The sequence below is a fragment of the Helianthus annuus genome, chromosome 3 (assembly GCF_002127325.2).
Source record: "Helianthus annuus cultivar XRQ/B chromosome 3, HanXRQr2.0-SUNRISE, whole genome shotgun sequence".
NCBI lineage: Eukaryota > Viridiplantae > Streptophyta > Magnoliopsida > Asterales > Asteraceae > Helianthus > Helianthus annuus.
Genome location: NC_035435.2, coordinates 138,546,719 through 138,618,807, shown reverse-complemented (window position 1 = coordinate 138,618,807; position 72,089 = coordinate 138,546,719). Strand labels below are relative to the sequence as shown.

Genomic DNA, 72,089 nt, shown 5'->3' with positions numbered 1-72,089 from the left:
GTTAGTTTCTAACACAGTTTCTTTCTGTGCAGCTAACAATCTCTCATTCAGATTGTTCTTGATTTCAATGCTCTTGGCATTGATCCTTATTGGTTTCACTCTTTCTTTTCTGCTCAAGGCATCTGCGACTACGTTGGCCTTGCCTGGATAGTATCTTATTTCACAGTCATAATCGTTCAGAGTTTCCATCCAACGTCGCTGCCTCATATTCAAATCTTTCTGGTTGAACAGGTGCTGAAGGCTTTTGTGATCATAATAGATCACAAATTTAATGCCATACAAGTAGTGCCTCCATAGCTTTAGTGCAAATATAACGGCACCCAACTCCAAGTCATGGGTGGTGTAATTCCTTTCATGCACTTTTAATTGACGTGAAGCATAGGCAATGACATTGCCTTTTTGCATTAACACACATCCCATCCCGGTGTGCGATGCATCACAGTATACAACAAATTCTTCCATTCCTTCCGGCAATGTCAACACAGGAGCATTGCTCAGCTTCTGTTTAAGGATATCAAAAGCTTCTTGCTGCTTAGGTCCCCAATTAAACTTTATATTCTTTCTAGTTAAAGAAGTTAGGGGTGCAGCAATCCTTGGGAAATTTTCGATGAAGCGTCTGTAGTATCCTGCTAAACCTAGGAAACTGCGAATCTCTGTAGGCGTCTTCAGCTCCTGCCAATTCATGACGGGTTCAACCTTGGCGGGATCCACTTGGATACCACGCTCACTGACTACATGTCCAAGGAATTGGACTTCTCGTAGCCAAAATTCACATTTGGAGAATTTGGCATAAAGCTTTTCTTGATGAAGCAGTTTAAGAATACATCGAAGATGCTTCTCATGGTCAGCTTGACTTTTTGAGTATATGAGGATGTCATCGATGAAGACAATGACAAATTTATCCAAATACGGCTTGCAGACGCGATTCATGAGATCCATGAATGCGGCAGGTGCATTAGTGAGCCCAAAAGGCATCACTAGGAACTCGAAATGACCATACGAGTCCGAAATGCAGTCTTGTGCACATCTTCGTCCTTGACCTTCAATTGATGGTAGCCTGACCTTAGATCAATCTTGGAAAAGTAGCTTGCTCCTTGCAACTGATCGAACAGATCGTCGATCCTGGGCAAAGGATACCTATTCTTGATTGTAACTTTATTAAGCTCACGGTAATCAATGCATAGGCGCATCGAACCATCTTTCTTTTTAACGAACAAGATTGGCGCTCCCCAAGGAGACGAACTAGGTCTGACAAAACCTTTGGCTAGCAGATCATCTAGCTGCGTTCTCAATTCTTTCATTTCCGTGGGTGCCAATCCATAAGGTGCCCTTGCAATAGGCGCTGCTCCTGGAATGATGTCGATACTGAATTCCACTTGCCCATCAGGTGGCAAACCAGGCAGTTCTTCCGGGAAAACTTCAGGACAGTCAGAGATGACTGGGATGTCTTCAATCTTGGGTTTCTCCTCACCAATGGTCACCTGTGCCATATAAATGACACATCCCTTCTTCAAACATCTGGATGCCCTTAGCATAGACACTTGCGCAGGCAATCCATGCCGAGTATCTCCCTGAATGGTAAGTGGTTCTCCAGACGGAGTCTTGGTTACCACTTGTTTCTTGTTGCACACAATTTAGGCTTGGTTATGCGATAACAAATCCATACCCAACACTATGTCGAAACCAGCTAGCTTAAAGGGTAACAGGGATAAAGGAAATGAGTGGTTCCTAATGGATATAACACATCCATCTAACACAGTTGAGACTGTTTCCATAGTCCCATCAGCTAACTCTACTTCATATTTCACATTCAAGGCTTTAACAGGCAATTTCAATAATTCACAAAACTTATTATCCACAGAGGATTTATCTGCTCCAGAATCAAACAATACTCTTGCGAATACATCATTAATGAGAAACGTACCGGTTATGACGTTGTCGTTCTGGATAGCCTCTTGAACATTCATCTGAAAGACCCTGGCATTGGTCTTCTTCCCTTCTTTAGCCTTCTTCACTGTCTTTGGGCAGTTAGTCTTGATGTGCCCTTTTTTCATTGCAACTATAACAAGTTGCATCTTTGAGTTTCTTGCACTCAAGTGTCCTATGTTCAGAGGACTTGCAAATCCCACATGCCTCCGGTTGGGATTTCTGTTCAAACCTGCACCTTCCGAAATGGTGCTTCTGGCAAACCTTGCACTTGGGCTTATCGCTTGACTGTCGGTCATTCTTCTTGGTCTCTGATCCCTTCTTGTGGTCACGATTCCCCCGATGCTTCTTGCTTGACCGACGTGAATCATCATCTTCACGTTTCCTCTTTTCAGTGTCAGCATTTCTCAGAGATCTCTGTCTCACTGCATCCAGTGTGAGAGACAGAGATATATCTGCTTCGGATCTAAATGTAGCAGGCCTAGAAGCCTTCACGCTAGCTTTTATCTCAGGGGCCAAACCCCCAATGAAACGCGCGATCCGTTTGGGTTCCGGGGTCACAAGGTACGGAACCAATCTTGACAGGGTGTTGAAACTTGTGAGATACGCTTGGCAATCCAGGTTCTTCATGACCAGCGATAGGAAATCAGACTCTATCTTCTCGACCTCATGCTGAGGGCAGTAGTTTTCTTTGATGAGAGCAATAAATTGTTCCCATGTCATGCTATACAAAGCAACCTTCCCAGAGGCTTGAACCAAAGATCTCCACCACGCTAGGGCTTCACCCTTAAATGACTAGGATACAAACTTCACCACATCCCTCTCAGCACAACCACTAATGTCCACCACTGTGTCCATTTCGTCCAGCCAGGTCATGCAATCCACCGCGCCTTTCCCCAGTAAAATCTCGGGGCTTGCAGGAAACGAAATACTTATACGTGCAACCCCTGGCGCGAGGTGCATCATCGACCACTATCTTCTTAGGATGGACACTATTCTCATTTGATGAGTGTCGATCGTCATCCTTCTTAGGTTTAGACTGGGCCGAGGGTGGGGCTGTGATGTTCAGAATGGGTTCTTGGTTTAGAGTGTGGTGCAGATAGGGTCCTGCTTCGAGACTCGCTGTATTCTTCATATTGCCGATCTAAGGCCGTCTTAACAGCATCGTCTACCAAAGCTTTTAATTCAGCGCCCATAATATTAATTTGGGCGTTATCATTGTCATTCTGATTATTAACTCCAGTTGGGTCAGCCATTGCAAACTTGAATCTGCTACAGAAGATAATGACAAAGTTTTATTTAGGAGTTTATTATGGAATTGTCTTTTATGGCAATTCATTAACCATGGTAAACATAGACCATATTTGGTTAACTTGTTACTCACTTTTATTTAGGATTTGAATATAGCTTATCCTATTTACAAACAATATTGTTAGTGGCACAAAAGCCTAGTCACAAGGACGTTTTATATTATTAGCCAGGATTTCAGAGAATCAAGGCATGAAGGTTTAAACATAGTTCTTCTACCTTTTCTGACAGGGAGTCATAGACTACAACTGTCTTTTGTCTTATATGACAATAAGTATGGCCCGTAGGCACTACATCACTAACGGATGTTTGATAAGTAATCATCTTAATTGATGATTTAAACCCATGATTTATAAATCATTAATTTAGGTTTTTGGGATCCTTTGAAGGATTCTTATGTAAGAATGACACGTGTGATTTTAACGAATCACGTCTGCCAGGAGTGTTAACATGTTTACAGAGGTTAACAGGAATCTGAATCTTTTAATCAGGTCTTACCATCTTGGCCAGGCCTTATAATGACACAAGGCTCGGTTTCACCATTAAGATTCTTTATTTAATAACTGATAGGCAGATTAATTTAAAAAGGAATGATTTTTGATTTATTTATTTCATATAATAGTGCATATAATGACAGAGATGAAATTTATAAATTTAACATTCCAATACATATAAAAAGTTTGCATACTGCCCTAAACGAGACTTTAAAATATACAAAACACCTACGCAGAGGTTTTACAGAAAACAAGTCCTCGCAGGGACCAAATACAAGGATAGATGTCCACACAGGGACTGAAATATAAGTCCACGCAGGGACTAAATACATAATAAATGTCCACGCAGGGACTAAAACAAATAAATGTCCACACAGGGACTTGATTATAATAGGAAATACAATAGAATATACGAAGACTAATGATCTCGTTTCTTCTTCCCCTTTATCAGGTTAGCTAAGCCCTTGAGGAATCCACGATTGTTCTTACGTTCTTGCTCAAAGTCTCGTTCTACCCTATTTAAACGGTGGAGGATTTCTTCCTGCTCCGGTGGGGAAAAACGTGGCTGCTGCGACGGTTGCTGAACCGGAGGTCTAGCAGGTGCTGGATACCCATGAGCTGCGTATCCTAATCCCCAAGGATTCCCATAAGGTCCTTCGGGATGGAGGGCGTTGTAATTGGCTGCTACCACGTATGGGTCGGCGTCAGCATAATTATAGTGAGTGTGAGTCGGCAACTCAAATGGGTTATACGCAGTGGAGCCGGCGTATGTAGGTATCGGGTTATCATAGCCGAATGGTGGCGAAGGTGGTGCAACTGGTGAAGAATTCACCTCTGCAGGGTGGTTCGAAGTTTCACCCATTTGTGGTTCTTCAGGCAGTGGCGGAAAATGACTCGCACTCGAGTGACGAGGGGTGCTAAAGTGGAATTCCCCTCCTCGTGTGGACATCCGCGCGCCTGATCTCCTACGCCTTGGCGGATCTGGAGGTGCTTGATGAACTGGTGGCGGTGGAGGCGGTGGCGTAACTGCGACAAAACGCGAATCTTCGGAGGGATCCTGCTGCTGCTGCTGCTGGTGAGGTAAAGAATAGTGAGAGGGTGTAAAGTACCACTCACACTGGTTGAACCTCGCCTGGAAACTGTCTGGACCCTGATAGGGTGTTCCATGGAAGGATGACCCATCAGAGATCTCGATAGGATGGTTGGGAGTACCTCTTGCAGGTTCGATGGGATCCGTGTCCTCGTCCATATCCATCGCATTTTCTTTCATAAAAATGGTCCTCTGGTCCTAGAGGGTTATAACCTATTGGTTCCTAGATATAGTTCGCCGGGTTGAATCAGCCTTGGAAGAAAGGAGTGGGATCGTCATAAGAACGGTGCGAAACAGAACGCTGGAGAGGTATAAATGAAGGTTGAGGGTTATCGGGTTCATTTTCTGAATTCGGTCCAAAAGAGTGACGGTATGAAGGTGTCGAACTGTGTGAGGTAGACCGTCTCGCGGGCTCAAAGAGGTTCCTTCTACGCCTCTGAGGTTCTTCACTCCTTGTGCTGGAAGGAGCTCGCATGTTTGAAGGTCCGGCCTCGTGATCATTGTGAGTAGTGATCGGCCCTTTGCCTCTTCCTCCTCTTCTAATTGCTGGTGGCATATTTCCTGCTTTCACAGTTTTAAATCAACAATATACAATAAAGGACAATTAAAGAAACAAATCGAGATTGTCCTAGGTTCTTGTCTAGACTCGGTTATGTGCAATTGTGTCATTGAGATTAAACACAAAAGACTAGTGTTTAATTCACTCAACGTTGGCTCTGATACCAACCTGTCACACCCCGATTTCCACACGTTTCACCGGTGGGCCCGGTGGGGGATTACCGTGACGTAGTTGGCAACAATATAATCAAACCACACAATATTTAAATGCACCGCGGAAGCATAAAGATAGATTATATTTCAACCATCGAATGTAATATCCAAGTATCACAAGTAGTCGAAATAAATCCACAGGGGATCAAAATAAAATAGAAATATTGTTCGACAGATAATGGCATCCCAAGCTTGCGAGACTCTAACGATGCTAAGGAGTGGCCAGCCTATTTCGTGTAGAACCTGCATTTAATCTTTTTCAGGAAAATACGTCAGTTTACACTGGTAAATACATTCAACCGACACTTTTGTAAAAGGTTTAATAAATTTGATTTGAATGCACAAGGCACAAACTCTTTATAACTTGGGATAATTAATCAATTAAATCTTGTAAAAGAATTACATGTTTGCTATGCGTTCAGTCGCCCGGGTCGTGCCGGGTTTAAGGTTAATTGACACACTACATAGCATAAAACCGTGGCCGGAAAACCAACGGTTATACCTTTATAATCATGGACACATTGTCGGGTGTACGCCTACACCCGCGTGTCAAGGTCGTGGCCATTTCGTAAAATGTTGCCAAGGATATCCGGGACATGGTCATTAAGCTCCCAAAGGCGTAAAGCCAACAAAACCAATTTTTAAACGGGTCACATTGATAATACCTAACTACTAATGAGTTAGGGTCAATTGCCCGACCAAGCGGTATTTTATACACCGTAACCCAATCCCGTATAACGGAAAATAAGTTAAAAGTATTTACCTGAGCAAGTAATAACCTCAACAAACAAATGCAAGTATCTTTTACTGGTCTCCTATTCTGGAACGAAGGTTTATAACAACCTATTAAAATCCTAACGGGTCTTTAATTTAGCCTTAGCTTAGACCGGTCAGTTTCAAAGGATAAATACGGTTTAATCGCGTGAAAGGCGAAAACCAGGAATGGAATGTGGTTTAGACCCAACAAGTTTGAAGACTTGTTTTATATGGGTAACATAAACACATTCTGGATTTTGAAGTAAAAACGATAAGGTTTGACCCGTTCCGGCTAGTTTATGTAAACTAGTTACATAAACCGAACCGGACGCGTAAAAGGCGTAACGGGTAAACGTAAGTGTCCTACACAAGTTTCCTAAGTTAATATGCTCTAAAAAGGTTGTGGTATCAGTAGGATACCTCCCCATATGCCCATAACGAGTTTAATTTCCAATATACGCCCCGTAGGGGTATTTCGGTCATTTTAAAGATTATAAAAGAGGTTTCCGAGTTCTACAGAAAATCTGAGTTTAGGGGGCGCCCATGCTCTTAATAATGGTTCATAAGTCGGTTAAAACAACAAACAATGCTTCTGTCCGACTTTTCTGCATCTGGGAGGCTGACGCGACCCGCGTAAGTGATGACGCAACATTAACGCGGCCCGCCTGAATCTCAATGTCAGAGCCCATATCTATACTGTCAGCGCGGCCCGCGTAACACCCTTTGCTATTCTTACGCGGCCCGCCTGATACCTGTTAATAAGATTTTTCAAATCTTTTCAATTATTATTGTTGGCCTTTGGCGATTCGAAGGGGTAACTTTGCGTTTTGGGCCTCTTTTATTTACGAATAAGGGCCTCGGAACTTTTACCCAACTTATTAACCCTTGGTTAATTTATTATTTCCCGAAAAGTCATAACTTTCAATGTTGACGCTTTTAACCCTTCGCATACGAATTCGATCATAACTTTCTCGTTTTAAAACGGAACCTTGCGAAATTTATATCTTATATTCTAGTGAGCGTAATTTACTGTTACAAAGTCTCGGGTTTGTTAAAGGGTCACTCAGAGGTATAACTTAAACATGTTGACACATTTAACCCCTGTAGTTTGTAATCTCTCACTTTCTTCCATAATTCGTTCCGTACGATCCATGATTCATTCGTTTCAAGGTACGAGTATCATTTAGGGTTACTGTACAGTATATTTATCCCTTGTTGACTTTTCAACCCTCTAATTCACATACTTTCAATGTTTGTCAACTTTAGTCCCTTTGGTATTATTTACTACCACGTGCAAACTTATGACACGTGTCAATACTTTATTGGACGCAAAATTTCGAGGTGTTACATCCTCACCCCCTTAAAAGAAATCTCGACCTCGAGATTTATTGAAACAAATGAGGGTACTTTTCTTTCATCGTGGACTCTACCTCCCACGTGTACTCGGGACCTCTATGGGCATCCCATTTTACCTTTACAATCGGTATATACTTCCTGCGAAGTTTCTTAACCTGTCGATCCTCGATCGACACAGGTTTTTCAACAAACTTTAAGCTCTCATCGATGTGTACATCTGTATGCGGTATAACTAGTGATTTATCAGCGAAACACTTCTTTAGATTACAGATGTGGAACACATTGTGGATACCACTGAGCTCTTCCGGTAAGTTTAACTTATAGGCAACCGATCCGACACGTTCAATTACCTCGAAGGGTCCAATGAGCGAGTTCACAGAAAGTAAGTTCGTTTGTAACGTGTGGCTCTACTGGGCCGATAGCATGATCTATTGGTGGGGGGTTTCCCATGTTTGCATATACACTAGACTATTTGTAACCATATGTGTTCGTCTTAACCTGAGAACAATAGTACGTACAAGTTTACGTAGGTTTTACGTAAGTGTCCTTCACTACCGAGGACAGGGGTACATGGGGGTTTACGTAGGTTTTACGTAAGTGCCTGACACAACCGAGGCAGTAATGAGTATAAGTTCACGTAGGTTTTACGTGAGTGTCCTTCGCAACCTGAGGACAGTGACGAGTACAAGTATACGTAGGTTTTACGTATGTGTCCTGCGCATCCGAGGACGATGGTAGATAGTCTAGTAACAGTGTAAGTACAAATCTTTTCCTTCAATCCCATTCCCAACCCCGGGAATCCCATGCCTTGGTAAAGAGTGTGAACTCACCTTGGTTTGCTCGGTATGTTATTGCTTCTAGTGTTAATTAATGGTTAAGTCCGTTACACACGACCTAAGGTACATTGCACATAAATTCGATGTAAGCGTTTACGTTCAATTAGGGTTTACACCCCCTTGATGTCCAAACAGCTGTGTTTCGTGTGATAACTGTGTACAGAATGTCATGGCATAGATTGTTCATATATACAGTATCCAGTAACAAACAGCATCATGCAGTAACATACACATACAGTAACATACATACAGTGGTGGCGGCAGGATAGGTGTTTTTCATTCAACAATTGCTTGATTCTGTTAACAACTCAACAAACTCGGACTGTATAACCATTAACAAAACTCAGACTACACAAGCATCATGAAATTCGGACAAGGGCATCAAACATAAAACTTAGACAAACAATCCCCTAGTGAAACTCGGACCACACATACCCCTGGTAAGAAATTCGGACCTCATAACATCCAAAAGAAGTCAGACTATGTTTACATATAAAAGTCGGACCAAGTTTGTTATATATAAAAATTCGGACCTACCACCCTTGAAAGAAATTCGGACCATATGGCTCCCCCCATAAAAGTTCGGACATCCTGTGTTACAACAAAAAATTCGGACCCCCTTGTATCACAACAAAAGTTCGGACCCCCCCCCCCTTATGTCATTAAAAGTCGGACCCTCAACAATTCAAAAATTCGGACAAGATCATGCAAGCAAAACTCGGACCCTTTAGCTCCTTACACAAAATTCGGACCACACCACAATTAAAAGTCGGACCATGCCTTCTTAATAAAAGTCGGACCTTGTTTGTGTGTGCATCAAAAATTCGGATTAAGTGTTTATTACAAAATTCAGACTATACTCATTGCAAAACTCAGATCATGATCAAAACTCAGACTTTTGTGACATCACAAAACCCTGACTGTTAACTCCGAGTTTCAACCTACGTGATTTCCAAAACCAGTTTACAGAATCAATGGAACAGTTACATTTGCACAGACTACGATCAAAAACCCTAATTTCATACATTGGCCAGTGTTGTAATCCAATTATCAATCAACAATTCTAACATATCATGTATCTTAACATCAGGCAAATGATTACACAACTAATCAAAATCATTTCACAATAACCAGGATTCAATCAATAAACACAGAACTATTATGTGAAGAACTAGGGTTTACATGAATCACATAATCAAGAATTAATAACAACAAACAATCATTAAACAATTACCTTGGATTGATTCTAGATAAAGAGAGGAATCAAGAGTGATGATTGAGAGCTTGTGCCAATGATGAAGAAGATGATTGTAGAGAGAATTGTAGAGAAATGTTGAAGTACGTATGATGATTGTGAGAATGATTAGGGTTAAGGGTTTTGTTTTATTTTCACTATTAACACTAAACACCCTTAAGTATTATCTATTACATAATATATGCACAAGACATACAATTTACAGTTTCATCACCAAGTTCATGTATTTGTCAAATCTTTCATAAATAACACATAACCATGCACAATTACAATACACTTTATCGAACCAAAACGTATACAGTTACAAAGCAAACCAATTGTGCAAGTAAACAACTAAACAAACAGTGAACGTGTAATAAATGCGAAAGTGGAATCTCGAAAACTTGAGTTGTCACATTATCCCCAACTTGAAAGAAATTTCGTCCCGAAATTTAGCATGCGGTTACTGAGGAAGCTAGGTAAGTTGTATCGTTTACTGGTTTTCCTGGGGTGTCACATCACCCCCCCGTTGATTTGGAATTTCGTCCCGAAATTCTGCAGTAGCTTCAGCCTCAGTAGTGGTTGCACGGTTTCCGAATAACTGGGGATACTTGAGTTTCATTTGGTCTTCTCGTTCCCAGGTATACTCTGGGCCACGACGGGAGTTCCAACGAACTCGCACAAGAGGTATTCTGGTGTTCTTGAGGACCTTGACATCCCGGTCCGTGATTTCAACAGGTTCCTCGACGAAATGCAACTGTTCGTCGATAGTGAGTTCCTTCAAAGGAACTATGAGGATCTCATCTGACAGACACTTCTTCAGGTTCGACACGTGGAAAATATTGTGAACTGCACCGAGTTCAGCTGGTAGGTTTAGTCTGTAGGCTACTTTGCCTATTCTTTCAGTGATTTCGAACGGTCCAACGTACCGCGGATTGAGCTTGCCCCGTTTGCCAAAACGAACCACACCCTTCGAGGGTGAGACTTTAAGTAGCACTCGATCCCCAACTTGGAACTCGAGCGGTTTCCTGCGCTTATCAGCGTAACTTTTCTGGCGATCACGAGCTGCCGCCATGTGTTGTCGTATCTGTGCAATTCGTTCAGTAGCATCAACTACCATTTCTGGACCTGTGATTTGACTATCCCCCACCTCTGCCCAACAGAGAGGTGACCGGCATTTACGTCCGTACAATGCCTCGAATGGAGCGGCTTGTATGCTGGTGTGGTAACTGTTGTTGTATGAAAACTCCACTAAAGGGAGATGTTTTTCCCAGTTGTTGCCGAAATCGATAACACACGCCCGAAGCATGTCTTCTAGGGTTTGAATCGTGCGCTCAGACTGCCCATCCGTCTTTGGGTGATATGCTGTGCTCATGTCTAGCCGTGAGCCAAAAGCTTTGTGCATTGCTTGCCATAGTTTTGAAGTTAATCGTGCATCCCGATCCGAAATAATGGAGATTGGCACTCCATGCCTCGAAACAACTTCTTTCAAGTAGACGTCTGCTAAGGTAGAGAACTTATCCGTTTCCTTGATAGCCAAGAAATGAGCAGACTTTGTGAGTCGATCTACGATCACCCAAATAGTATCATTCCCACGCTGGGATCTAGGCAGACCAGTAACAAAATCCATGGAAATTTCTTCCCATTTCCATTGTGGTATCTTGGGTTGCTGAAGTAGGCCTGAGGGTTTCTGGTACTCCGTCTTGACCCTTGCACAGGTCAAACACTTGCCGACGTAAGTTGCTATGTGGGCCTTCATGCTAGGCCACCAGTACGTAGTTCTAAGATCGTGGTACATTTTGTCCGAACCTGGATGTACCGAGTAGCGAGACTTGTGAGCTTCATCCATAACAAGTTCTCGTAAACCGCCATATAGTGGAACCCAAATGCGTCCTGTTACATAGTAGGCGCCGTCTTCCCTTTGTTCTAATCGTTGCCTTGAGCCGCGTAGGGCTTCAACCCTGACATTTTCTGGTTTCAACGCTTCTACCTGAGCATCTCGTATCTGCGCAGGAAGACTAGACTGAATAGTAAGCTGCAGTGCTCGCACGCGCCTAGGTAAAGTTGGTGTACGCGGTGCAGGCCAGTTCCTGATCGAATCTACCTTGGATGGATCAACATGAATCCCATCCTTGTTTACCACATGACCTAGAAAATGGACTTCACGAAGCCAGAAGTCACATTTTGAAAACTTAGCGTACAGTTGTTCCTTTCGAAGAAGTTCCAAGATAAGTCGTAAGTGCTGCTCGTGTTCCTCCTGACTCTTGGAGTAGATCAGAATGTCGTCGATAAAAACAATCACAAACTTGTCTAGGTAAGGCTGGCACACTCTGTTCATAAGATCCATGAAGACTGCCGGTGCGTTCGTTAGCCCGAATGGCATGACTAGAAACTCGTAGTGGCCGTAGCGAGTTCTGAATGCTGTCTTAGAGACGTCCTCATCGCGGACTCTCAGCTGATGATACCCTGACCTCAGATCAATCTTGGAGTAGTAGCTCGACCCTTGCAACTGGTCGAATAAGTCGTCAATACGTGGAAGAGGATAGCAGTTCTTCACGGTAACCTTGTTCAGTTCGCGGTAATCAATGCACATTCTGAATGTACCGTCTTTCTTCTTCACAAATAATACTGGAGCTCCCCAAGGCGAAGAGCTAGGACGAATAAAGCCCTTATCCAAGAGCTCTCGCAGTTGCTTTGACAGTTCTTTCAGTTCAGTTGGAGCTAAACGATACGGTGCGCGAGCTATAGGTGCTGCTCCTGGAGCTAGCTCGATTTGAAACTCGACCTGGCGATGAGGCGGTAGACCAGGTAAATCTTCAGGAAACACTTGAGGAAATTCGCGTACAACTGGGATATCCTCTATTCTTTTCTCTTTCGTTGATGCATCAGTAACAAGTGCCAAAATGGCAGTGTGACCCTTTCGTAAACATTTCTGAGCCTTCAGGAAGGAGATGATGCCAACCACAGCACCACTCTTGTCGCCTTGAACTTCGAGAGGTTCTTTACCAGAACGAGGAATACGAATGATCTTCTCCTTACATAGGATCTCTGCTTGCTGCTTGGATAACCAATCCATACCAATGACAATGTCAAAACTACCCAGAACTATAGGAATGAGGTCGATGGTGAAAGTCTGACCAGCGAGGATAAGATTACAACCCTGAACTATGTGTGTGGCCTCTAGACTCTTGCCATTAGCTAATTCTACAACATGTTTGGTGTTTAGGGGAGTTGGTGCGCGTTTTAACATTTGGCTAACTTTCAAGGACACATAACTTGTATCCGCACCCGAATCAAACAATACAGTAACATAAAAGTCGTCAAGAAGAAACTTACCCATAACTACGTTGGGATCATTTCTGGCATCACCCTGCCCCAACACAAATGCACGACCCCTTGCTTCGTTGCCGTTATTGTTCCCACCGTTTTTGTTGTTGCCATTGCCCTGATTGTTGTTATTGTTGTTGTTCTGGTTTCGGTTTAGCTAAGGGCAGTGTCTTTTGAAGTGACCTTCTGCGCCACAATGGAAACATCCCTTGTTGCCCTGTTGCTGATTCTGCTGTGCTTGCTGCTGCTGCTGATTCTGATTCGCAGGCCGTGGGCTCCTACAATCCTTGGCCTCATGACCCATCTTGAGACACCTCTGGCAACGACCCTTGTTGCACTGGCCACTGTGGTGTCTGTTACAGTTGTTACACCTCGGAAGGTTCCCTCGATATCCACCCTGCCTGTGACTGCCCGAAGATTGCTGACTAGGGCTCTGATAGTTGTCAGTCTTTCGTTGCTGAACTTGAGACTGAACTGAAGCTGATCCCTTGCTGGAATCCCCATCCCATTTTCTCTTGTTGTCACTGGGAGTAGCAAGAGTAGCAGAAATGGTAGCGGTGGCAGTAGCGCTGATACGTTTAGGCAGCTTGTTCTGTTCCACTGCCTGATCCGTGAGGCGATGAGCAAGGCGTTGTATAGCCTGGATATTGTCAAGATTAGCCGATGTCACATGGCTCTGAATTTCTGGTGCCAACCCTTTGAGATACAACTCAATGCGTCTGATAGGAGGGTCCACCATAGTTGGACACAGAACGGCCAGCTCATTTGACCTTTTAGTATAAGCTTCGATTTCCGACCCAGTCATCTTCAAATGAAAGAACTCCACTTCTAACTTGTGGATGTCGTCGCGTGTGCAGTATTCCCGTTTAATCAGCACCTTGAAATCATTCCAGGGAGTGGCGTTAGCAGCTGCCAATCCCAAAAGTTGAACTTGCGCATTCCACCAAGTCAGCGCAATCCCTTCTAAAGTACCAGTGGCGTATTTCACCCTGCGAGCCTCAGGGCATTCACACATCTCGAACACAGACTCGAGCTTTTCGAACCAATGGAGGAGTCCCACGGCTCCCTTCGTGCCACTGAACGTGCTTGGACGACAGTCCATGAAATTCTTGAAAGTGCAAACAGGTTGCTGAGCGGGTTGACCTAATGTGTAAGAACAGAACAAGGTTAAACACAAGAGTTGGTTTAGGAGTTTAGGATCTAAAGATCCTAGTGTGAGTTGTGACTGCAGGGTATACCTCCTGCTTGTGCGGCTGCTAGTGCCACAGCAACTTGTTCGTTGATGAGAGCCGTCAACTGGGCTTGTGTCAAGTTAATGCGTCCAGCCATGATCTTCATAGCAAATATAACATATGTGAGAGAGGTTCGCGAATAGTGTGATGACAGAAGAGAGTAAGCACACAAGTGTTCCCAAGCAATAACGAATAGTAGGCAATGTAATCTAAGCATACCACGAGCAAAGTTCTATATAATTCTAGCATTGAAGGGGTATGGTCCCAGATCTCGCGTCAGCATCGACCGCAAGTGACCATTACCCTTATCAAAACCCCCACTAGCCAACAACCTACTTGTGCCCATGCGAGAACGCGTTGACACAAGGGTTGAATCCAATCTGTCTAGTGATGGAGGAGGACTTACCTGGAACATGAGAACGGTAGAGCGATGCGACATAGCATCACATCTGGTGTATGGAAACGGAAGTATTCACAGCGATGCGGCCTCGCACCGCGTCCAGTGAACACTTCTATCAATACAAGGAAGCTGGATAACAGCAACAGTCACCACAGGCGACGATGCGGCCAGCACCGCATCTCGCGTATTTCTTGATCACAAGCAAGAGACGCGATAACATCAGATGTTACCGTAGGCAGCGATGCGGCTCGCACCGCATCCTATACGCTCAACAAGTGGGACTGACACCACACTGCAAGTGGCACCAATGGCAGTCACCTGTCAGGGCTACGTAAGCAACGGACTGACGTGGCGTAACATCCACAACCGACAAGCCTGACACACCTGCAAAGGTGCAGCACGTCGTCAGTCCGTCCATCATCCTCCTCCTTCACTCCTCGGCTATAAATACCAACCCCAAACCAGGTTTGAGGTATCGCTTGACAACTCTCTCACTACTACTACTATCATACTTTGCTTCCCAAGCAGATTACTGATTCTCACGCCGGAGAGTGGTAACAAGGAGCACCCCCCACCCCATCCTCCTTGTTACGAGTCACGGTTTGTTTCCTTGTGCAGGAGATCAACCCACCGGTGATCCAGCCAGCGATCCTCGAGAGGAAGGGATTAACCCTTCTAGACGAGACCAGTGAGTTAACCCTGCCCGGTTAACCATTGTTTCATCATTGGCGCCCACCGCTACTCTTAGCACTTTTTAAACCATCCTTTTCCCTCTCTCACGGTCATGACTGATCACCAAAACAACACTGGGGATAACCAAAATCCCACAAATCTAAGTCCGGTAGGGGTCAATCCCTCAACATCGCAACCCGGACACATCGGCACGTCCACACAAAGGGGTCCCTCCCTTACGTTTGGACATGACTTATCACAGTACGCATCTGTGATCCCACCAGGCATGGACGTTCATGCCTGGTACGACCAGCAGGCAGCCTTGCTGACAGCAACATACAACCGCGCTTGTGCGGAAGCGCAAATACAAGCCAGGCCCACCCCAGCACCGCACACCCCTGCCAATCGTATTTTACAACACGAAGGCAGGATACATTCACGTCCAGCTTCCAGAAGCAGACGTGAAGACCGCAGATCATCTTACTGTTCGATCCACACAATTAACGAGGACGATTCCTCGTACGGGTCCCACACCAGGGGACCAGTGCATACCCGCCTAGGTCCTAATGGCGAGGACAGGCGACGATCCATATCCCGACACGGCTCAGGTATTCAGAGTCGGTTGGGCCCACTGCCATACACCGAAGGGTACGGTCATACCGACCCGGACGACCATACCTATCACGGGGATTCGCATGACACCAGCAGCAGACCAGGAGGATGCAACTATGTTCCTCCCAGTCACCCCCGCAACACATACCTCAGCGCGGCAAAGCGCCCCGCGAATCAACCCTACAGGCCAAAGGCAGCGGCCGAAAATTCCAAATTCGCCCCGCGGATTGCCCGCGCCCATGTCACCACAACAAAGTTCCCATTCAATGTTGGGAAATACAGTGGTTCGACCGACCCGGACGACCACATGAACATTTTCATGGGTGCGGGGTGCAATGGCCAGTGGGATGAACCCACTTGGGATGAGCCCAAATAAGTAATTTATCTTATGAAACGTTCAAAATAAATCATAACGAATAGGATTGTAAATAAATAAAAATAAAACTTACAAAGACCTTGGATTCCCGACACTCTAGGACAAGCTAAAAACTTCTCTTCTACCTATTCCATTTGGGAGTGTAAGCCACATTTAAAGAGTTTTGCTTGAGGACAAGCAAAAGTTCAAGTGTGGGGGTATTTGATGTGTGTAAAATGCAACATATAAATCACATCAATTAAGGCATAAAACTAACCCTTTTTAAGTACTAATGTTGGAAAAAAAAAGTGTTTTTGTCTTCCTTTTGTATTTTCAGGATGAAATGAGCTCAAAATCACAAAAGAAGCAAAAAGACAACTAATTCTACCATAAATACAAGAAAAGGAACAAAAGTAGACTGCTCGGACCCTCAACGGCACCTCCCAAAGCAAAGGAGAAGAAACAGAGTCTGAACACGCCCCGTGTCCAGCGAACACGGGGGCGTGCCCAGGAAGCAGCAGAAAAGACAAACCAGTAGAAGCTTCCATTGCCCACCACGGGGCCGTGTCCAGCGGGCACGGGGGCGTGGTGAAAGTACAGCAGGCGCATTAATTGTAATTCGCAATTACAATTAATGAAGAGAGAGAATGTCAGACGGGCACGGGGCCGTGTCCAGCGGACACGGGGCCGTGTCCAGCCTTCTGTTCAGCCTATAAATAGAGGAGCTTGGCTTCATTTTCTCTCATCCCTTGGCACACCACCTCTCTCACACTTCATCCACCACCCACCACCACCATAACACCATCATCCACCACCATCATCCATTGTCCATCGTAGAGTGTGTGAGTCGTCTCGGGATCCAAGATTGATCGTAAGAGCTCTTGACAATCAAGGCCATGTTTGCCTAAGTCTCTTACATCACTTGGTGAAGACAAGTGTTTAGTATAATACTTTTTATTTTTAATCTTTTGCACTTTTTATTTGGTTTTGTATTAATGACTTTAATAACTAGTTACTTATGTTGAAGGTGATCTTTCCTTATCGTTTGTCCGTGGTGTCTTGGCATTATTTTACTGTCTATATAAAATAAAAGATTTTCACCATTCATATCTCCACGGTCTATATGGAGGTATGTTGGCTACCTGGTCGGGGGTTAAGGGAACGGTTTGGTAAGGGTCTTGCCCTTGTTCAGCGTTTAGAGGTCCTGCTTGGGACCTGGGTCAAATTTAGTAGGATCTCCTTCAATGCCCGTAGGTATTGGATGGCGGGGATCCAAACTCTTTGACCCCCTCATAAGTTAACTACTATTAATACTATAACCCGGCTATTTAGGACTGTATCCCTGCTGACTCAGACTACTTAGCCGAGGGTAACGTCACCGCCAAAAGCGGGGCCTACCACAATTTGCATTAATAACTTAATTCATTATCTTTCAATAATCCGACCCTTTAGGATTGTATCCTTGCTGACTCAAACTACTGGGTTGAGGGTAACGTCGCCTTCAAAAGAGGGGCCTACTACAATAACTAAGATAATCTCTTAAACAAGTGCAAAAGTGTGAAAATAATCAAAGGTTATACTAATACACGTGTCGGATCCAAGTGATTCATCTTGTCTATCTGTTTTTATTTTATTTTTATTTTCAGCATTTAGTTAGTTTTTATTTTTCTTAGTTTAAAACATTTTTAAAACTTTTTGATTTGATTAGACGTTGAGGATAAACCGGTATTAAAAGCTCTTGTGTCCTTGGACGACCTCGGTATCTTACCAACACTATACTACGTCCACGATGGGTGCACTTGCCCATATGTGTGTTTAGTGTTAGTAAATATCGTGTTTTATAAATTTAAAACTTGGCTAAAAGTGTAAAGGGGCTTAAATATACATCAAAAATATATACACACCGACACACATCAAGTTTTTGGCGCCGTTGCCGGGGACACAAGGATTTTAAGAAAGTTAGGAATCAGCGGCCTAATCATATTTTTATTTTTCTTTAATTTTTTAGGATTTTTTTTAGTTTTTCAGCTTCTGCAGAGCTCAACACGGGGCCGTGCCTGCTGAACACGCCCCGTGCTCAATCATTGGAACTGGCAATCCTGTTTTAAGTCAGACAGTAGGCTGAACACGGGGCCGTGTCCACTCAACACGCCCCCGTGCCCAAGATTCAGTTGCTGAAAACATAACCGTTAGATCCCGGCGGTTGGTAATTTCTGACACAAACATGAGTGATAGTAATTCTTTTTACTTTCGGCACTCTTATGGTTTGTGGTGTCGAATATGTGGAGGCGAACATGAGGAATTAAAATGTTATTTTCTCACTTATAGGCCCCACTATATAGACCCACCGATTCCTTATAACCTTAAGAGGGGCGAAAGTAAAAATAAGCATTATTTCTCCCTCGAATGCGCCCAGCCAGATATTCTAGGAGAAATGCTCCTTGACGAGTTATTTCAACTAGAAGAACTACTTCTCAATTGGTCAAAAGAACTTAGGAAGGATTTTTTTAGATCCATCCCAAGATGATGACCATGAGGAAATGTTGGAACCGCATTCCGACAACCTCGTTGCTCCCAAAAATACCTTCTTACCTAGAAAAGACGTGGACGATAGTCGTCCCTGTGCCGATTATGCCGTGAAGGACTCCCCATCGACCTCGTTCGGTGCATACATAGACCTGAGCGATTCGGCATACACCTTCTTTAATGAGAGCCCGGGAAAGGGTTGGACTTGTCCACCTAGAATGAAAATAGGAATTACCCTCACCGATAACCTCTTGCGTTCTCGCCTTAGTATAGGACAATTAAGGTATCTTAGGCACTTTGGGGTTGTTCCAACAAGTCAAGAGCCACCCGATATAGATTAGCTCCTTAGTAGAGACAAAACTTCATAAAACAGCTTTCAGACACGGGGCCGTGCCCGGCCAACACGCCCCCGTGTCCACCACAAGATTCCCTTCTGATCAGAACGTCAGAATACGGACAAACTGTGTCAGAATTTTATCTGCACACGGGGCCGTGTCCAGCGGACACGGGGCCGTGTCCAGCAGGCTATCGTTTTCTATAAATGCAGCCAAAAATCCTGCACATTTGGACCAACTTGGGACAGAGATTTGAAGGAATCTTCTCTCAACAATCCTAGGTAAGTCTAAAAGAAGTTTCCAACAACCCATCTTGTCCTTTTCTCTTCTAGACATTTCCTTCTTCTTCATCTTTCTTCAAGAACTACCATAAAAAGTTTGAATTTTCAATCTTTGTGGTAGGGAACAATGAGTTTTGATCATGAAATCTTGGTAAAAACATGTTATGTAACATTGTTTAGAGTTATTTACTGTCAAAAAGATTGCATAAACTCAGGAAATAACTTAAAAACCTAAGATTCCTTGCTCCAAAATTCTGCAGAAAGATGAACACGGGGCCGTGCTCAATGAGCACGGGGCCGTGTCCAGAAACTGTTTCGTCATATAAACTGCTTTTGGTTTATTTTTCGTAGAATGGCGAGTGAAAACAGCGAAACATCATCCGTTCATTCCTCAAACAGCCGAAGGGGAAGGAGGCCCTCCGTTGAAGCTACACTTGTGCACTACGTGATAGCACTGAGGGAAGCTCTCGACGAAATGACGTCAGTAGAGGAGGTCCTCATTGACCGTATTAACGATCTTACAATGGGACTTGAAAGCAGCTTCCAAGAGATTAACCTTTTGCACCAAAGGTTAAACATTTTGGTAGCACCTCCTATGGAACCAGTCCTTCCACAACAAGACTGGAACTTGGCACTCGGGGTTCACAACCCCACCGGGTGGGGAGACTTTCCCGCAGAACCTCCCATGGAAAACCCACAAGAAGTTCCAGCGGAAGTTTAAACTCCTCAAACTAATGCGAACGAGCCCTCTTTTCTCCTTCCAAGGGAGGTAGAGGAGTGGCTTGCCGACATATGAGGAGAACCACACCCGGAAGTAGGAGTTCTACAAAGCCTTATCTAACCAAGATTAGTAGCTTCTTGGAAATTTTGCTAAATTAAAATAAAACATAGGGCTAGAACTCCATAAGTTTAATATTTATGTAATTTTTATCTTTATCTTTATGTAATGTCTCTCTATGATTAGTAATGTTATGATGGTTTTTATGATTGATGGTTGTCGTGAGTATAAAACACACTCATGGTGGTAATGGATGAAAAAGGGAACGAGAAAAATGGAACCATGCACGAAGAACAGAGCAACCCGACAAAAATCTCCATCACAGAAGGCTCAACACGGGCCGTGCCCAACCAACACGGCCCCGTGCTGAGCCCCTGCGACCGGCCTAACCAATGAAGTCCAAGAAAAATAAGGATCTCACACTCTACTGTGAGTATCACAAGGACTCGGGCCACACCACCAACAACTGCATCAGTCTCCGGCTGGAGATTGAGCGAGCCTTAAAAGAGGGGAAACTGCAACATCTTTTGCCAGGTGGACAAAAACCCACCAAGCGCATCACCCCTCACGGCGAAGGTACCTCCTCCGGGAAGAAAACCATGTACGTGGCCTCCACCCACATGATCAACGGAGGTAAAGGTAGGCCGCGCAAAGCGGCGAGAAGGCCGGACAATGACTGGAAAGACGAGCAAGTCGTCTTTCCAAAAGTCCGAGGCGGACCGCGCGATAGGCGCGCCGTCGTTATTACAGGCCAACTGGCACACTACTGCACCGAGCGTTTATTCATCGACCCGGGTAGTACTTCTGACATAATCTACGAACAATGCTTCAACCAGTTTGACCAGGAGGACAAGGATCGGTTGCAAGCAGTAGATTACCCATTGGCCGGGTTCGCAGGGGAAACTGTCTTTCCCCTGGGCCAGATCACTTTTCTTGTGCGTCTTACCAGCAGAAGACACACAAGAACAGAAGAGGTAAACTTCATGGTTTTACCTCACACCTCCAGATATGACGTACTCCTTGGGAGAGAATCCCAGGGAGATTTCAATATGATTACATCCGTCCCCCACTCTGCTGTCGGTTTCCCAACCGAATCGGGGGTTGCGATAATCTACGCTCGAAGAGACGTCATGATGTCGGACGAGCTACGTCCGACCAAGGTCGCAAGGCCCACCCCCAACAACCAACCAGAAAAATGGGTTCTCAACGCGAGATACCCAGAACAAAAGGTTACATTGGGTCACGCCTTGTCCCCAACCACCAAAGTGCACCTGAAGCAACTTCTCTTCAGGAACCAAGACATTTTCGCGTGGACACCCGCAGACAAGATAGGGGTCCCACGTGATATCGCGCAACATCACTTGAATACCTTACCAGGTATCAAGCCGGTGATCCAAGGCCAACACCACCTTGGGTCCACTAAAAATCAGGCGATGCAAGAGCAGGTCGAAGAACTGCTCTCCGCAGGCATCCTGCGGGAAGTTAAATAACAGAATTGGTTATCCAACCCAGTCATGGTAGAGAAACCATCCGGGGGCTGGCGCATGTGCGTCGATTACAAAGACCTTAACAAAGCCTGCCCCAAGGATTGTTACGCGCTTCCAGAAATCGACGAAAAAGTCGATAATCTCGCACCATTCAGATGGAAGTGTTTCCTCGATTGCTACAAAGGGTACCATCAGGTACAAATGGAAATTAAAGATGAAGACAAAACAGCATTTCGGACTCCTACCGGGAATTACTGTTATACAAAAATGCCGTTTGGGTTGCGCAACGCGGGCGCAACTTATCAAAAACTGATGAATGACACTTTCCGCGGGCAAATAAGCAAAAGTGTCGAAATCTACATGGACGACCTAGTCGTCATGAGCATGGAAGAGGATACCATGCTCACAGACATTGACAGAACATTCCAGACTCTGCGAAGCGTTAACATAAAGCTTAATCCAGGGAAATGCTCGTTTGGAATGGAAGAAGGCAAATTCCTTGGATTCATCGTGACTAAAGATGGCTTCAAGGTAAACCCGGAGAAAGTTCAGGCGATCGAGCGCATGCCATCGCCTTCAACGATGAAAGATATGCAACGACTGGCCGGCAGGCTAGCAGCACTCAACAGATTCTTAGCCAACCATGCAGTTAAGTCTTATCCTTTCATCAAGACCCTGCGGAACTGTTTAAAGAAAGAACAATTCTAGTGGACCGCAGAGGCTGAAAACGCTTTCCGGGAAATGAAGGAGTGTTTGATACAACTCCCAACTTTAACCGCACCACGCAAGGATGAGCCACTCATATTATACCTATCCGCCGCGGACAACGCGGTGGGTGCGGTATTGATAGTGGAGCGGGAGGGGGTTCAAACACCCATCTATTATATCAGCAAGATGCTCAACGACCCAGAGACGAGATACTCAATAATGGAGAAGTTGGTGTTAGCATTGGTGCACGCTTCAAGGCGGTTGCGACGCTACTTCGCAAATCATGTCATCACAGTGCTAACCAATTACAGGATCGGCCCGATCCTATCCAAACCTGACATCTCTGGGAGATTAGCAAAATGGGCAATAGAGCTGGGCGCACACACGCTGAACTACAAACCACGCCCCGCGATTAAAGGCCAAATCTTAGCTGATTTCGCCGCCGAAGTACCGGTGAATCGCATCCAAGAATGCGAAGAAGCACAAAACCCTGCACCAACGCCATCTTCCTCAGAAACTTGGGCACTATTCACCGATGGTGCCTCCAACGAGGAAGGAGCGGGCGCAGGTCTGCGACTCGTCAGCCCCGATGGTCAAGAGCTTACGTATGCAATCCGCCTCGATTTCAAAAGCACAAACAACGAGGCAGAATATGAGGCTCTATTAGCAGGACTACGTTTAGCAGTCAAGCTCGGCGTACAACATCTGGAAGCACACGTCGACTCTTTGTTGGTTGCAGGACAAATACGCGGCGACTATGCCACAAAGAGGGATATCATGATCCTCTATCTCGAGCAAGCCCTGCAACTAACATCAAAATTTACTTCGTTCAATATCCGACATATTAATCGAAGTGAAAACAAGTCCGCGGATGCACTATCAAAACTCGCATCCACCAGCTTCCAACACTTGGCGAAGGAGATACGCATCGAAATTCTGCAAAATCCTTCGGTACCCCTGCGCCAAGTCAACGTCATCCAATACGGTACAACATCGTGGATGACACCAATTATTGCATATCTACAATCAGGTGTGACTCCTGAAAGCAAGTCAGAGGCACGCAAGTTACAACACAAAGCGTGCCACTACCAAATGGGAGACGGTATCTTATACCGCAAATCATACCTAGGGCCACTACTACGATGCGTCAACCCCCAGGATGCCACATACCTCATCAGAGAGATACACGAGGGTATGTGCGGCATACACGCAGGACTACGCATGGTAGTGGCCAAAATCATGAATGCTGGGTATTACTGGCCCGGCATGCACCTGGACGCCGTCAAAGAGCTGCGCAAATGTATCAACTGTCAACGACATGCTCCAAAAACTTTGCGCCCCAAAAACAACCTGGTCCCAGTCACCACCGCATGGCCCTTCCAGAAATGGGCAATCGACGTTGTGGGACCTTTCCCTGACGCACCAGGTGCAGTCAAATTTATCATAGTAGCGGTTGATTACTTCACAAAATGGGTAGAGGCAAAACCGCTCGCCTCAACCACTGCTATGATAACAAGAAAATTCATATGGGAACACATCATCTGCCGTTTCGGTCTACCAATGTGCATCGTTACCGATAATGGCACCAACTTTGCTGCTGACGAATTTCAAAAATGGCTAGAAGAACTACACATTGAACATATATTCTCATCCGTGGCACATCCGCAAGGAAACGGCCAAGTTGAGAGTATCAACAAAAGTCTAGTCGAGGGCATCAAAGCAAGGTTGGGAACAGCCAGGCATGGCTGGGTCGATGAACTCCCAAGTATCCTATGGGCTCACCGCACAAGCCCAAAAACGAGCAATGGGGAAACACCCTTCAACCAAGTCTACGGTTCAGAAGCGGTGATCCCCGCGGAAGTAGGCATCCCTTCTCCCAGAATGCTGGCTATTGAAAAAATAGACAACAGTATGGAACGCAGGATTGACTTAGACCTCTTGGAAGAGAGGCGTGAAAACGCTGCCATCAATGAGGCTAAGTACAAATCCAAACTGGAAAAGTACTACAACTCGCGTGTCCGCGTTTGTACTTTCAACACAGGAGACTACGTCCTTCGTGACAATGAAGCATCTAATGCTGAACGCCTAGGAAAACTTGCCCCCAAGTGGGAAGGACCCTACCTCATCAATGAGGTCTTGGGAAAAGGCGCATACAAGTTGCAAACGTTAGAAGGTGAACCTATCGCACGTACATGGAACGCACAACAGCTCAGACGCTATTACATGTAAGCCAGGTTTTTACATTTTCATGTAACCTCTCGGGCCGCAGGCCATTTGCAATTAAATAAACGAGCAATTCAATACAATATTGTTTGTTACTACTATTACAAATGCGTGTTCCACTTTCCGGTATCCGCAAAAACAGATTGGCAAAATCTTCATTCGCGATACCCACACAAAGTGCCAACCACACACAAATATTGTAATAGGCCAGCAAAAGGCAGAATATTAAGTGTCTATCCGGCTGGATGGACAAGTTTTTACAAAACTTACACAATTCCTAAACCCTAAAAGGTAAATAATGGAATTGACGCGTACTCATACGACAAATGTATGGAGTATACTTGACCCCATTCACAAATGGGTAGAGTTCCGGACATACACGTTTTACAAAACTTAATTCCTAAACCCTAAAAAGGTAAACAATGGAATTAACGCGTACTCATACGACAAAGGTATGGAATATACTTGACCCCATTCACAAATGGGTAAAGTTCCGCATATATACGTTCAAACATGCAAGAATTAAAAACACTTGTACAAATTAAACAACAAACTTTATATTCAAAAAATTCAAGCACCCACGCGATGCTTAATGGATTTACACAGAGTTTCCCACATTTACAAAAGGAAAGCAAAAAAGGGGGCACACTAGCCAACCTAAACCCTATTTTGTACCACTGGTACCCGCGTCATCTCGGCCGCCACCAGCAGGATTTTCCTCTTCTGCATCGGCATACAGCATCCGCAACCGGTCAAAACGTAATCCGCAGCCTCTAAACATTCGTCCAACTTCTCCACACAAGAGAGGGACGTATCATAAAAGGAGGCTACAGCCGCGTTAAGGCGACCTTCGGTGTCCACATCACGAAACCCGGATCGCTCTTCGGTAAAACCGCCTTCAGACATGACGTTCATATGACCGACACAACGGCTATAACCAGCTTTAAAACCGGCATCGCGGGCACGTTCCTTGACCAACTCCAGACCAGTTGCGGTTTCAGGAGCATCCATGACAGCCTGAACAATCTGCGACAAAAGGATAACAAGGTCATCATATGGTCAACCTTTGATACAAAGTCAGATAATACTTACATGTGCGATGCCTTGACTCCGCATCCACTCACGATCAGCCTCCAGTTGTTGGAGCGAAGAAGTCAGAGCATCTCTGGCTTCAATGGCAACATTAGCCCGCTCTTCCGCTGCAGTCATGCGGGCTGTGAGGTCTGTAACCGCGACCTCCCGGGCCTGAACTTCAGCCTTTCAAAGAGAAAAAAACAGTTTACTCAAAATCAGTAAACATTCTCAAAAAGCAGAAAGAAAGATACAACAGGAATAACGAGTCATACCTGAAGACTGGCAACAACTTGGCCCAAACGGGCACGCTCAGCGTTCACCTCTTCAAGAGCCTTAGAAGAGCGGCTGTCCCTCTCATTGGCCTCCTCAAGGGCCTTTGCAGCACGAGCCCCCGCTTCCTTGGCCTCTTCAATCGCCTTTACAGCCCGGGCCTCCGCCTGTGCGCTTTAACTGCAATCGCTTCAGCTGCAGCTTTCTCTTTGCCCAAAGCAGCGTTCGCCGCCTTGGCATTCGTCAACTCTTGACGAGCACGAAACAGATTGTCATTCTGCTTAGCCCAAGATTCATTCCACTTCTTGCGCTCATTGGAAAACTTTTCATTCCAACTCTTGCGTTCATTAGAAAGGAGCTTGGCAAGAGCACGAACTTGTTTTAGCTCAGCAGTGGCAGCCCACTCTGCAGTCTGTTTCTGCTTATAAAAAACAGCCCTCTCTCTTTCAAGCTGCTCCGCACCCGCACGAGCAGCTTCGCACCCGCACGAGCAGCTTCGCACCCGCACGAGCAGCTTTCACCAACTCTTCTGCTTCAGCCCGCAAACGAGCAGCTTCTTCTTCCCTGCGGCCCAACACTTTGTAGTCTTCCAAAATGGCATTCGCCACAATGGAACTTCCTGCTAGCATTGTAGAAAGTTGGTTGATACGCAGCTCACGGGGTGCGGCACGGGCACGTTCAACTTCAAAGGGGGTGCCCAGACCACCCAAAATCTCCTTGCACGCGGAAGGATCGTTAGAAATATCATCCCCCTGCAAAACAGTCCAGGGGGGTCGATGATACGCTGTACTTCGATCCTGCGTGTAGGTGCGGTAATAGTACTCCAATTCAGACTCCCCAGGCTGAATAGGAGGCCCGTCATAACCCCACCACCGGAAGTAGAACTGGTAACCTTCTCACCAGCAGAAGGTTCCTGCGGCTCAGCACCATGCTGCCGCACCTCAGCATCAGACTTCTGTTTCCCAGCATCTGAAAACCTCAAGTCCAATCCATCACCCTCATTGGGAGAGATCAGATTGTCGGAGGAATCCACAGTATCAAAAATCTGGGAAGCAGTCTTCTCCACCGACTTCTCCACCTGCACGGTGGGATCGCGAACCGGCCCAACAAAAGGTGCCGCAGGCTCCTTGGGCACCACAGGTTCCTTCAGCACCCCCGCGTCCGCAGCAGCGGTATGCACGGGAGACGAAGGAAAATCAAAAAAGGAAAAAACCTGCATCTTGGGATTCTGCAATACAAAGAACAATAACTGTTAATCTAACACATTGTGCATGCAAAACAATGCAAAAAGTTATACTTACCAGCAGCAACCGCAGGTTTCTTTTACGCCGGAGCAGCCCTTTTAGACTGCAGTTTCCGACGTTTTGGTTCACCACCACCAGCAGCCTTTTGCTCTGGTTCTCTCTTATCACCAACAACGGGGGGACCCGCAGCAGTTCCACCCGCAGCCGCACCACTACCTAGAACACCCAAACCCTCAAGGGTATCAGATACCACCACGTAATCGGTATATCTGCGATAACAAGATCGATAGGTACCTGCGGCCTGAGACACCGGAGGAGGGACAACTGAGCCCTCAGCCTTCTCCTTACCACGACCCCGCGTGGTTTTCTTCACCTGCTTTTTTCTCCACATGCTTCTTGGGGATGCGCTTTTCAAACTTCCCTAAGTCCGCAAGGATAGCTGCATGGGAGAAAGCAAGCAAACAAATTACGAGGGTAAACTGGGAAAACAAGTACAACTTGGAAAATACCTTTTTCGCCTTCTGGCACGGGTGCCCTCAACACATCACGTTTGGGTACACGGAAGTTACCAACAATTTCTAGATTGAAACCTTGCCGTAACGCAACCGGAATCAGATCGACTTGGCCCTCGAAATCGGGCTCAAACATCCTCCACAAGCCAACCGCATCCGCTGATACAACACATGCATGCATATTACTACAAGGATAACGAAGCAAGAAAAGCAAAAAAGAGTAACAGGCTTACCACCACTCTTTTCCCGCAGAACGGGTCTGGCCTTCCTGTCCGGCCTAGTAAGCATCATCCGCAACACCCACAGCTGGTTGTTGTCTAACTTCTTGAGTTCAATAGGCCGCAACCTAGAGAACCAGTCCACAGTCTTCGCACTGGCAACAGGAATATCTTCATCAGTAACACCAATATTGACATCCCGGAAAGTCATATTGGCATATACCGCACAGGCTTTAACATAGAAGAATTTCTTCTTCCAGCCGGTCACACCCTTAGGGGGTGTCATCAACTTCAAACTCCCATGACGTTGATTAAAAGAGAAAAATCCGGTGTTCACCATCAACTGGTAAAACCGCCGGAAATTCTCAACAGTAATGGGCAAGCCATGGGCACGAAAAGTATACTCAAAGTTCCGGATTCGGAACATCCCAAATGGACTAAGTTGGGAGATATGGAGATGATAGTACTCCAACACCTCCGCAACAAACACCGTCACCGGCAACCGAAGGTTGCCTTCGGTGAAAAAATCCGCCCACATAGTAATATAACCGGCTGGAGCATCGTCACCGGTGTCCCCCTTTTGTGGGTACGTAGCCTTCCAGTCGTCGGCCATATGAACGGTGGTCATCAGGTTTTTAAAACCACCTATTGTTCACTTCAATACCGGTAAACCACCACCGACGGCACCACCATCATCATCTTCATCTTCATCAGCCGCCACAACCGGCTGTTCAGGGTTTTCACCTTCCACATTATGTGGATTTGATGGTTCAGCCATCAGAAATATCGAAGAAACGGAAGAAAGTGAGTGGAAAAACTCGACTCAACCTCACCGGAAGTTCAGAAATATCGTCGGAGAAGACAAAGGAAATGTTTTCTCTCATTGGAAAATTTTTTGAAATTTCGAACAAGTGAGGGGAAACCACGAACGGTTTCCCCTTATATACCCATCGCAATTAATGCGGAGGGAGAAAACGAATCATCACGTTCAAAAAGAACGAATTACGCGACACCACGTGTCAAGCGTCGTTCCCGCTGACGGTTATCACGCGCGCGTGGCCGCCCACGCGCCTGACATTAGAGACCTTTACACTCCTTGCTACAGTGCATTTAATGCCTCGGGCAGTGCAAATGTCCTTTCATTTCAGCACATGCCAGAATGATCTCACCAACTTCCACCAACTCACACGTGAGGTCAGCCACGTATGCAACAAAAAGCGACTACATTATCCAACTATAAGCGGCATGCGGTTTCTCTGGTATCCCGCACCATAACCCATACCGCATGTCGTTTTTTTACATACCCCTAAAAATAGGCAAAGATATATATATCTCCACACTATAAGGGGGTATAATACCTATCCGCACTACCCACGAGCACACGTGGAATATGCGGAAATGACACACACGAGCCCGTTCAGGTGTGTCAGATACTCAGAACCAGCGTTGTTCTTTGGACTGAACCGCATCTCAGAAACAGGTAAACCGCATTGCCTTTATTCTCTTCAAGCTTCAAATCCCTCCTGTCCGGTTCAAAACCACAGAGGGTGCATGAACAACTTCTTTAACAAAAAGAAGGAAGGGAATGTACCCGTACGCACATCAGCAACCCTGACTCCTGATCCTTCAAGGGCCACATCCGAGCAACAAACCCGTTTCAAGCGAATATGGGGTGACAAAACCGCAGACACTATAGCTTCCGCAAACGGTTGCTACGGAAGAGCCACAACTAACTTCACATCGAGGAACGAAACTACTTCAAGGAAAACTCCTTGGTATTGGAGCGTGAAGGAAGGTGCATAAGGAAGAGATGCGGACGAGATCCCTAATGATCATACGAGCCCTTGTCGAACAACAAGCGATCGAACAAGCGGCAACAAGTCTGCTTATGACTTTGTTACCCTACTTGTAACATGGATAGAATAAACAATGGTGGGCATTACCATGCCTATGACCATGTTTATTTGACCATTATCCAGAATCACATTGTTCGACCAAACATGACCAACAATGACGCAAGTACCCAACGTTGTTCCCACAACCGTGGCCAACAATGTCAAGCAACGAGGTAACCGCAAAGGACGTGCGGTTACTTGAGAGTTAATTGGAAGAACATGAACACCCCACGAAAGGAATCATCATTAGATATCCAATCATGGGAGCAGCACGCTCTCTTCTTCGTTCACCACCTCAAAGGTTGGTTCGAAGTTTGTGCACACCTTCAACCACCATCTCAGAGATTGGTTCGAAGTTTGTACACTTCCTCCGACTAATTCCCACAATTGGTTCGACACACCAACAGGTGGCAACCAGCCAAAGGCTGAGAATTTCGCATCAGACGAAACATTTTCACCGGTACGGAAGAGGCGTCAAATGACCCTTCCAGACCTCCAGCTTGATTTACAAACAGAAAAGACCATCCACATGGTCTAGGATCTTCTACGGACTCCAAACTACCTTCTAAACACCATAGTCCAGTACTCCTCCCACATGCAACTTGCATATGGCAGCAACACTAGACTGGGGGGACTTGAAGGGGTATGGTCCCAGATCTCGCGTCAGCATCGACCGCAAGTGACCATTACCCTTATCAAAACCCCCACTAGCCAACAACCTACTTGTGCCCATGCGAGAACGCGTTGACACAAGGGTTGAATCCAATCTGTCTAGTGATGGAGGAGGACTTACCTAGAACATGAGAACGGTAGAGCGATGTGACATAGCATCACATCTGGTGTATGAAAACGGAAGTATTCACAGCGATGCGGCCTCGCACCGCGTCCAGTGAACACTTCTATCAATACAAGGAAGCTGGATAACAACAACAGTCACCACAGGCGACGATGCGGCCAGCACCGCATCTCGCGTATTTCTTGATCACAAGCAAGAGACGCGATAACATCAGATGTTACCGCAGGCAGCGATGCGGCTCGCACCGCATCCTATACGCTCAACAAGTGGGACTGACACCACAGTGCAAGTGGCACCAATGGCAGTCACCTGTCAGGGCTACGTAAGCAACAGACTGACGTAGCGTAACATCCACAACCGACAAGCCTGACACACCTGCAAAGGTGCAGCACGTCGTCAGTCCGTCCATCATCCTCCTCCTTCACTCCTCGGCTATAAATACCAACCCCAAACCAGGTTTGAGGTATCTCTTGACAACTCTCTCACTACTACTACTATCATACTTTGCTTCCCAAGCAGATTACTGATTCTCACGCCGGAGAGTGGTAACAAGGAGCACCCCCACCCCATCCTCCTTGTTACGAGTCACGGTTTGTTTCCTTGTGCAGGAGATCAACCCACCGGTGATCCAGCCAGCGATCCTCGAGAGGAAGGGATTAACCCTTCTTGACGAGACCAGTGAGTTAACCCTGCCCGGTTAACCATTGTTTCATCAAGCATGTAGGCAATAAACATAAACCTTATTACCTAGGATGTTGAGTCTTGCACGTGGAGCGAGGCGTCGTTGTGGATCGTTGAGCACTGTACTGGTTATAGTCTGGTTTTAATAAAAACGTTTTCCCCATATTAAAACCAAGTTCTCTATAACCAATGGCTCTGATACCAATCTGTCACACCCCCAAAATCCACACGCGGAGTATCACCGCTTGGGAGCGTGACTGACCAGGATCAAGCCACCAATCATATAGAACAATGTAAATAGTAAAAGTAAATGTAATTAAACAAACCAATCCATATGAAAGGTGTTCAAAACATAAGTATAAATTTAACATTTGGCGGAAGCATATGAGTAAAAGCCCAACATAAATAAAGTATGTAATGTCATAATGTTTAATCAAAGTATTCACGATCCTTGTCCACGACGACCGCGCCTACCTGTGCAAGCTCCATGTATACCTAACGACCTGCAAGGCATGTAACAGAAAGTCAACAACTAGTTGAGCGAGTTCACAGAAAGTAAGTTCATGAAAGTAAGTTCGTTTGTAACGTGTGGCTCTACTGGGCCGATAGCATGATCTATTGGTGGGGGGTTTCCCATGTTTGCATATACACTAGACTATTTGTAACCATATGTGTTTGTCTTAACCTGAGAACAGTAGTACGTACAAGTTTACGTAGGTTTTACGTAAGTGTCCTTCACAACCGAGGACAGGGGTACGCGGGGGTTTACGTAGGTTTTACGTAAGTGCCTGACACAACCGAGGCAGTAATGAGTATAAGTTCACGTAGGTTTTACGTGAGTGTCCTTCGCAACCTGAGGACAGTGATGAGTACAAGTATACGTAGGTTTTACGTATGTGTCCTGCGCATCCGAGGACGATGGTAGATAGTCTAGTAACAGTGTAAGTACAAATCTTTTCCTTCAATCCCATTCCAAACCCCGGGAATCCCATGCCTTGGTAAAGAGTGTGAACTCACCTTAGTTTGCTCGGTATGTTATTGCTTCTAGTGTTAATTAATGGTTAAGTCCGTTACACACGACCTAAGGTACATTGCACATAAATTCGATGTAAGCGTTTATGTTCAATTAGGGTTTACACCCCCTTGATGTCCAAACAGCTGTGTTTCGTGTGATAACTGTGTACAGAATGTCATGGCATAGATTGTTCATACATACAGTATCCAGTAACAAACAGCATCATGCAGTAACATACACATACAGTAACATACATACAGTGGCGGCGGCAGGATAGGTGTTTTTCATTCAACAATTGCTTGATTCTGTTAACAACTCAACAAACTCGGACTGTATAACCATTAACAAAACTCAGACTACACAAGCATCATGAAATTCGGACAAGGGCATCAAACATAAAACTTAGACAAACAATCCCCTAGTGAAACTCGGACCACACATACCCCTGGTAAGAAATTCGGACCTCATAACATCCAAAAGAAGTCAGACTATGTTTACATATAAAAGTCGGACCAAGTGTGTTATATATAAAAATTCGGACCTACCACCCTTGAAAGAAATTCGGACCATATGGCTCCCCCCATAAAAGTTCGGACATCCTGTGTTACAACAAAAATTCGGACCCCCTTGTATCACAACAAAAGTTCGGACCCCCCTTATATCATTAAAAGTCGGACCCTCAACAATTCAAAAATCCGGACAAGATCATGCAAGCAAAACTCGGACCCTTTAGCTCCTTACACAAAATTCGGACCACACCACAATTAAAAGTCGGACCATGCCTTGTTAATAAAAGTCGGACCTTGTTTGTGTGTGCATCAAAAATTCGGATTAAGTGTTTATTACAAAATTCGGACTATACTCATTGCAAAACTCAGATCATGATCAAAACTCAGACTTTTGTGACTTCACAAAACCCTGACTGTTAACTCTGAGTTTCAACCTACGTGATTTCCAAAACCAGTTTACATAATCAATGGAACAGTTACGTTTGCACAGACTACGATCAAAAACCCTAATTTCATACATTGGCCAGTGTTGTAATCCAATTATCAATCAATAATTCTAACATATCATGTATCTTAACATCAGGCAAATGATTACACAACTAATCAAAATCATTTCACAATAACCAGGATTCAATCAATAAACACAGAACTATTATGTGAAGAACTAGGGTTTACATGAATCACATAATCAAGAATTAATAACAACAAACAATCATTAAACAATTACCTTGGATTGATTCTAGATAAAGAGAGGAATCAAGAGTGATGATTGAGAGCTTGTGCCAATGATGAAGAAGATGATTGTAAAGAGAATTGTAGAGAAATGTTGAAGTACGTATGATGATTGTGAGAATGATTAGGGTTAAGGGTTTTGTTTTATTTTCACTATTAACACTAAACACCCTTAAGTATTATCTATTACATAATATATGCACAAGACATACAATTTACAGTTTCATCACCAAGTTCATGTATTTGTCAAATCTTTCATAAATAACACATAACCATGCACAATTACAATACACTTTATCGAACCAAAACGTATACAGTTACAAAGCAAACCAATTATGCAAGTAAACAACTAAACAAACAGTGAACGTGTAATAAATGCGAAAGTGGAATCTCGGAAACTTGAGTTGTCACACACGTGTGGTGTGGGTAATCATGCAGCCCCGTTATGTGTAAGATCCAACATTTAAACAACCCACACTCATCCAAAGCCTAATTAACTCGATTCCCTTATCCAACAATTTACATAACCCTCACGCCATCAAATAAATCATCATCATGCAACTAAAAGAAAACATTATTAATGATCCACAGAACCCTAGCTATCCTAACCGACCAACTAACCAACACATACATCTCATACCCATTCACACTTTTTATCATGCAAGCTTCCTAAAAAATCTTTTATGTTTGACAAACTTCTCTACAAAAAATCGAGCCCTTATAACATAACTTATAACAGCCTTTTAATCCTAATCATAGTTCCACAATTATAAACATTCAGATGATGTCAGTCAAGAAATCGACCCATGTGCACACCTTTCAGTCATTTAATGAATTCCACTGAAGTTATTTTGTGAATAAAATTATATTGTTTCTTTTCATAAATCAAGAAATCAACCCATGTGAATAAAGGAATACAAGTTCTGACCATATCTAAGCACATATTCGAACCCCTTTATTATCAGCAAACATGTGCCGACCACTTCAACTAGATAAGTCCTGACATTATGATTAATTCATATTATAACATGTGCAGACCATTTAAAGCATTATTCACATACATTCATCATAACAACACATAATCAAGAACATCGATCAATGTAAATCAAATAGAGGAGCATTATACTAACCGAAGGTTTGTAGGTCGGAAGAAATTAGAACAAAAGAGAGAAGAGGAAGGCTTAACCGAAGGTTTGTAGGTCGGAAGAAATTAGAACAAAAGAGAGAAGAGGAAGGCTGCCGTCCAGCTTGGGGTATTAGGGTTTGTGCGTTTGAAATTTATGAGAACCTTCCATGCATACTCGTGATATAAATTAGGGGTGCGCGGGCTCGGGTTGGGCTTCAAGTGCTGCGGACCAAGGGAATTAAAGACACGAGTGTGGGCCGAGGTGAATGTATACGGCCCATTACATGTGTTGGGCTTTTGGGCCTGATCTAACGCATGGGCCGAGAGGCCGAGATGAAAGAGGTCCGTTGGCCAGGAGGTATGTGTATTAAGCAAATTCGCGGCCCAATATAGTTAGTTTCCTAAATTAACTAAACGACACAAATAAACGTTTAACGGTTTCATGTATAGTCAACCAACATACACACATAAACATTTAGTGGTGCACGAGTGAAGTCAAATAAGTCTCACATAGTCGCATTCTACAGGCAAATAGACGTAAAGACACACGCCAAAGGTTGTGGAATTTTAAGTAATGCTAACATTAAATATTCGGGTTATCACAATAGTGATTTTAGCATCATATGAACTTAGGCCATCTTTGGCTTAGCTTTTCAAAACAACTTATAACTTTTTGAAAAAGTTAATAAGTCACAATGGTGTGATTTATTGACTTTTCCCCTCATAAAATAGTTTCAGCCAAACACTTTTTAACTTTTTAATTAGCTAATAAGTCACTAAAATAAACAATCCCAAACACCCCCTTAGTGGCAAATCAATTGTTAGTAGTGTAAGCTTTGTTCTTATCATCTTGCATAGAATTCTTATTCTCTCAGCCCAACCCAAAGATCATGTAAAATTAAAACACATAATTGTATAAACATAGAAAACTGTTGTTTTATTCAAGAGAGTTGTATCTATTCTTGATGATGGTTAAAGTGATTCATGATTAAGAAAATTCAAAAAAGCTCAGAACTTGATTCTCCTAAACATACTTCTAGATAACCCCACGATTTAAGAACCACCACTCAGTTGCACCGACCCGAAAATTTTTACATCCAGTTATATGAAATTTACCGACCCGAACCATCGAAACGACCAAATTTTTTTTACGTAGCATCTAAAAACAATGAACCCATTGGAAAAAAATATTGGATTCGGCTCTGGAGGAGACGAAGGATGATGGGGAGAGGTTTTGGAAAAAAAAGAACCGAACAAAAAATCGTTAATCTAACCGAATAAACCAAACTGATTAACCAAAAACCGATTGATTAATAAAATAGGCTAACTGATGACTTCGGTTTCAGCTTCGGTTGAGGATAATATCCGAACTAACCGAACCATGCACACAATAATGAAATTGATTAATCGATGATTTTGTTTATGACGTATATCAACCGCAATGATTCTAAAATAAATATTATGTAAAAAAGAAAACTATAAAGAACGAGTATCACGATGCAAATTATCACTTCCGCCCCATCACACGAGCACCCGGGCACTAACACTGTGTTCCCGAGTTAAGTTAATGAGAGAAAAGAAAAGATTCTCTCATTTTCTTTTCTTTTCTCTCCGTTTCTTTCCAAATTGGAAAGATTAATTTTAGACAAAAAAATCTCACTTTTTCTACTTTTTCTCTTCTTTTCTCTCCTTTAATGAAACTCTGGAACACAACTAAAAATTATTTCCTTTCAAATATCTTCTTTTCTCTCATTTAATGAAACTAGGGAAGATAGCGTAAGCATAATGAAAATGAATCTTTCTATACTAATAAACAAAAATCATTTTTGGACACGTGTCATTCTCTTGTAATTTCTCACATTTATTTTTTTATTTATCTCTTTTATTAAATAATAATAATAATATTAAACATCAATTTAACTAAATCTATTTATCTCTTTTGTTTTTATAATCTGAAATTGATTTCTTTTTTAACTCTAAAGTTTCAATCTTTGATAATTTAAGTCCAAAGTTTCAATCTTTGGTATTTTAACCCCTTTGATTAATTTGATTTTTCACTTTTAATTCAAAACTTTTTATCTTTTGCAATTTAACCCCTTTAATTTTTTTACTTTCAACCTAAAGCTTTTCATCTTTCGCAATTTAATTTCAACACTTTTTTTTTACTTTCAACACTTTTTTTTTACTTTCAACTTTAGTCTCTTATATACTTTTCATCTTTCATAAGTTCTCCGTTTAACGTGTCGTTCTAAATTTCCGAGTTAACACGTCGCAACGTGCGTGTAGGGTTCAACGTTTTTTCATCTATTTTTTTCCTGTTTGATATGTCCGTCGCAACGCGTCTATTTTTCTCGTTTGATAGGTCTGTCGCAACGTGCGATTAATTAATTTTTTATCGGTTTTACACATAGGCTCGTGGTCATGTGAGAAAATTTTGTCTTTCATCTAACATGATATATAACTAATGAATCCCCGCCGTATTGCGACGGGTGATAATTCTAGTTTCAAGAACAAAGAAAAAAAAACTCATGGTTTTTGTCGGTTCCCCATGGACCCATCATGACGGATCCAAATATTTGAATTCTCACATTCGCGCTTCACAAAACACTACCGTTTCGTTGCTCACCGGCGATCAACATGACGACGATGGAGAAATTGTTTGTTGAAATCTTCGATCGCAAGGACCGGATCATCGAGCAGATGCAGCAGCAAGCTGATTTGTTCACACAACAACTCGCTTCCAGACTCGTAATCGATGGAATCACACCTCCATCGTGGCTTTTGAGCCCTAATTCCAACTCTCATTCTTCATATATCAATGGTAAGCATCCAAATTTACGAGTTTAAGTAGGCGATTGAACTAGGAGATTACAGTAGTAGTTATAGTGTTACAAAATTAGGTTATTATTGCACGTTTCCCCTTTTATAGTTACATAAGGTTTTTGACATTCATTTTGTTGTTTTTTTTCATCGATGGAAACAGTTAAAGTATGTGATTATCTTTATCTTGTCAAGTGTGAACCAATTTTGTCATTACAAGTGTTTGTGTCACTTGGCATTTAGTGTGGAAATAGGGCTGCAAGCGAACCGTTCATGAACACTTACCGAACGAGATTTTATATTACGTTTTCGTCTGGTAAGGAAATGAACCTGTTCGTGTTCGTTTGTGTTTGTTTGTTTGTTAATACTAAGCAATGAACGTTGATGAACACAAATGAGCACAAACTAAAGTTCATGAACGCAAATGAAAGCAAACGAACACAAACAAGCGTTCATGAACAAAATATATAGTACACTGACACTTATTAAATATTTTATTCGTCGGAATTTTGAAGTGTGTAAATAAAATATAAAAACTAAAAACACTAATGAACTATCCAATACAAACGAACATGTTACCGAACGTTCACGAACATAAATGAACGGACACAGCCTCTGTACATGTTCGTTTGTTTAATAAACAAACGAACACAAACGAACTTCCCGCCGAACGGTTCACGAACGTTCGTCGAACGTCTGGTTCGTTTGCAGCCCTAGAAACTACTTAATGGAGCTAATAATTACACACCGAAGGGCATTTGGCCTAGCGGTAAATGGTGTCCACTCGTTGCGGCAAGGAACACATACATGGGGAATCACATAACGTGTTATTTTTTTAAAATTAAAATAAACTATAGGAATATCATATAGCTATGGTATGTTGAATTTTTTCTGGCCTAATGCTGCCAATTAGCTATGGCACGTTTGAATTTTTGTTGAGTTATATTATATTTAACTGGTTATGGGGTTAATTTAATATCTAATTAACAAGTTATACTGTGAAAGTAGAAATCAAACTGGCAGGTGATCGGTGACTGTGAGTACAATCAATCTTCTGTGAATTGTATATGGAAGTAATGGAACAGTGTTATGATGATTAGTTTGTGAAAAATTGGTGCTATTTTGCAGAGTTGGAGAAAGAGAAGATCATCTCTAGGCTCTTACTTCAACCTTCACGAGAATCTACTCGATATTCAACTGGTGGCTGCTTCTATACTGCACCAGATATGTCACTTGAGTGTCAAAATAATGACATAAGATCTAGCTTAAATCGTGTTGCTGAGCTTGATGACAGTGTCGAATTTCCTCAAAATGAGACAAATGCTAGAACAACAAGCATTTATAATGCACCAGATATGTCACTTGAGTGTCAAAATAATGACATAGGATGTAGCTTAAATCGTGCTGCTGAGATTGACAGTGTGGAATCTCCTCAGAGTGAGACAAATGCTAGAATAACAAGCATTTATACTGCACCAGATGTATCACTCGAGTGTCAAAATAATTACACAGTATGTAGCTTAAATCGTGTTGCTGAGATTGACAGTGTGGAATCTCCTCAGAGTGAGACAAATGCTAGAATAACAAGCATTTATACTGCACCAGATATATCACTCGAGTGTCAAAATAATTACACAGTATGTAGCTTAAATCGTGTTGCTGAGATTGATGACAGAGTGGAATCTCCTCAGAATGAGATGAATGCTAAAATAACAAGCATTTATACCGCACCAGATACGTCGCTTGCTATAATTCAGAGATCGAGGTCTAGGCAAAAAGCCCGGGAGCTTCGAACTAACGTGAAAACCACTGGCAAAAGTCGTTTAAGCAATGAAAATGGTGACTCAAATTCCAAAAAGGATTTACTTCAAGCCACTCAAGATAAACACCCTTCAGAAGTGGACAAATGCGATGATATCACTGGATCTACTTCTATGATATTAGAAGAGAAGGGTGACAAAGCAAATGATAGAACCAGTCACAGCGTTACACTTGCAAAATTGAGTAGTTCGTATGAAAAAACAAGATTAGAGAACGATCTTACTAAAAAAGGGTCATCTTTTGGTAAAGATAAATTAGATGGTGGTATCATTATTCAGCCAACTGGTGATTCATTGCAACAGAATGGTCATGGGGACAATCTTCCTAATTTCTGTTTGGGAAGTTACGCCAGCAACAAATCCAGAACCGGGAAGACACAGGGTACACAAAGCCAAAACAAACCTTGTTGTGGTAGAATTACAAGGTCTAGAAGTTCAAGCCAACAGATTAGTCGAATAAACAAGTCTGTAAATATGGGCACATCTGTTTCCTGCAATCTAAAAGAAGGTGGAGGTGCACTTTCTCATTCCGTTGGTGATTTAATGCACAAACTTACTTTCTCTGGTAAGTTATTAGATGCCGTCGAAACTTCTCAGGTGCTTAGTGATAAAAATGGGAAGACACAAACTATTTGCAGCACTGGAGGTGTATTGAATCCAGACATTTCTTCCAATATGGATATGAAAAACTCTTCACTTAATGGTAACCACCAAGAAAATGCTGAAATTGTTGTGGGAAACAGGCCAATAGATGCACCAGTTGTAATGCAGCCTGTAAGTTCTGGTAAGTTGGATCCATCCACCTCCGACTGTTGTATGAAAGTCAAACCAAAGCAACTGAGCTTTGATGAAATCAGTCAGTGTGATCTAAATGACATTGGTAGTCCACTTTCCAAGAAGAGAAAGCCAGATGGAATGTTCGGACAGAAATGCTATCCTTCAAACGAGTATGCAAGTAGCAATTTCTTTGAGCAGCAACTACCAAAGGCATATGTTTTGTCAAGCTGCCCGAATGCTGCTAAGATAGAGTCTTCTAACAACACTAATGCGTGCGCAAAAGATGAAATGATAAACATTGGTTTGGAAACAAATGAGAGCCCAGTGGTGGAGGATGTTGAGCACATCTCTATGGTTTCCCTACATGATGATATTGATGTAACATGTGAGGTAAATGTATCTTCCAAAGAGGTCGGCAATACTTTTAATGAAGAAATGCATTCAGGAAACTCTCATTTGAAGGTACTCATGTTTCTAATAATATATAATTTTAAGTTTCTTTTATTATTAGCATTGTTCACGTAATACATTTCTTTTATGATAGGGTGATCATGGTCATAAAGGCGAAGAGAGTGCTGCTGGTGTTCTTATGCCTGTATCCCCAAATAGCAAGTCATCATTCATTTCAAGTTTGACCAAACAAGGAAACGGGGATTTTGAGGTGGATCTTGGCTCTTCAAAATCTAACAATGTTGAAATTGGCACAAATTTAAAGCTGTGCAGTATTAAATTGAATTCTGCCAAATGTAATACATGCCCATTGAACCAGCAGAACACTCTTGAGTACCAACCAAACTGCTTTTCAGATTGCCGAAAATTTAGGGTACCTATTCAAAGAGATGCTATTCATTTGAATTTAAAGACACCTGAAACTGATTTAAATACTGTTAAGGAATCTGCATCAATACTTTCATCTGAAAAGATCAATCTCTTCCAATCAGATGGCATTCAGAGCTGTGATAAGAGTTTTCATAATGAGATCGTTTGTGATTTGCCAGAAGGGACAGAGTCCTTGCATGAGCTTCAAGCTGCAGAGGTATTAATATTCGATTGATAGCAACTTATTCCTGCTCTTTCCAGCTAAAGACGTCTAAGAGTAAAATGCCATTTTCGTCCCTGAGGTTTGGCCAGTTTTGCGACTTTCGTCCAAAGATTTTCATCCGCCTCGTTAACTCCATCCAGCTTTCTCCGTTAATTCAGGGGTATTTTCGATTTTTTTGTTAACTTAAAGGGCAATTCAGAATGTTTCACTTTATGAGAATACTTGTACATTATGCTAAATGCTTGTACATAAAGTGAAAAAGACCGAATTGCCCTTTAGGTTAACAAAAAAGACGAAAATACACCTTACTTAACGGAGAAAAATGGACGGAGTTAACGAGCCGGATGAAAATCGCAAGATTTCAAACCTTTTAGATCGGAAAAACAAACATTTGGACGAAAGTCGAAAAACTGGCCAAACGAAAATGGCATTTTACTCGACATCTAATTTGCCACTTGTGCAATCGATTCTGATTAAATATTTTTATGTGATGTATTCACAGGCAACTGTTACTGAAGTGGATGATGCCACTACAGCGATCACCAACACACTAAAACAGTCTGAACCAACTACTGTTTTAAATATGATCAAGAATTCAGCAGATGTGGGGCCTGTAAGTCCAATCATCAACGATGATGCTGTGGTTACTGGCAATAATAATTTTGAAATAAACTTTCCTGAATGGGTGTCTTCATATGACTCGGGCCAGCTTTCACAAAACGATGACAAAATTGTGGTCTCTGATGAGGTGACACCTGTCTATGAGAGTTTTCTCATCGATGAGGAAATTGGAAATATAAATACCGAGAATAATGAATACGGAATAGATTTTGACACACTGGAAATCGCAAGTACCGCATATGCAAGAGCTAGCATCATAGAGCAGATTTGTAAATCTACAAGCATGCAGACACCGTTGTCTCAATTTAAGATTCTTGACCACATGGACATTGGAACTAGCGTCTCTCTCGATGAAGATTCTTTAAAGCATCTACAAACAAGTGGCAGTTGTATAACTGAAAATGATTATGTTTTTCCGCAACATCAAAAAGTTAGTTATGCTACTCCATTTTCCTGGCAATCGAAAAACTATTATTCGTCTCCTACTGGAAAGTTATGGGAACGATCAGCATCCAGTTCAGGTAGTTCAGAGAAACAGTTGAGTTCAAATCCCGACCTTACTTGCTTCCCAATTGAAGAAGACCCTAGCAGTAATGAAGAAAATGATGAACTCGAAGAAAACATAAAAGTAGAAAATGAAAATTCAGTTAAGGATTATGAGATGGCGGATGAAATTCAAGAACGACCCCATGAATATACTGAAGTATGGTCTCAACATGCAAATCATGTGTCCACAAAATCCATCAAGTATCCAGATAGATATAGTTCAAATTCTGTCAGTATAGAGGCTAGTGTCCCTAGAACTCGTGAGAAAGTCAAGCATAAGCCTAAAGTTCATCATGGGTTTAAGGCGAGTATGCATGACAAGGAGAATCGTAATTCGTCAATTGAAACACGGGCTAGTAGTAGGGGGAACTTATCTGAAATTAGTAGAAATAAGAACAGTATGAGAAGTGGAATACCAAGGCAGCTGCAGTTTGCACAAAAGGAGGCTAAACGTAACAATATTGTATCAAATATCACTTCATTTGTTCCGATAGTACAGCAAAAACAGGCTGCTGCAGGTTGCACAGGTAAAGTTTATCTCTTTATCTGTTGACATCTTTTTGCTTTACCTTTCTATCTAGGGGTGTGCACGGTTCAGTTCGGTTCGGTTTTATGGTCAAACCGAAACCGTAGCCGAAATGTTCGGTTTTCGGTTTATAAAAACTGTTTGGTTTTTTCAGTTTCGGTTTTTTTCGGTTTTAGCAACGGTTCGGTTTGGTTTTTTCGGTTTTTGGAACAATTTTACGTAAGATTCAAAACTAAAAAAAGTATAATCCAAGATTTGAGAATCATTATTAGTTCTTTACATTTAAGTTATTATATTGAATCTTTTTAATTAATATTGTTCACATAAACCTAACCTTCTAATCTATTTGTATTATTCTCCAAAGTTTTTATTAAGACATAATACTTTGAAAATCATTTATTTTTTATGTTAAATCTTGTTATTTCTTTAACGAAAGGGATAAATCATTTCAAAGACAAATAAACTTGCTAATGTTTTTATTATAAATACTTAACATTCAAAAATAAAATTTATAATTCCTAAATCAATATATAACAAATATTAAAAAAGATGTTTTATAGGTTATTCGGTTCAGTTATTTTCGGTTTTCATAAAGTGCAAAATTGTAACCAAACCGTAAATTTCGGTCCGGTTTTTTTCGGTTTTCTGTGTGGTTTGTTTTTTTTTTTTTTCTGTTTTTTCGCTTTCGGTTTGGTGTTTTCAGTTTTCTGCTCACCCCTATTTCTATCCCAACGCATCAAATACCAAAAACGTCTTAAAACAGAGGTGGAAGTTTTGATCCTTGTACTTGTGTACGAGTCGATTCGGTTGTGTTTTATACTTTTATCTCATACACAGGTTACATGGGCCGAATGGGTAAAACGGGTTGAAAGTTGCCCAACTATCTTTAATGTATACCTCATAAAATGTTTTAATACAAAGATTTAGACTGTTATTGCGATAATATCGACTCCTTACTCAACCCAACTGAGGACGATGATGATGGCTTTGAAGACTTTTTTTATGTATATTTACTTTCTAGATAAATTAACATATTCTGCTATACTTTTAACATTTTTTTATTCCTTCTTGTAGGGAAGAGAGACATCAAAGTGAAGGCTCTCGAGGCTGCAGAGGCTGCAAAACGGCGTGAACAAGACAAGGAAAATGAGAGAAAAATGAAGAAAGAAGCATTGAAGCTTGAACGAGAAAGAATGGAGAAAGAAAATGCAAAAGAAAGGATATTAAATTTGATAAAGAAAAAGGAGGAATTAAAGAAGAAAGAAGCTGATATAGCGGCAAGAAAAAGGCTAAGGGAGGAAGAAGAGAGGAAGCAAGTGGCTAAGAAAAGAAAGCTTGTTGCAGACGCACAAAAAAATCAAAAAATAAAACTTGAAAAAACACGTGCCGGGAAAGTGGATATTCAAAAGAATGCTAAAAATGTTAGTTTTCTTTGATCTTTTTAGTTATATATGCTCATTGTTTCAAGACTTCTCATATTGATATTTCACAGACTGCAACTGCTGGAAACACGAAGAAATCTGAAAATTTGAGACGAAATAAGAATGCAGATGAAAACAGTGCTCGAAAACATGACACTGAATTGAGGACAGACAAAACTTTAGCAAATGTGGCCCAGCAAGTTGATTCTGTTCTTGAAAATCGTGATGCTTCCAATGATTTTGATGAGAAAGAAAAGGTATATCTTTATCGTGTCCTTTGATTTCAATCACAGGTTATGATTGCCTCTGGTTATTTGTTTCTATCACGACAATTCATGTAAATTTGAAAAAGTAGAAAATATTGGAACTGGTTAACGTCCTAAATCGTTTTATTTGAAATAAGTTATATTACCTTACCAATATAATCTTTTTTATCGTATTTAATACATAAAAAATTACAAATCTAAATAATGTGGACTCTTTTTTCTTTTGCACAGGCAACAAACATACACGAAAAGTCACCGGTAAATGTTGGACCAGGGAAGTTGACTAGTCAAGAAAATTCATACGATATTTCTCCATATCAATGTTCCGATGACGAGGATGATGAAGAGGGTGACCAACGGCCAATCAAGAAGTTTGTCCCTTCATGGGCCAGGTAAACAACCTATATCATATTTTTTTCCATTAAATCATTCATTCCCTGAAACCTCTCTATTATTTTCTTTAAATGGAGTTTTAAGTAAAAATTCCATTTCGCTTACTTTCTGCAGTAAAAAGCGCGTGGCCATGGTCTTACCATTACAACAGAAACTCAACCCTGAATCAATCTTCTCTGCAGATAGCTTTTGCAGCATGGATGAAGGTAATTATACAATATTTTTTTTTTTTTACTGTTGATTGATGTTCTGATAAGTCACAAGTGATGACCATGATTTACGATTATGCGCTCGCAGTTCTTCTGCCTCGAAGGCTACTGGCCCAATAGTTTGTATGCTAATTATTTATTCAGCTGGAGATCAAAGGTATTAACTTTCTTTTTCACTTAGTTTGCTTCCTTGACAATTTTTGTCTAACCGAGAATGTTTTTCAGTTCACACCAAACTATGATCATGCTTACAAGTTACAATTTTATATGCAGATCAAGTGCCAAACATGTGTACTTGTGGGTTCTGTCTCTAGTTTTCATGCAGATCAATGTTCACTGCTGTGAAATGAATGTATGAAAATGATTGTGATTCCAAGCACATAATTATGTTCTCTCAAATGATTATCTCTGAGTGGGTTATGAGCGTAATAAATCCGGCTTTTTGACAAATCTTGACCACTCATCTGTGGTTGACTGGTTTATCGAACCATGATTCTTGATAACTGGATCTATAACACATTCAAACTTCCAATGTTTGAAACAACCCGTTCCAATGTCTATCGAACCATGATTCATGACCAGAAACAAGATGACCCATACATGTTACGAGTTTTTTGGAAGAAAGGTGTTAATTCTAGCCTCGTTTTGACCAATGGTGTAGCATTGAAAGTTTCGAATATGTTGACAATGTGCTTGTACTACCAGCGCATCCCCATGTGTATCGCTGGAAGGAATTATGTTTAACCGGAACTTGCAGGTTTGCCGGACATGAATTTGAAGACTGCCGGAGTTGTTTATTTTTGATACGCTCGTATGGAAAGCGATTCCCAAAAGTGGGAATTCTGACAATGTGCTTGTTCAAAAAGTGACATACGTAAAGTCCAGACTTTAATTCATTACATGCAACATAACCGGGTGGAAGATTAAAATTGTGTTTTTTTTTTTATTTTTTCTTTATAAATCTAAATATTGATTTTGTTTTAAATATAAGGGTAAATTACTTTTTGAGTCTCTGTGTTTTATGAGTTTTAACTACTTGAGTCCAAAAGCAAAAAGTTTAACACCCTGAGTCCCCATAAGCATTTTCTTTAACCATTTGAGTCCAATTTTTGGATGTCTGTTAAATCTGTTGTTAAGTCCCCCCACGTGAGGGTATTTTCGTCCATTCCTACCTATTAACCCACAGTTGCTCCAATATTTATCTCACCAACCACCATTAAAACCCTATTTTTACCCCAAATGTTACACTCGCAATTCCACTGAAAAAATTCAATCCATCTCGTTGATCATCATCTACAATCAAACGGAGAGCAATGGCGAATCTTCACGACATCTCAACGTGGTGTGTTCGTGGTTATGCACAACATTTTGATCCGTATGGTAAGCAACTAAGAACCCAAATGTCATCTCTGTTTTAACATGATTTTTTTACAGTAATTCCACCTCTGTTTTACTTCATTTCAGTTGGTGAGCCTACAATGTTCAGCATTCACATTTTCCATGGTGGGGAGTTTATGGTTAAACCTTTGTTGAAGTATGTAAAAGCAACCATATTGATTACATAGATGCTGATGAATTCTCAGTTATTGAGTTTAACACGATGTTTAAGATGCTGCATTATCCAGAGGATGAAATTGTGTATTACCATTATAGGATTCCGGATAAAAGTTTGGAAGAAGGTATTAGGGACTGATCAGGATGTGATAGATATGTGTCAATATGTTGGTAGGATTAGAGAGATTGAGGTGTATGTTGAACATTGGACGACAAAACTTGACACATATTTTGTTTCACCTAAACCAACATCAAATGTAGTAATTGAAGAAATTGATGAAGATGCCCCATCAGTTGGGAATGTTCCTGTTCGTGCTAGAGCTAAACCTAGAGCATGTGTTAGAAGACTTGCACTAGGGTGGATGGATGAAAGTGGCCCATCAGTTGATACTCAAAATGGCAATAATGTAGCATCAGGTGTGAATGGTGTAAAGTGGCCCATCAGTTCGCTATCCTGCTCATCTTGTTGTTCACTATCTTTTGCATTTTCATTATCCTGCTCATCTTGTTGTTCACTATCTTTAAACTGCTCATCATTTACACCATTCACACCTAAGTTAATGCCACCTTCTAAGTCATTCACACCTAACTCTTTTACACCATTCACACCTGATTCTACATTATTGCCATTTTGGGTATCAACTGATGGGCCACTTTCATCCATCCACCCTAGTGCAAGTCTTCTAACACATGCTCTAGGTTTAGCTCTAGCACGAACAGGAACATTCCCAAATGATGGGGCATCTTCATCAACTTCTTCAATTACTACATTTGATGTTGGTTTAGGTGAAACAAAATATGTGTCAAGTTTTGTCGTCCAATGTTCAACATACACCTCAATCTCTCTAATCCTACCAACATATTGACACATATCTATCACATCTTGATCAGTCCCTAATACCTTCTTCCAAACTTTTATCCGGAATCCTATAATGGTAATACACAACTTCATCCTCTGGATAATGCAGCATCTTAAACATCGTGTTAAACTCAATAACTGAGAATTCATCAGCATCTATGTAATCAATATGGTTGCTTTTACCTTTTACATACTTCAACACAGGTTTAACCATAAACTCCCCACCATGGAAAATGTGAATGCTGAACATTGTAGGCTTACCAACTGAAATGAAGTAAAACAGAGGTGGAATTACTATAAAAAAATCATGTTAAAACAGAGATGACATTTGGGTTCTTAGTTGCTTACCATACGGATCAAAATGTTGTGCGTAACCACGTTGAGATGTCGTGAAGATTCGCCATTGCTCTCCGTTCGATTGTAGATGATGATCAACGAGATGGATTGAATTTTTTCAGTGGAATTGCGAGTGTAACATTTGAGGGAAAAATAGGGTTTTAATGGTGGTTGGTGAGATAAATACAGGAGCAACTGTGGGTTAATAAGTAGGGATGGACGAAAATACCCTCACGTTGGGGGACTTAACACCAGATTTAACAGACAGCAAAAAATTGGACTCAAATGGTTAAAGAAAATGATTATGGGGACTCAGGGCGTTAAACTTTTTGGTTTTGGACTCAAGTAGTTAAAATACAGGGACTCAAAAAGTAATTTACCCTAAATATAAATAGATTTTCTTTTTTCCTACAATAGCTTGCACTGCACATGTATGCTTCCCAAGGTACAGTGTTTTTTGGTTTGTTGTAAAATGTATTTTAGTTTCTTGTGAAGATTGAATTTATTAATAGCATTGTATTAGAGTATTCTTTTATTTTTATTGTGCATGTGATGTACGATATTTGGAGATTTCTCAATTTTTTTTCTTTTAGTTTTTTTTTACAATATGCTCGTCAGACAAGCATAACCTATATGAATTGAGAAACATTCCTTTTTCTGTCAAAAATTAAATCATTGCCTGTTTCTTTTGAAAGATATTTGAATTTGGTTTGCAAGTTATAGTCTTACTATTTCATGACAAAAAATTGAATTGTCGTATCAAAGTTCTTAGACTCCAAATAGTTGTAAAGTCATTTTCACTTATATATGGGGTGCCTCCTTACTAGCATTCGCACTAATTTGGACTCAAAACGGATCAGAAAGCATATAATACAATCAATATTTAGATTTAAAAAGGAAAAAAAAAAACAAAAAAAACTTAATTTAATCCTCCACCCGGTTATGTTGCATGTAATGAATTAAAGTTTGGACTTTATGTATGTCGCTTTCTGAACAAGCACATTGTCAGAATTCCCACTTTTGGGAATCGCTTTCCGTACCAGCGTATCGGAAATAAACAACCCTGACGGTCTTCAAAATTCATGTCCGGCAAACCTACAATTCCTGTTAAACATAAATCCTTCCGATACACATGGGGATACGCTGGTAGTACAAACGCATTGCCAACATATTCTGACAATACGCTGCTAGTACAAACGTATTACCTACTTTTAGAAAACTTTTCAATATTACACCATTGGTCAAAACGAGGCCAGAATTAACACCTTTCTTCCAAAAAAACATGACATGTTACCCCACCTGCTTTTCCAGGTATACTACAAAGTTAAAACACATAACTTCCCAAACATGTTTCAAGACAACAATAAAAAAGGAGCTAGCGTAATCTTGTAGTCGTTCCAAGTGTGGCACAGTTGGAATGTTGTTGAACCCAGGGGCAAACTTACATAGAGGGCGTCGGGGTCCCCGAATTCCAGTGTTTTTTCAAAAATTAATAGATCCGGTATATTAAATTTTATGAGGACTCCATACATACAATTAGGTGGACACCATAGAAAGAAAATGAAAGTTGGTGTAGTGGTAGACCCCTTCTTTACCAACAAGAGGTCATGAGTTTAATTTATAGCCCGTTTTTTATATTTGTTTTATATCTAATTCAAACCTTGTTCTGACCCGACCCGCACGAGGACCGACTAGAAAATTTTAACGTTTTATTATGAAAAAGCTGAACACCGAAAAAAATGGACCCCATTGGAAAAAAAAACCTTTGGTCCGCCATTGGTTGAACCATGACAAAACTCATGATCTATTGTGTGTTTACCAAAGAATATAAATGTTAATATGTAACATCAAACAATGTTTTAAAAAACCGGTAAATACCGGCCGGTTATACCGGTATTACCGTTTCCAGATGTAAATCTGGTACGAAACACCCCAATAAATAAGTGAAACAACATAAGGTTTGTGCCCGCGGTAAAATCCGGTATACCAGTTTGAATTGTAATACCGGTACCGGTCCAGGGTTATTTTAGTTTGGGTTGTTACTTCTTTTTATTATATATGTTACTTATCTTACGTAATTTTTATATATTATGATTATTCGTACTAAAAGTTCTTATTCAATATTGTATGAAACGAAAGTAGTTATCCTCTAGTTGATAAGGATGACGATAATAGTGAATTTCATCTTTTATGTGAGGTATTCAACACTCAAATGGCTTAAACATATCGTACACTTTCATTTAAAAGAGTTTGTTGGAAAATTGAATGATTTTCAATTGTCTTTTGGATAACTTTTTATTATGGATTTACTTTTGGATCATCTTTTATATATATATAAAATAAAAATAGATGGGGGACACGTGTCCAGTGATTAGGGCCGATGGTTCTGTGTGTTTGGCGGACTCACTGACTTATAAATTTTTGTGGTGGATATTTATACACGCTTAATTTCATTCTTCCATTTTCATTTGTTATGTTTTATACAAATGCCCTGCTGATAGGGAGGAATGCCGGTTAGGGTTTTGACGAAGATTTGCATACATGAAGCTGGAGAATGATTTACACACCGCCATGAAGCTGGAGAACCGATTGATCATCAATTGTTACTTTGTTTTTATTTAATGTAATATTATGAAATTAAATTGTTCAGCCCGTGTATTACACGGGTTATAATCTAGTAAAGTCATAAAACACCCTTAAACAAATAAAAATAAAGCCGTACATATATAAATTTAACAAGGAATATAATATAAAATCCAATAATCTTAAACTAATACACTCCAAGAAGTTAACTTAGCAAGTAAATACCTTTCTTATAAAAAAGACAAAATTGCAGGAAACAACCTTTATGTTTAGTTCAAAGTGCACTTTATATCTTTCACTATGAAATTGGAAAAAACCGACATTTATGTTCATTTTTATTACACCCTATAATCTTTAGCAATAACCACGTAAAAAAAATCAGTTAAATGGCCCCCTTACACATGAGGGCATTTAAGTCTTTTAACATATTCCCTTTATCTCACATGCCTTGCACATGAGGGCATTTAAGTCTTTTAATATATCTTTTTTAACATATTCCCTTTATAAACCAAACCCTAACCTGTGTTCTTCCCACCTCCTCTTTTCTTATTCAATTCTTATAAACCCTAGATAATGGCTTCAATATATTGCAAGTGTGGTGGCGAGGGAATAATTCTAACATCATTAACTTGTAGAAATCTAGGCAGGCGATTCCACTCATGCTCTAATTACAGGTGTCGAGCATTTCTTGGATGGATGGATGGATACATGTGTATAGTAAACAACGTTGGATAATCACCTACAATGCAAGTTAAAGATCATAATCAGTGATCAATAAATCCTTAATTTTGACCTAATACACAAAACTGGAGTGAAGAAGTACCGTATATAAGGTCTAGTGCAAGATCATCATCAGGACGACGTACTTTGTGACAATCCGCACCTTCAAGGTTAGTGTCGTCTAACCTCATAACCTAAAATCTTGTACTATTCCTTTTCACACTACGTTTTATCATACGTTACGGTGAGTGCTTGTTACTTGTTAAATCGGTTAAACACGGCTGTTGTTATAATAACGTATGTATAAGTCGATATTGTTACACACTTTGGTTCACTCGCGCGCCTCATGAGAAATCGCACACTCAACACTCTCTCTTAGCTCTTGGGCCGGTGTGCACCTTATCTCAACTCTCGTCCCAGTGTGTACCAAAGCCCAAACACAATTACACTTCAAGCGGGTTCGGTCCACTTGTTCCGATTTTATATGTATGGTTTCCATACATCTGTCATATTAACACAAGGATAAGCAAACCCCTAAACAACCCACCTCTCCCTTGAACCGCAACCGAAGTAAACCCCACGGAGGCATCATCTCCTTCAGTCGACCCTCTTGGTTAGTAGATTCGTATTTGCATTATTTATTATTTGTTTGTTCTTGTTTAATTGTAAACTCGATTAACAGACTTCTATGTATGTATGATGTTCGTGTAATTGATTATACATAGACCGGTGATAATGTTCATGATTGGATAGAGATTCAGACTTGCATGATGTTGGATAATTATTAACTCATGTTGTTAGAGTTGGATGTATATGGGATGATAATTATGACTTAGGGTTTTTGCTAGATCTAATGAATGATGTATCACATGGTTTGCCGTCAACTATCACATGGGCCACCATTCAAATTTGATGCAATCAATGTTTGACCAAAAGACCACCCATATACATCTGATTGGGCCGCACCATACAACCATGTGGCTGTCTTATCTTCAATTTGATTCCATGTGGCTAGGATAGTGATAGGGTTTTGTGAAACCAATGAGTGTTATAGTAATGATAATTGTATTGAATGATGTGATGAATGTTTAATGAGATCCTATAAATGATGTCGGTGATTTTTGTGAATTATGTGAATTAATTAATGAGAGGAATGATAACTGTTGCTTGATGATGATATGAATGATTGGTTTGTTAGTGTCCTGTGGCGGATTAAATAATAGAGATGATCTCAATAATTGATTGATAGTACATTAATTATTGATGATAACTGTTACCCAATATGCAATTAAATTAATGTGAGTTAGTGGGGGAATGTTATGAGAATGCATGGAAATTGAATAGGTAAACCGTGCACTACCTGGGCCACGCACACACGGATTGGTTTACACAGTTTTCTTTCTTGTGTTATGCACATTGGGCTTGATGGGATTGGGCTTGGTAATGCAAACTGGATAAACATTGGGCTGCATGTTACACAGAAATTGGACCACATGTTATTGAAATCATATGTAATAAGTGGGGCCGAGAACTTGTATGTAGTCTGTTTAGAAAATATTAAGTATCACATGAATTGCACATTTTGGTACCTTGGGCAATACCCAGTTGCGGGTGGCACAGGGCCAGCTCGCTTAACTGGACTTGTGTTATCAGGCCCAACATCAACAGTGCCGCACATGATATAACTTGACTAGACTTTGAATGTTTTAGATTTTTTAGTAATTGTGACACACATACATGTTTTATCTTTGGGGCCATACACGTTTGATAACTAGACTTGAAGTGTGTGCTAGCAGATTATGTATGTGTGTATATGACATGTTTGAGCGATTACATGTTAAGCGATTGTTTGGTGCTCTAGATGGATGAATAAACTGTCATGATTCGAATTACATGTGTGCGTTACGTGAGCAATAAATATGCTTGATGTGAACCATGAATACCTAAGTTAGTTGAACGCGAAAGGTGTGGTACATGTGCATGTAAAACTGACTGTTATTGGTAACCCTTTTAGGACGTGTTTGTTCAACTGAATAACAAGTAACACATCTAACCGAGCAAACCCAAGGTGAGTTCACTGCACTTTTCTAAGCATGCGTCCCGGTGGTTTGGGACATCTGGTAAACGTTTCTGAAGGGAAAACTGGGTAAACTGTTTATTTGGGATGTTGGTTATTGAACACAGTATAAATCATGTAAGACCCCATACATCTACCGTGTTGCTGAAGAAGCAACGAGGTATTTAGTTGATAGCGCTATTAGGTTTGGCACCCTCACACCGGGCCGAAAGGACGGGCGTGAACTAATTACCTGGACTTCATGACCAATGCCTAGTTAGAGGCATTGGGGTTGGGCATTCTCATCGTGTACATATAAGACCCCTTACATCTATTCAAGGTTGTTTGATACCTTGACCTCATGACCAATGTCTAGATGGAGGCATTGGGGTTGGGCATTCACATCTAGTCGCCACATACGGTAATCGAGTTAATAACAACATCAAAACAAATTATTGAACCATTGAACTGTTGAACTGTTTTATACACATACCTGGTAACTAAACACGTTAACAAAACTTTGAACTCACCAGCGTCGTCTGACACACTTGTTTGCATGCTTGTAGGTCGTTAGATGTCTTGCATTGGAACTTGCTGTCTGGGATGCTGGAGTGGTCATGGGTCGAGATACATGGAATCGCAACACAAGACTAATGGTTTATAAACACTTAACGAATGAATTATGCTTCCGCTGTATACTGTGAGTTGCTTGTAACGTTGTAACACTTAATGTCAATAAATGAAAGTTTTATTTAATTATTATGCGAAGTTCAATGTGATTGGTGGCTTGGATCCTGGTACGTCACACGCCCCGCGGTAATTCTGTATGTGGTATTTTGGGGGTGTGACAGATTGGTATCAGAGCCACTGGTTATAGTGAACTTGGTTTTAAAACATTTTTATAAAACCAGACTATAACCGAACAGTTCTGAACACGCGAATACGACCATGACACTCAGCTCCAGATTGCAAGGTTCGTCTCTCGTATACCCGTTATATTGCGTAACTGGTGAACACTTACATATGATATTGCATGTGATTGCACGTTTAGCACAACAGTATGAATTCCTGTATTACTTGCACGTGTTATATGACTGATAGGGTGGTATTTCCCTAAACATTTGTGACTTGCGTTTCGTAATGCTCTTTGTTTGCTACTTGAGTTGAGGAACCATTTGACATGAGTTAGGAGGAGCTGAGATGAGCATGCAAATCACAATATTATTGTGGGTGCACACATAATAATAATGTGGGGTGCATGTGAGTCCCAGTGAGGCTTAACAAGTGAAAAAGGGGTTCCGTTCCGTTATTTGATCGATGTGAAACACAACAGTCTATAAAAGTCGTAGTAGTGATTGTCTCTTACTTAAACGCGATCCTTTCACTCCACTCTGAATCCTTACGAATCTCGATGCTATCGAGTATTACCTGAACGCCCATCTGAACGCCTAGCGAACTGTGTAGAATGTTAGGTGCTTGTACGAACATCCCTGAGTTGGATGTTGCAGCGTCGAATGATTGGACGATACCTTTTCACTCCTTTTCATTGGTTGGAACTCAATGTGCCGACGTCGTAGACCCCGGAGTACGACCACTTCTGCAACACTCTGGAAACATATCGTGTATTACTCAGTCAACTTGCAAGAATGATGGACAAAAGGATGAACGTAGTGCCTTACCAACCTCAGTATTAGAACGACCCCGATTACCAGCAACGAACTCCAGCAGATTGACCTCGACCGATTCCTTAACCCTAGTAAGCGACTTATGGGAGTCGACTCTTACGAATCAATCGGGACACGGAATGTGTAACTTCGCACGCAGTGAGTAGTGCCTTAGGACGCGACATGGAATGGGACTAGATGGACCCTGTTGTTGAAAGATCATAGGGCCCCGTTTTAAGCAACGACAGTAGAGGCAACGGTCACGGCGACATCAAGGAACTCGTAATCATTGCTTACAGTATGGAAACGAAGTTAACCTCGACAAGGATTGACTGTGTTAAGTCAAAGTGCCAACATCCAATGGAACAAAGACGGTACTAGGAATTCTCGCAACTAAGACAACAACACTGGAAATGATGCTTACAGAAGGGCATTTAGGAATGGCGTAGGTGACGCCAGGCCTAATAGCAGCATGGTAGCTTGTATAAGTAGCCCTGTTATGGTCAACCCTGATATTTCTTGAAACCGGACTTGTTGTGGCAGCAAAGCATGGCAAGTCAAATGAAACCTCATATGTCCGCTGGGATGTAAACTCGACCTTATGGGATAAGTGTTCGACGTCAACCCTCCTTCCACTACCTTTGATGGTTGCAATACAGTAGTTAGTGTGGATTGGTTATCCAGAGATCGCGCAGATACACCAGTGAGGAGAAAATTTTGTGTGGAGAATCGTTATTTGATCTAAAGCGTCATAGTGGTGCAAAGGTTAGCGCCATTTCAGCTATGCAGAGCAGAAGTATCTACGGAGGGATTACTCCGCTATACTAACAACCGTTACTGATGTTAGAGCCAAGGAAGCAGAGGATCGAGGATCCACCAATCATTCGTGATTCCTTTCGGTGTGCTACCCAAGGAACTTTCCGTTTACTTCAACAACTGTTAGGCGAAATCTCAGTCTGATCTCGCGCCAGAGGCAACCCTGACTGCACGCACTCTTACCGTCTTGCACCAGGAGGGTTGCAAGAGCTGTCTAATCAACTGCAGGAATTGTTGAACATGAGTTTTGTCGGACCTAGCTTTTCGCATTGGGGAGCCCAAGTTATATCCGTGAAGATAAGCCTTTTCGTATGTGTACTGATTTTCAAGAACTCAGTAAGGTTACAGTTGAGAACCGTTTGCCACGACCATATATTGACAACCTGACGACCAGTTGCGGGGGTCGAGCTTCCATTCGAGGATTGGCTAACGAACGAACTAGCATCAGATGGAAGTCCACCGGGAGAATGCTCTTAGGACGGCATATCAAACGCAATGCGACCAGTGCGACTTGTACACCATGACCATCGAGATAATCAACACACCAGCAGCTTATGGACCACAAGAATCGATCGTGTTTATTGATGACGTTTCGGGTCATTTCCTGGAGGAAGGGACATTATGGACGATATCTGTATCTTATCTTAGAGCTCCTGAGGGAGGAGTCATTACATGTGAAGTCTTATTAAATGTAACATCTAGATTTGAAAGATGCATTTCGATCATGTAACCAACGAAGTGGGAATACGCGTGGATCGTGCTACGATCCATTTTGTTAGAAACTGGTTGACACCAAAGATTCCTTCGGGGGTACAACAATTTCTTAGTTTCGGTAGATGCTGTTGTAGAATCATCACAGGATTTTCGAAGATCGTGCAGCTTAACTCCCTTAAGCACAGTAGGGTGTTGTGTTCGTGGGAGACAAAACAGGAGAACATCTTTTCAGCTTTCGAATCCCAGCTCTGCAATACACTAAGCATCATCTTCGCCCGAGGGTACGAGTGATCTACTGGTATACCTTAAGGGTTCGAATCAGAGTCCCAGCTACACATCGATACAACACGAGAAGGTGATGGCTTACGTAGTAGATTTACAGGAAGAAGTACACGAGACCCAACCTGCGGTGGAACCCATGGTCTTTAGGATTTGAGTTGGAGGCATTACTTGGACGGTACCAAATGTATTACCTAGGCCGATCACAAGGGCCTCCCGTATCCCTTTGTTTCGAGGGAGCTAAATCATGCAATGACATCGCTGGAGGGAACTTTCGAATGATTGCGACTGTGGAACCCGAGAGTGCATGCGCCTTGCAGCTCACTATCGACTCTAACTTACCTGATCAGACTCGCTCTGTTAGAACGGGAAGAGGATTTTCAAGTTGAACCCATGCGGGGCATGGAGAAGCAACCTTTGGCAGGACGGACGATATTCGCTACCTCAAGGAACGAGTGTGGATCTCATTATATGGCAACTTTAGGCAACTTGTGATGGGCAAAGCACACCAGCATCGATATTCTAGATGTATGGATTTTTATGAGAGACAGTAGGATTTATAAACCTTGTACTGGTAATCAGGCATGAAGGCCCACCTAGCTAGGTATGGGAATGATGTTTGACTTGTGGGAAAGTCAAGGTGAAGTATTAGCAACCAGAAACACCCATATGGAAATGAGAACCGACTACCATGGATTTTTTCACTGAGTTACCTAGAACTCGAACCGGAAACAATATCACCTGGGTGATCGTTGATTGTCTCACATTACCAGAACACTTTCTTGCAATCAAGGAAACTGGCGAGTCTCCACGGCTGGGAATGTACCTCTGAGAGAGGCGGCTTTTAGGCACGATGTGCAAACTCCTGTTACCTTTGATTTTGAGCTATACCTGAATTATGGCAGGCAATACACAACACCCTTGGCTTACATCTAGACATGAGCATTACTTACCACTGTAGGACGACGAGCAGAGTAACGAACCATCCGGACACATGATGACATGTTGCGAGCATGTGCGTGATTGACTTTAGCAAACATTTGGAAGGTCGCTTATCTTTGGGTATACAGCCGTTACCGTTTTAGTATGCATACAGATCTATTTGAGGCATTGTGTGGATGATAATGCCAACCTTCTTGTTGGACTAAGGTGGATGACAACCTAATCATGGATCCAGGACTTATACTCGAAACTCTTGGGAAGATTGCTTAGATCGGAAATCGTTTGATGGCAACGTGTGACTGTCAGGAAAGCTGATGAGCTTAGGAAACTCTGGAAGTTCGATGTAGGCTAACGTGTTATAATTGAACGTCTCACCCTGAGAGGGTGCGGTACGCTATGGAAAATCGTGGCAAGCTTAGTTCACGATGCGTCGAGACATTCGAATCTCTAAAACGAATCGGTGACATGGCCCTCAAACTCGAGTTAACTGACGGATTGGATAACATTCGTGATGAAGTTTATGCCTAGAATATAAGGCAGTGTTTGTCCGACGAAACCCTTGTGATACCCTTATTAATCAGATTTTAATCGTGAGAGTTCGTTAGAACTCAAGAAGTGGATCTGAGTTCACGTAGGAACGTAATAATCAATGTAAGCTCTAGCATCCTCGGTTGTTCAAACGGTTTAAGTAACTCCTGATGTCATTGGCAAATTTCGGGACGAAATTTCTTTCAAGTTGGGGATGATGTGGTACCCGCGGAAAATCCACCGTTATCCTAAGCCTGATCTATCACCTCGCTGCTTTCTGGGATTACTTATCAAATTTCGGGACGAAATTTCTTTCAAGTTGGGGATGATGTGACAATCCGCACCTTCAAGGTTAGTGTCGTCTAACCTCATAACCTAAAATCTTGTACTATTCCTTTTCACACTACGTTTTATCATACGTTACGGTGAGTGCTTGTTACTTGTTAAATCGGTTAAACACGGCTGTTGTTATAATAACGTATGTATAAGTCGATATTGTTACACACTTTGGTTCACTCGCGCGCCTCATGAGAAATCGCACACTCAACACTCTCTCTTAGCTCTTGGGCCGGTGTGCACCTTATCTCAACTCTCGTCCCAGTGTGTACCAAAGCCCAAACACAATTACACTTCAAGCGGGTTCGGTCCACTTGTTCCGATTTTATATGTATGGTTTCCATACATCTGTCATATTAACACAAGGATAAGCAAACCCCTAAACAACCCACCTCTCCCTTGAACCGCAACCGAAGTAAACCCCACGGAGGCATCATCTCCTTCAGTCGACCCTCTTGGTTAGTAGATTCGTATTTGCATTATTTGTTATTTGTTTGTTCTTGTTTAATTGTAAACTCGATTAACAGACTTCTATGTATGTATGATGTTCGTGTAATTGATTATACATAGATCGGTGATAATGTTCATGATTGGATAGAGATTCAGACTTGCATGATGTTGGATAATTATTAACTCATGTTGTTAGAGTTGGATGTATATGGGATGATAATTATGACTTAGGGTTTTTGCTAGATCTAATGAATGATGTATCACATGGTTTGCCGTCAACTATCACATGGGCCACCATTCAAATTTGATGCAATCAATGTTTGACCAAAAGACCACCCATATACATCTGATTGGGCCGCACCATACAACCATGTGGCTGTCTTATCTTCAATTTGATTCCATGTGGCTAGGATAGTGATAGGGTTTTGTGAAACCAATGAGTGTTATAGTAATGATAATTGTATTGAATGATGTGATGAATGTTTAATGAGATCCTATAAATGATGTCGGTGATTTTTGTGAATTATGTGAATTAATTAATGAGAGGAATGATAACTGTTGCTTGATGATGATATGAATGATTGGTTTGTTAGTGTCCTGTGGCGGATTAAATAATAGAGATGATCTCAATAATTGATTGATAGTACATTAATTGTTGATGATAACTGTTACCCAATATGCAATTAAATAATGTGAGTTAGTGGGGGAATGTTATGAGAATGCATGTAAATTGAATAGGTAAACCGTGCACTACCTGGGCCACGCACACATGGATTGGTTTACACAGTTTTCTTTCTTGTGTTATGCACATTGGGCTTGATGGGATTGGGCTTGGTAATGCAAACTGGATAAACATTGGGCTGCATGTTACACAGAAATTGGACCACATGTTATTGAAATCATATGTAATAATTGGGGCCGAGAACTTGTATGTAGTCTGTTTAGAAAATATTAAGTATCACATGAATTGCACATTTTGGTACCTTGGGCAATACCCAGTTGCGGGTGGCACAGGGCCAGCTCGCTTGACTGGACTTGTGTTATCAGGCCCAACATCAACAGTGCCGCACATGATATAACTTGACTAGACTTTGAATGTTTTAGATTTTTTAGTAATTGTGACACACATACATGTTTTATCTTTGGGGCCATACACGTTTGATAACTAGACTTGAAGTGTGTGCTAGCAAATTATGTATGTGTGTATATGACATGTTTGAGCGATTACATGTTAAGCGATTGTTTGGTGCTCTAGATGGATGAATAAACTGTCATGATTCGAATTACATGTGTGCGTTACGTGAGCAATAAATATGCTTGATGTGAACCATGAATACCTAAGTTAGTTGAACGCGAAAGGTGTGGTACATGTGCATGTAAAACTGACTGTTATTGGTAACCCTTTTAGGACGTGTTTGTTCAACTGAATAACAAGTAACACATCTAACCGAGCAAACCCAAGGTGAGTTCACTGCACTTTTCTAAGCATGCGTCCCGGTGGTTTGGGACATCTGGTAAACGTTTCTGAAGGGAAAACTGGGTAAACTGTTTATTTGGGATGTTGGTTATTGAACACAGTATAAATCATGTAAGACCCCATACATCTACCGTGTTGCTGAAGAAGCAACGAGGTATTTAGTTGATAGCGCTATTAGGTTTGGCACCCTCACACCGGGCCGAAAGGACGGGCGTGAACTAATTACCTGGACTTCATGACCAATGCCTAGTTAGAGGCATTGGGGTTGGGCATTCTCATCGTGTACATATAAGACCCCTTACATCTATTCAAGGTTGTTTGATACCTTGACCTCATGACCAATGTCTAGATGGAGGCATTGGGGTTGGGCATTCACATCTAGTCGCCACATACGGTAATCGAGTTAATAACAACATCAAAACAAATTATTGAACCATTGAACTGTTGAACTGTTTTATACACATACCTGGTAACTAAACACGTTAACAAAACTTTGAACTCACCAGCGTCGTCTGACACACTTGTTTGCATGCTTGTAGGTCGTTAGATGTCTTGCATTGGAACTTGCTGTCTGGGATGCTGGAGTGGTCATGGGTCGAGATACATGGAATCGCAACACAAGACTAATGGTTTATAAACACTTAACCAATGAATTATGCTTCCGCTGTATACTGTGAGTTGCTTGTAACGTTGTAACACTTAATGTCAATAAATGAAAGTTTTATTTAATTATTATGCGAAGTTCAATGTGATTGGTGGCTTGGATCCTAGTACGTCACACGCCCCGCGGTAATTCTGTATGTGGTATTTTGGGGGTGTGACATACTTAAATCGGATCAGGATCCATTTCACCTCTGTTATGATCGATTGTGACGAAGATGTGGGTTTTACGATTGTTTTGGGTGGGAATTTGATAAGTTTGTTACAAGGGGGGATTTTGTTAGACCATGTGTAGTGGTAACAACTTATAATGCCCCCACCATGGGGCATTATCCGACACGTGGCGTCATAGTCAGCAATGGGGCACTATAGCAAAAGTGGCGTAGTGGGGCATTATGCCAATAACCCCCATTCAAGCATTTTTCAATTTTTTTAAACTTAAATACTTCATTAAATAAAAAAAAAATACAATACTAGAAATAAAAAAAAAACATCCGATTAAATTAAAAAAAAAACACTAGTTTTCGTCTTCGTTTTCTTCACCCTCGCCAACTTCGTCTTCTTCGTCCTCCGTTTCTTCCTCTCCCTCAGGTGGTACATACCGAACCGACCATGCGTGGTGTACCAAATCAACCATTAACTGGGAATGGTACAGTTCGTAACGCAACTCTCGCGCATTATTCACTCTTTCTTCCATTGACGCCTGTGGATGCTCCTGTTGAACGGCTTCTGGCACATAATTCTGGCATATCGCCTTTCCTTCGTCTTCCAAAATCATGTTGTGCATGATTATACAAGCGTACATAGCATCTCTCATTTTTTGCTTGCTCCATGCACGACAAGGATTTCTCAAGTATTGCCAGCGTTGTTTAAGAACCCCAAAGCATCTCTCAATGTCTTTTCGTGAAGACTCTTGAACCTTTTTAAAGTATGTTCTTTTCTCATCAATAGGATCACTATACGTCTTCACGAAAATCGAATACCTAGGATAAATTCCGTCGCTCAAATAATATCCATGAGGGTAGTAGTTTCCATTTGCGTAAAACGACGCTTTTGGAGCTTTGCCAGAAATCCACTCCTCTAACAACGGCGATTGTTCAAAAACATTGATATCATTGCATGACCCGACCACGCCAAAGTAAGCCGACCAAACCCAAAGGTCCTGTGAAGCAACCGCCTGAAGAATAATAGTGGGTCCTTTTTGGTCACCACGTGTGTGTTGGCCTCGCCATGCAGTCGGGCAGTTATCCCAACGCCAATGCATGCAATCTATGCTCCCGATCATACCAGGCAAACCGTGCTCGGCATTATGTACCTCGTAGATCTTTTGAAGGTCCTCCCATGTAGGCGTTCTAAGATAACGCGCACCGTACACATCAATTATACCTTTATAAAAAAAATATAGACAAACATAAGATTCAAAAAAAAAAAATCTAAGCATACTCGTCGTTTAAAAAAAAAATAAAAGTAAAGTATAAGAATTGTACCGCGACAAAAATGTTACAAGCTATCTCGTGTTGTTTTCTCCGCCATTTTTAGATACTCGTCGTTGATGTCGGTAGTGTTACCATAAGCAAGGATTCGTAATGCCGACGTACACTTTTGGATACCGGTAAATCCAAGTGCCCCTCTCGCATCCGGTTTTTGTTTAAAATAATCGTAGTTGGCTTCCAAGTCGTTGACTATGCGTAGAAACAACCGCTTACTCATTCGGAAACGACGCCTAAAAAATTCGTTTGAAAATGTCGGTGCCTCGTCAAAATAGTCTTTCATCAAACGATCGTGTGCCGCGCGTCGGTCTCGTTCAACATAGCCTCTTTTACTTTTTTGTGCTTGGGGCCGACAAGAATGCTTGACATATCTCACCGCTAGTTGACATGCACTCGTAACCGCCTCTTGCTCAAGCTCCTCATCGGTCGAACCATTGCCATCCGCAAAATACTCATTGTAGTAAAAATTTACCATGGATGAAGAACTAGGAGAATCCATCAAGTTTTTATAAAAATGGTTGGATTTTTTAGAGAGGTTTTGAGATTGTTTTTGTTGAAAATGAATGAGTTTTGGTTGTTTATATATATATATATATATATATATATAGGGTAAGGTTCATGCGAGAACCACCTTATTGCGAGAACCGCGAGAACCAATGTGAACACAACCTAAAATAGCTAAAAAAACCTAACCCCCACCCCCACCCCCCAAAAACCTAAACCCCCCACCCCAAAAAAAAACCTAACCCCCCCCCCCCCCAAGCTAAATGCTAAAAACTAAAACCCTCAAAAAACCCTCAAAAAACCTACCCCCCCCAAAACCTAAACCCCCCTCCCCCACCCCCCAAAAACCTAAACCCCCCCCCCCCCAAAGCTAAAATGCTAAAAACTAAACCCCCAAAAAACCTAAAAAATCTAAAAAAAAATCTAAAAAAAATCTAAATTTTTTTTTTATTTTTTTACTATTTTTTATGTTCAAATCGCTACTTTTAGTACCCAAAAAAAAATTAAAAATTTTTTTTGGATACTAAAAGTAGAGATTTTTATATAAAAAATAGTAAAAAAATAAAAAAAAAATTTTTGGGTGTTTTTTAGATTTTTTTTAGGTATTACTGTTTGCGTTCACACTGGTTCTCGCGGTTCTCGCAATAAAGGGTGGTTCCTAACGGATCTTTGTCCTATATATATATATAATAGGTTTAAAAAAAAAATTAAAACAACTAGCCGTTAGAAACTAGCCGTTTGATTGGTTGGTTGAAATTGAGCGAGCGTTTTAATTTAAACGCCGGGGGACTTTTTTTTTCGAAAATCACGCCCTATAACGCCTACCGTAATGGTAGGCGGGGCGTTATAGGGCGTTATAAAGCAAAAATTTAAAAAAAAAAACGTCCCACTATGGGCGGTCTTATAAGTGAATAGTTGAATACAAAGGGTATAAATACAATTTTCGTTTAAAAAGGGATTTATTAAAAGACTTAAATGCCCTTATGTATAAGGCATGTGAGTCCATTTAATTGAAATTTTTGACATGGTTAGTGCTAAAGGTTATGATGTGTCATAAAAAATGAACATAAAAGTTGGTTTTTGCCGATTTCATATTGTATGACAAAGGTTGTTTTCTGCAATTTTGTTAAAAAAAAAAGCATAAAATAAACAAGTACGCCGTCGTTTTAGTAGCATGCAAATATACAATTACAAACCCTTTAGAGGACCCGGGGTGGTAGCGTGATGGCATAGTTTCACGAGTGAAACTTTGTGGAACACCGCCGCCACCCAAAGTTTCACCCACAAAATTTTATAACGCGTGAACTACATAACGCGTTGTAAACTTCAAAAGTCCAACTGTTGCCCACCCTTTTTGACCATTTTTTGGAACTTTGTGTATTGAGGAGTTGTACTCTAGTGCTAAGGAGTTGTACATTGATGTAATAAAAATAAAAAGGTTGTGAAAGGTTGTGAGTGATGACCATTTCCACTAAAAAAGGTTGTGAGTGATGGAAATAATGGTTGATGACATGGCAGAACCTGATTGGATGTTGTGAGTGATGGAATTGGGTGTGAGTTATCCCACCCCTACCCCCCTTACACATACGTTATTCCAACCGCTTTTAACCATCAATGAAACCACTTAAAACCCCACCACCGTAACCCACCGTAACCCACCATAATCCACCATGACCCCATCAAAACAACTAGTTTTCTTGACACTCCTCACACTCAACCTCATACCCCACCCATCAACCGCACACCCACGAACCATCTCCTTCCAATTCCCACCATTCCCCCTCCAAAACCTCACCCTCCTCGGCGACTCTCACCTCCGCACCACCGCCGCCGCCGTCACCCTCGACTCCCACTTCCCCTCTTCCTCCTCCGGCACCCTCATCTACACAGCCCCAATCCGCTTCACCGACAACCGCACCAACTCCACCACTTCATTCTCCACCAAATTCTCATTCTCAATCCTCGCCGCCGCCCCCGCCGGAGGCGGCGGCGGCTTATCGTTCTTCATCTCGCCGGAAAACCGCACTCTCGGGTCACCCGGTGGGTACTTGGGTCTTGTAAACTCATCCCAATTAACCCAAAATAAGTTCATTGCAATCGAATTCGATACTAGGTTCGACCCGCATTTCAACGACCCGAATGCGAATCATGTCGGGTTGGATATCGATAGCTTGAATTCGATCGAAACAGCCGATTGTAGTTCGGTTGGGATCGATTTGAGGACCGGGGTTTCGTTCACTTCTTGGATTGATTACTATCATGATCGGAATAATGTTCAAGTGTTCTTGACCCGTGGGTCGGGTTTTAAACCCGAAAACCCGCTTTTGAATGTAACCATTGATCTTTCAATCTATTTTCAAGAGATCATGTATTTGGGGTTTTCCGGATCAACCGAAGGAAGCCAAGAGACACATTCGATCGAAAATTGGAGCTTTAGATCGTTCGGGATCAAACGATTCAACCCGAGAATGGTTAATCCGCACAATGTGAGTACCAACGCGGTCCCCATTCGATCTCCTAACCGTTGGAACAATAACCGTAAGAAGACTTTCGGGCTCGGGTTCGGTCTTGAAGTTTCGGGCTCGGTATTCATCTTGGCGGGAATGGTCGTTTTCGGTTATGTTTCCGTTAAGAAATGGCGGGAAATGAAAACAGAAATGAACATAAAAGCGGAAGTGAAAAGAAACCCAAGAGAGTTTAGTTACAAAGAGCTAAAGACTGCAACAAATAACTTCCATTCGAGTCAGATCATCGGCCACGGGTCGTTCGGGACGGTTTACAAGGCGTTTATATTGTCGTCCGGGACACCCGCGGCCGTGAAGCGATCGTTGAGATCGCGTGAGGCGAAAAGCGAGTTCTTGGCGGAGTTATCGGCGATCGCAGGTTTACGGCACAAGAACCTTGTTCAGTTGCTTGGATGGTGTGTGAAAAAGGGTGAGTTGTTGCTAGTTTATGAGTTAATGCCATATGGAAGTATTGATAGTGTGTTGTATAAAGATCCGGATCATTGGGGGTTTTTAAAGTGGATACATAGGTATAAAATTGCTATTGGGTTAGCTTCAGTTTTGGCTTATTTGCATCAAGAATGTGATAAGTTGGTGATCCATAGGGACATAAAGTCGAGTAATGTGATGTTGGATGCGAATTTAAATGCGCGGTTAGGCGATTTCGGGCTGGCTAAGTTGATCGATCATAACAAGAGCCCGGTTTCGACTCTCACGGCTGGAACGGCAGGGTATCTGGCTCCGGAGTATCTACATTGCGGTAAAGCGACCGATAAGACGGACGTGTATAGCTACGGGGTGGTGGTGTTGGAGGTTTGTTGCGGTCGAAGACCGATTGAGAGGGAAATCGGGGGTCCGAATATGGTGAATTTGGTGGATTGGGTGTGGGATTTGCATACGAAAGGGGAGGTTTTGGGCGCGATTGATAAGCGGCTTAATGGAGAGTTTGATGAGGCGGAAGCGAGGAGGCTTTTGATGGTCGGGTTGAGTTGTGTGAACCCGCGAAGTGATATGAGGCCGTCGATGAGGCGGGTGCTTCAGGTTTTGAACCGTGAGGCGGAGGAGACTGAGGTGCCGAGTGTGAAACCGAAGGTGAGTTTTTCGAGCGGTATGCCTTTGAGTGTGGAGGATCTTATGCGTTGCGAAGAACATGTTCAGGCTTTGAACCGTGAGGCGGAGGAGAGTGAGGTGCCGAATTTGAAGCCTAATGTGAGTTTTTCGAGCAACATATCGTTGAGTGTCGAGGATCTTGTGCGTTGCGAAGAACATGATGAACGCGAAGAAGGAGATGGTTCGGATTGTGGATTCGAGATCCGTATTGATTAGAAGGTTTGAGTTTTGGTGTTGATTACGTACAGTTTTGAAGGTTGATTTGTTGTTGATCATGTACATTTTCTTTGAAGGTTTGATTAGTAGGTTTATTGAATAATTTTGTAAATTGACAACATTCATCACAATCAAGTGACAAATTGCATAAAGTGATACACCCATTTATAATTGTGCAAATCTAATTTTACATTTTATAATGGTCCATATTTTAAATTTGGTTTTTTTCGAAGTAGTAACATGTTCAATCTTGTACACTAACATTAGTGAATAGTATGTTGTATTAGGTTTTATACCTGTCATTCAATATTAGTCGGGATCATGGGTATACTTAGGTAGCGTTCGTTTCATGGAATGGAATGGAATGGAATTAGGAAGTTTTTCTTTGTAAAATTGATCTCGGTTGGGGGAGGGAGGAATTTGAAATCCCATGAATTTCTTTAATCAATGAAATTTGTGACTATTTCAACATTCCATTCCATTCCTTCATTAGAGTGAAGGATTTCTAAGGAATGTTGAAATAGTCACAAATTTCATTGATTAAAGAAATTCATGGGATTTCAAATTCCTCCCTCCCCCAACCAAGATCAATTTTACAAAGAAAAAATTCCTAATTCCATTCCATTCCATTCCATGAAACGAACGCTACCTTAGGGGACCGTCCCTCACCTCGTTGAGCTCCGGCAACGCCGGCACACCATCCCCCTGTTTCCGTCCCGTCCTCAACGTCGAGATGTTGCCGTGGGCGACGAAGCAATTAATGTGGGCCCCCAGTCAAATGTAACCGTTAAAAAAAATTAAATTCTAATTTAATTCAAAAGGCAACGGTTATATTTTGAAAAAACACTCATTTCACTCCCATTTTTATAAATACTCATCTCTTTTACACCATTTTTCACAACTTTTCACCCACTACAATCTCATATCTCTCTCACATTTTATAACCCCTCTTCTTTTTTTATAAAAACTCATCAATTTTTATACCATTTTTTACCCACTACCACCCCATATCTCTCTCAAAAATTACCATGGCTTCACCTTCTTCTTCTTCGTCTACGTGGTATTCATCATCTTCGGAAGGGGGCAAAGGGGTTTCAGTAATTTACAAAAATGTACGTCGGCCATTCGCCAACTGGCATACGGTTACGCACCCAATGCATTAGATGAGTATATAAGGATGTCTGAAAGAACCGCACGTCTATGTTTGCACAAGTTTTGCGAATGGGTTGTCAAATTGTATAGCAAGAGATACCTGCGGAGACCGAACGCAAACGACGTTCAAATATTATATCAAGCACACGAACAGAAACAAGGTTTCCCAGGAATGCTCGGGAGCATCGATTGCATGCACTGGCCATGGCAGAACTGCTCAGTTGCCTGGCAAGGTCAGTATACTAGGGGAGATCATGGACATCCGACTATTAAATGTTAAAAAAAAAGTAGAAGATTAAAAAAATAAAAAACATAAAAGTGGTGGGGTAGGATCATCTAGGACCATCCTCCATACCCTCTAGTTTTGTAGGATGGACTATCTTTGGGAGGACTATGAGGTGGCGCCTACGTGGTGGATCATCCTCCCTTGGAGGACCATCACCATACCCTCTAGCCTGATACATAACAGGCACTGGCGGGCAATGACGGAGTTAGAAGAAATTATTTTTTTATTATACATTCATATAATGTATTTTTTTTACCATACATTCATATAATATACTTTTTTATCGTACATTCATACAATCATATTTACAACGACAACTAAAATTAGTAACTAAACGCCAACGTAAAATCAAATTTTGTCCCGTTTGTACTAGAATCGGGGTCATCCCCGAGAATCCCTAATAATTCCCGGACAAGGGGTGAGTAAGAGTAAGAAATGATGATGTTTTATAATCAATTAATCATTAGAGTAGCTCCCAAACATATGGACTAGCTTTGATAAAATCATCATTCATTATTTCTTTTATTTTTAAGGATGCATCTCTAATTATATATTTTTAAAATAGAGATGAATGTATAAAGAAATAAGTTCTAAATTAAATTAAACTAGATGGAAGTACCTTCGTGTTGCGGCGGGGGCACAACCGTACCAACAACATTAATAACACACCATGACACCATCGCCAACGACAAGCAACACTGAAAAAGAAGACGTAAAAACGTTAGACCACGCACGTCCGTAACAACGTGTAGAAAATGATGCATTAATATAAGTTGTTACCCCATAATTATGCACGTACCTTAAGTATAAGAGAAGTTGCAACCATTTTGAGAAAAGTTAGAACATTTTGTAGTACACTTTGTTACTATATATTATATACTAAGCCCCGCGTTGCAGTAGGGAACATAAAACTGTGCCAAGTTGCACCAATGCTATACCACTGCCAACGACCACCAACACCGGAAAAACTCGTAAATCAAAATAAATAAAAATGGAAAAAGTAACATTGGGCGAAACGTAGACGTAAAATCATTGACCCACACACACCCATTGCGGCGTGTTAATACGAAGAAATTAGACCGAAACGTAAAACATAGAAAAGAATAACTAAGTCGATATAGGGCATGCGAGTTGCGACGAACCTATCATATGAGAAATATAGACGTAAAAACATTGAACCACATACGCACTTTACGTCGTGTCTGGGCACGAATAAATTTAAAAAAAAATCAATTAATGTGTATTACCAAAATACATACATGATTTAAATAAGTAATAAAACTAATACAAAGAAATCATAAAAAAAAATAATAATAAAAATAAAGATAATAATAAAATATAATGTCCCATAGACCTATTAACAAAACTTTTTTGAAAAACTCATAAAACTTAAGTTACAACACAATTATGCTCACAAAACTTGCTGATTGATAATATGGAAATAATAAATATATAATAAAATAGCATATGATATGATATTTTATATGTAAATAAAATACCCTAAACATAAAAAATATATCCCCATAACTAATTGATTCCTTAACAGTTCTCACCCTATCAGAAGATAAAGTTGAACAGAATCAAAATCATATATGGGTATGTTCCTGTTATTGCATTTTCATCATCAAGATCTCTGTGTTAGTCAATTTTCACATAAAAATGATTACTTTTTTAACACTCACAAGTTGTTTGATTTTCACATAAAAATGATTACTTTTTTAACACTCACAAGTTGTTTGATGAAGGTGAAAATGGGGTTGTGACAATCTCCCATAAAATGCAGTCCTTTTAGTGTTATTTTTTGGGATTTTATGGGTGTTTGTTGAAATTTAGGAAGGTGTCAAGAAAATCATTGATTTTCTAGATGCATATACATGTGTCAGTATTATGTTATGCACATTTGATGTGTCATTTATCTTGATTCTTTAGGCAGTGATTCGTTTGAAGCAACCACAGCACCAAAGAACTCAAGGTGTCATCTCAAACTCATATGTGTTCTTTCATCTTTAGGGAAGCACCGGTTGGGAAGGATTCCACGGTTGGTGTGCTGGTGATGGGTTCAATCGGTTGTTAGGATGTATAAGAGAGCGAGAGGGAGAAAGAGATGAAACTGTGTATGTGGTGATGGGTTCAATCGGTTGTTAGGATGTATAAGAGAACACATGGTTTTAACAATAATAAATTATTTATTTTGAGAAAGAGAAAGGTGTTGCCCAAGGGAAATGCAAGGGCAAAAATTATTTTGAATTGGATTGTACATTTGTTTCTTAAAAAAAAGATCACGTGAAGTACATAAAAAACGGTGGCAATTTCAAATACTGCCACAAAGGTATTTATATAACCTTAAAATCAATGGTCGGTGTAACAGTTCATCAACGAAATTAATATTTTGCCCTTCCTTTAATCCTCCAACTAATTTACGATATTGTCATCTGTTGTGGTTCCAACGGGTTCGTTGGCCAAAAGAAAATAAAAAGAAGCTTAGAGAGAATTTGAGATAGAAACCAAATCAATATTTTTCATTCATACTCATAAACATCAAATGGCTTACACTATAAATGTTTAAAAAGATAAATAACTACCCACTAACCAACTATCTTGACCCACTATCTATAACTCAAAACATGCTTAATTAATAAATAAACTACATACTAAAATAAAACTTGACAACTACTGGAACATGGAATGAGTTAGTGGGCACATAACATTCCCGCCTCAAGGACAAAAATAAGGACCATGGTGGCCGCCACTCGATTCGGTTAGTGGCATTAGGAGTCGTCTCAATGGGGCGCCATGGTGGATGCCACTCGCGTTTCCCGGTTGCACTGTCAATATTAAACAAGTCATCCCTTGATGGACCTTTTAAATCTGCTTCTTTCGAGGACATTGAACAGAAAGTTGAATATTGAAGAGAAGGTTGATCATCAACAAAATTATTCAACACCTTTGTAACATGATATCCAAAAAATGCATTTGATGAGATACGTTGTCTTGTTGGCCCATACTTCGCTGAGAATAACCCAAAGGAAGTTCGTGAACTATTTTTAGGATCATGTTTTGTAGAACTTTGAAGAATCATAGGGCTGGCAAGTGTAGAACTTCTAACCACATATTTTGTTGATGGTGTGGGTGTAAGTTTCGATGCCGACTTGGCGGTTAAGGGGACTTTTTTCGGTGGTGGAGAGGTAGGTGATGGTGTTGCGGCGGAAGCGGGTGACGGGACACATGGTGCGGTAGAGGAAACGGGTTGTGGGAGTGTAGGAGATTGGGTTTTCCCATGCGGTTCGGAACGATCTGAACTCGTTGAAGACGGTTTGCAACTGAGATTCGAGCTTTACAAGGGATTCACTCATCCATTGATTAAACTCGGCTTTGGAGAGAGCGTGAGCAACCATGTCCGGGGGGATCACGACAGCTCTGATACCACTGTTGTGGTTCCAACGGGTTCGTTGGCCAAAAGAAAATAGAAAGAAGCTTTGACAGAATTTGAGATAGAAACCAGATCAATATTTGTTTTCATTAATACTCATAAACATCAAATGGCTTACACTATAAATACTTAAAAAGATAAATAACTACACACTAACCAACTATCTTGACACACTATCTATAACTCAAAACATGCTTAATTAA

General features: G+C 41.5%; 3 protein-coding genes across 3 annotated transcripts; 2 read left to right on the top strand and 1 right to left on the bottom strand.

Annotated features, from left to right (window-relative positions):
* The first annotated feature begins 37,301 nt into the window (after positions 1 to 37,301).
* On the top strand, positions 37,302 to 45,640 carry LOC110929505. The gene is made up of 10 exons (XM_022172659.2): positions 37,302 to 37,600; positions 38,728 to 40,658; positions 40,741 to 41,232; positions 41,741 to 42,932; positions 44,006 to 44,352; positions 44,424 to 44,609; positions 44,850 to 45,010; positions 45,126 to 45,217; positions 45,309 to 45,377; positions 45,494 to 45,640. Exons 1-9 carry the CDS (start codon positions 37,417 to 37,419, stop codon positions 45,338 to 45,340), a joined length of 4,617 nt encoding a protein of 1,538 aa, XP_022028351.1. The 5' UTR covers positions 37,302 to 37,416; the 3' UTR covers positions 45,341 to 45,377; positions 45,494 to 45,640.
* Positions 45,641 to 47,165: 1,525 nt separating this feature from the next.
* On the bottom strand, positions 47,166 to 62,932 carry LOC118490513. The gene is made up of 3 exons (XM_035988188.1): positions 62,682 to 62,932; positions 61,880 to 62,580; positions 47,166 to 47,729 (listed from the first exon to the last, which is right to left on the bottom strand). Exons 2-3 carry the CDS (start codon positions 62,477 to 62,479, stop codon positions 47,166 to 47,168), a joined length of 1,164 nt encoding a protein of 387 aa, XP_035844081.1. The 5' UTR covers positions 62,480 to 62,580; positions 62,682 to 62,932.
* Positions 62,933 to 64,719: 1,787 nt separating this feature from the next.
* On the top strand, positions 64,720 to 67,170 carry LOC110929504 (probable L-type lectin-domain containing receptor kinase S.7). The gene has a single exon (XM_022172658.2). The coding sequence runs from the start codon at positions 64,859 to 64,861 to the stop codon at positions 67,016 to 67,018; it is 2,160 nt and encodes a 719-aa protein (XP_022028350.1). The 5' UTR covers positions 64,720 to 64,858; the 3' UTR covers positions 67,019 to 67,170.
* The last annotated feature ends 4,919 nt before the right edge of the window (positions 67,171 to 72,089 follow it).

What these genes read in the sequence shown, in the direction of transcription:
- LOC118490513 (XM_035988188.1), bottom strand. Translation starts at nt 62,479, where the DNA reads ATGATCGGGAGCATAGATTGCATGCATTGGCGTTGGGATAACTGCCCG. An exon ending in AGGCGTCAATGGAAGAAAGA is followed by an intron (nt 47,730 to 61,879) that starts GTGAATAATGCG and finishes TGCATTATCCAG; the next exon opens with AGGATGAAGTTGTGTATTAC.
- LOC110929504 (XM_022172658.2), top strand. Translation starts at nt 64,859, where the DNA reads ATGACCCCATCAAAACAACTAGTTTTCTTGACACTCCTCACACTCAAC.
- LOC110929505 (XM_022172659.2), top strand. Translation starts at nt 37,417, where the DNA reads ATGACGACGATGGAGAAATTGTTTGTTGAAATCTTCGATCGCAAGGAC. An exon ending in TTTGTCCCTTCATGGGCCAG is followed by an intron (nt 45,011 to 45,125) that starts GTAAACAACCTA and finishes TACTTTCTGCAG; the next exon opens with TAAAAAGCGCGTGGCCATGG. An exon ending in CTTTTGCAGCATGGATGAAG is followed by an intron (nt 45,218 to 45,308) that starts GTAATTATACAA and finishes ATGCGCTCGCAG; the next exon opens with TTCTTCTGCCTCGAAGGCTA.